General features: G+C 36.4%; 4 protein-coding genes and 3 long non-coding RNA genes across 8 annotated transcripts in view; 6 read left to right on the top strand and 1 right to left on the bottom strand.

Annotated features, from left to right (window-relative positions):
* LOC122280699 overlaps positions 1-621 on the top strand; it is a 2,724-nt gene extending 2,103 nt beyond the window's left edge. For both annotated transcript variants that reach the window (XR_006230008.1, XR_006230009.1), the window contains exon 3: positions 1-621. This exon is cut by the window's left edge and continues 372 nt beyond it. This is a non-coding gene — a long non-coding RNA (uncharacterized LOC122280699).
* Positions 622-3,161: 2,540 nt separating this feature from the next.
* On the top strand, positions 3,162-5,090 carry LOC122280466 (protein JOKA2-like). Its single transcript, XM_043091368.1, has 3 exons — positions 3,162-3,406; positions 3,751-3,864; positions 4,061-5,090. Exons 2-3 carry the CDS (start codon positions 3,826-3,828, stop codon positions 4,751-4,753), a joined length of 732 nt encoding a protein of 243 aa, XP_042947302.1. The 5' UTR covers positions 3,162-3,406; positions 3,751-3,825; the 3' UTR covers positions 4,754-5,090.
* Positions 5,091-17,672: 12,582 nt separating this feature from the next.
* Positions 17,673-18,721, top strand: LOC122281526. The gene is made up of 3 exons (XR_006230245.1): positions 17,673-17,855; positions 18,058-18,329; positions 18,476-18,721. It is a non-coding gene; the product is annotated as an uncharacterized LOC122281526 (long non-coding RNA).
* A 10,395-nt stretch (positions 18,722-29,116) lies between these two features.
* Positions 29,117-31,858, top strand: LOC122281525 (protein NBR1 homolog). Its single transcript, XM_043093069.1, has 3 exons — positions 29,117-29,265; positions 29,359-29,466; positions 30,899-31,858. The coding sequence occupies exons 2-3, from the start codon at positions 29,428-29,430 to the stop codon at positions 31,460-31,462; spliced, it is 603 nt and encodes a 200-aa protein (XP_042949003.1). The 5' UTR covers positions 29,117-29,265; positions 29,359-29,427; the 3' UTR covers positions 31,463-31,858.
* A 6,143-nt stretch (positions 31,859-38,001) lies between these two features.
* On the top strand, positions 38,002-41,327 carry LOC122281365 (protein FAR1-RELATED SEQUENCE 5-like). The gene is made up of 7 exons (XM_043092778.1): positions 38,002-38,064; positions 38,156-38,287; positions 38,381-40,678; positions 40,787-40,876; positions 40,971-41,051; positions 41,126-41,188; positions 41,259-41,327. The coding sequence occupies exons 1-7, from the start codon at positions 38,002-38,004 to the stop codon at positions 41,325-41,327; spliced, it is 2,796 nt and encodes a 931-aa protein (XP_042948712.1).
* A 1,003-nt stretch (positions 41,328-42,330) lies between these two features.
* Positions 42,331-43,963, bottom strand: LOC122281523. The gene is made up of 2 exons (XM_043093068.1): positions 42,891-43,963; positions 42,331-42,809 (listed from the first exon to the last, which is right to left on the bottom strand). Exons 1-2 carry the CDS (start codon positions 43,044-43,046, stop codon positions 42,492-42,494), a joined length of 474 nt encoding a protein of 157 aa, XP_042949002.1. The 5' UTR covers positions 43,047-43,963; the 3' UTR covers positions 42,331-42,491.
* A 428-nt stretch (positions 43,964-44,391) lies between these two features.
* LOC122281524 lies at positions 44,392-47,824 on the top strand. Its single transcript, XR_006230244.1, has 4 exons — positions 44,392-44,467; positions 44,571-44,663; positions 47,444-47,516; positions 47,619-47,824. It is a non-coding gene; the product is annotated as an uncharacterized LOC122281524 (long non-coding RNA).
* The last annotated feature ends 24,265 nt before the right edge of the window (positions 47,825-72,089 follow it).

Here is a 72,089-nt window from a genome sequence, read left to right as displayed (position 1 = left end):
AAACTGCATGAAGCACTTTTAAAGATTTCAGAGGATATAGTTTCTAAAGCTATCACTGTTCCTGTTCTTGATGAGCTTGCTGATTTTATTTCAAAGAAGACACAATCCTACCTCAATCTGGATTCGCAAAGTACTCAATCTCGTGCAGACTCGACTACACAGAATAAAATAAATAAATAAAAATAAATAAAAAAACTACACAAAATGTGGCTGATGGTTCAAAACTTCGAAAACCCTATGGAGACTCGTATGAAAATTAGGGAGGGGGTAAGTTTTAAGTTTTCTTTTGGGGAGAGCACGATAAATTTTTCAATATTAGCTTTTGTTTTTGTAGTTTTGTTAAATAACTTTGATTGTATGGTAGCCTGCATGGAATGCATGACAATGAAATGGAAGAGAGGCTGATGAACAAAACCGCAGTAGTATGCTGCAATGGATCTCTTAGTGGGAACGGGAAGAAGGCTCAAGTTGAAGGCTCTTTACCATATAATATGTAATTTATATATAAGAAGCATGCCATGATGAAATGTGTGATGTATAATATTGCTAGATAATCTCGTGATTTTATGCTATTGTGGTTAAGCTTTTACATTAACAATATTAATGATTTAGACTTTACTAGCTTTAGTGTTTTAATCATCTTTTTTAATTTTCTGATATGATATAGAATAATTGATATATTATTTATTATTTATTATTTTTATTAATATGTTTCAAATTTGATGTCATGTCAAGAGGAAAAAAAAGATTATTTTAATCATATTAATTCTTAAAAATTTATTTTCATAACATTTTTATCTTTACAGGTTGACCACAATTTTTGGTGGCCATCCGACTATAAAATACCACGGTAGCCCAACTACCTATAGAATGGCATCGTGGGAATAATGTTATATATAATCATAAAGTATGTAAGTACTATATAATTATTTTAAAAAAGAATATAGTCTTTAATTAAAAAAATTAATTTTTATTTTTATCTGAGTTTTATATTTACTCATTTTTTTGAAAGAGATTGTATGTCGCTTACATATTCTATGACTGTAAATATTATTTATATTAAATAAAAGGTTTTAACTTCAATATAATCATCTGTTAAATCTTACAAAAATTTTCTAAAATTACATATCATATAATCAGTTGTATAAATTTTTAAAGAAAATTAAAAACTTAAAACAATTTTCACAAAAAGTATAACTATCACAAAAATTTTATGGAAAATGATCCTTAGCTCAATGAATTTGCCCCCTCAAAATTACAGTTAAGATATTTTATTTTTTTATTATTGTTTTAATAGTTAATTAAGAAGTGATTATTAGTAAAATGATGTATTTTTATTTTATTTTATTTTATTCAAACAACTAACACATTTCAAAATTTCTGATTCAAGTGACTTTTCATTTTTTATATTCAGATTCATAAAAATCATTAAAAATATCTCCCAAAACTTTTGCATCCAAACAAACATATCCTAAAGACATGCTTATTTCCTTAGTATAAAATTCTTAAAAATCCATTTTTAAAGGAAAATGATAAAGCCACGAGGCTTTCTACCGACTTGTATTTTTTTGTTTTTTTGTTTTAACTTCATGGTTAAGAAAGTTCTTTTTAATGAGTGTGTATTTAAAAAAAAAAAAAAATGCTTAAAGAAACTTTAAAAAGCTTAAAAAAATAAATAAAAAAGCATTTTTTTAGTTAATGATTTAAGAAGTGTTTTTTAATGAGTTTGTGATTTTTTTTTAAAATAAAAAATTAAAAAAAAATCATTTAAAAAAAAAAGCAAATAAAAAAGCAAAGTGCAACTTTCGGTGGAAAGCCTCCGTAGCATCGTCTATTTTATTTTTAAGTTAGTGTATTTCCAGCATATGTTTAGGTGTCAAATATATTTTAATCTATCTCAAATCAATTATATTTAATATAATTCATAATGTTTTCAATTTTTTTTATGAAAAATTAAAATATATTTAATTTATTTTATGCATTCAAATATATATGTCAATTTATTTCATACATTTAAATATATTTTAATAGGATTTACAAAATAGTACAATTCATATATTAATTTACATACGAGATTAAAGTCCCGTTTGTTTATACATATGATATTAGATGAAATGAGATTAATGTTTTAAATAATAATAATAAAAATATTATTATAATATAATTTTTTAATATTAATTTTGTATTGAGATTTAAAAAATTTAAATTATTTATTATATTTTATATAAAAATTTAAAAAAATTATAATAATAAATTGAGATTAGATAAAATGTTTTAGATTTTGATAACTGATCGGGGCTTAAAACGCAGCGCCCTGGCCTATTTTGACTGTTAAAGTTGCAAAAAAATACCACAGAAAAACAATTTGTCGTTTTCGTATCTGCATCTTCTTTTGCAAAAGAAAGAACTATACCCTTTAACCCAACCTAAAGCTTTTGAAGGTTAAAAGGAAAGGAAAATAAAATAAAGAAGAGAGAGAAAAAAGAAAAGGATATTCGGACTTGCCCTCTTTCGAAGGTATAATAAAATCAACCGGGGTTAGTTTGGATATTAGTAGCGTTTTATTTTATCTTTTTTTATTTAATTTTTATAATTTTTTAAAATTTTTATATAAAATATAATAAATTATTTAATTTTTTTTTAATTTTAAAATATTAATAATTTTAAAAAATAATATTTTATTCAACTTTTATTTTATAACTTATCTAATCCAAACTCTTCAAACGGCAAGTAAATGTTGTTAATTTATCCCAACTCTACCGTCCAACCGCTAAGAGTCTGAAGATTATTTAACTTTTCTTTGATTTATATTAGGGATAGAGCGTTTTGTGGCTTAAATAAATATATCTTTTAAAATTGTGTCTAGCTTTTCTCACATTTCTGGGGCTGCATGAAATATAATCTTGACTAATCTTTTTAGACTATTAAGCCCAAAATATGGCTTTGGACTTTTCTTTCGGTCGTTGCAATTTACCTCATGCATGCGCGCATTTGCGTGGTTTATTGCTGTCTGTTTTGGGATTAGTAGGCCTAAAACTTCAACAATTTCATTATTTGATTGCCTTTCAAATGTAACTATTGCGAGTTAAAGGCTCAGAAACTTAAAAAGGCAGGGGAAAATTGGTAACCTGTTGTGTGGACTTGTGACTCTACAAGCTAGTTAAATTTGGAGATGCTGATCTAAGGCGAATAACGTGTTATGTTTATCATGGGACACTGGATCTTGTCATGGCTGGTTTGGTTTGAGGGGAAAGATAATCCTTGGTTAGATGTTATATAACTCATAAGCTCGATCTAGTGGAAATTCCACCCCACTTATTTCTCTTCAACTCCAGCATCCATGTTCGAATCATTGGACTGGAGCCTTTTTGGTGGAAAAGCAAAGATTGTGAAGGAGATCATGGAGGTTTTTTTTTTTTTTTTTTTTTTTTTTTTTTTTTGAAGTTAGTGTGTTTCAAGCAAGTTTTAGCCTACTATAGACTGTTTAGAGTGTCGAAAAACCACAGAATAATTTGTCATTTTCGTTTTTGGATCTTCTTTTGCAAAAAAGAAAAGAACTTAACACATCATAAAGCTTTTGAGGCTAAAGAAAAAGAAGAGAGAAAAATAGAAAAGTGTGTTCGGACTTGGCTTACTTTCGAAGCTATAATCAGATCAACCCTATATGTTATTCTTTTATATATCCTATGTCTGCCGTCTAATCGCTAATAATCCACACGATTATTAAACTTTTCTTCTATTTGTATTCAGGGCTAGAGCTTGTTGGGGTTTGCGAGGAATTAAATACTTCTACTTTGCAGCTCACTTGGACGCTGTTTCTGAGCAATGAACTCCTCGAACAATGGCACGCCGAAGATGATCAAGGTGAGATTTTTACAAGTTTTTGTTCTGTTTTAAGACTAGTTTTGCATTTGGTTACTGAGAGAAGGTGCGATTTTTACAAGTTTTTGGTTTTTTAACGATCGGTTTGGTCAGCGAGAAGGGGTTCGATTTTGAATATAGTTTTCAAATATAAGAAGTCTCGATCGGCATCTTAATGCTATTTCATGTGGTTCTACAGATTAAACTTGGAGATACTCTCAAGCGTATGAAACTATCTTTCTACGATGGACGCCTGGAACTTACCATGATTGATTTGAGGAAAAAGATCTGTGATTTATTTAAATTCCCTGCGGATGCTGACTTTATCTTGACATATGTTGACGAAGATGGTGATGTGGTAACACTTTTTGATGATGATGATCTGTCTGACGCGGTTGATCAGTGCTTGAAATTCGTGAAGATCGATGTGCAACTGAGCAACAACAATGCTCAATCTGGTGGAAGCAGCATTTCTACCCAACGTCTTACTTCTCTTCAAACCCAACATCCATATCCGAAGATCGGAACCTTTGTTGTTGCTAAGGTTTCTAAATCAAAGCTGCAATGGCTCCGGGATCTGCTACATAAAGCACTTAAGATTTATGAGTATATAATTTCAACTGTCTCTGCTCCAGGTCTTGTCGATTTAATATCAAAGGCCGCACAGACCTACCTCAAATATCTCGATTCACTCACTCATTCTGGGGGAAGCAGCATTTCAAAATCAATGCTGCAACGGGATCTGCTACATAAAGCACTTTCAACGATTTATGAGTATATTTCTAAAGCTGCCCCTGCTCCAGTACTACTTCTTGTTGATTTCATATCAAAGACCGTACAGACCTACCTCAACTGCATTCACAAACTCTTTCTGGTGGAAGCTGGGTGGTAATTAACCTTGCAAGTTTGGTTTTACGCTGACTAAAACAACAGATCAAGTTATGAATATCAAGTTGCGTACGTGCTGTAATAGATCTCACAGGGGAGGAAGGATTAAGTTGAAGGCCCCTGGGCCTTTACCATATGGTATATTACTATTACTATTATAAGTTAATGCAGTATGTGTGTATATATATATATAAACTTGGTGTTTGTAATGGAATGATTCGCTTTTTCTCAAGGGCGACTTGATAGAACAACATGCCATGATGACATATATGTGTGTGTGTGAGATGTATTGTATTGTTGATAATTTGGTGATTTTATGCTATTGTGCCTTGGTTTTCACATTAAGAATATCCATGACTTACATACTCTTGCATACAAGAAATGTTATTCGTAATTAAATTCATCTTTTTAATGTTATTAGACATATATCTATGGTGGACCACGCGTATATCTGTGACTTGCACGTTCACAGCTTATAATTTCTTTGGTACCATGCATCTCTTATATATAATCATCTTAATGCTTATATGAGAATAATTTTCCTATTATGATGTATCATGACCAGCATGTTTCAACTTAAATAACATATATAGCTAACATAAAATAATAAAACTATAATATGACATGGCATAATGAATGAAATATATACACTACATATGCTCTACATATTTAACATCACAATTTGGTACATAAAAAGGGTTTTCAAGAAAATGGCTTTACCTACTAATTTAAGAGATCACTAGTATACCAGATTTTGAAGTGTATGACCGTGCTACTTGCCTCTTAATGCTAATCCAAAATTGTAATCGTGTAGTTACTCATCTATATAAAATGATTACTTTACGACAAGATAAAATAAATTCATAATAATCATAAAATTACAATCTTGAATAATATCAAGATAATGATCAAATCAAATCTTATTTTTAACAAATTCGAGAGCGGTTGAATATAAAAGTTAGAATAATGCTAGATATCATCTTAAGATGTGCTAGTTCTACACATTCCATTTAAAAGATGGTGGAATCTATTATTAAAAAATGAGATTTTTTATATGAGTCTCGGATTGTCACTATTTTCACATGGAGTACATGGAACTTTTAAAATCTTAAAACTGTGCAAATCATTTCACTTAGGACACGTTTGGGAAACCATAGAATTATCAAAATGTCTCATAACTTCATTTCTAACTATTACTCAAATATAAAATACTTTTCAATATCAAATCTTCAAATTTTTCATCTAACAATTACTTAATTATTACACTCAAACACAAAACTCAATACAATTTTTATAAATTTTAAAATAAAACACAAATCAATATAATTTTTTACAAATTTCAAATGTAAAAGTACTTTAACTTTATCTAATCACTTCAAAAGTTTTAATATAATATTTATTTTACAATATATTTCTATTCAGTTTTTTTGTCTCTATTTTATAAAACTTAATAAAACATTTACGTACGTACTTTGAAATTATTTAATTCATTACTATTTACAAAATTTTGGAGTCTTATTCCATGAAATACTCCCACATCAGAATTTGACCTTAATTTATATTTTGATTGCTGTTGGTTATAAATCCCATTCTAATCATGTACTTGTTCGCTGAATTCACTTCAAATCCAAATGGAAAAAAATTATCTTGTGTTCATATAAATCCAGTCCCAAAAACTTCTGGATGGTACCCAAAGCGCCACTGTGGATTTAACAGAGACTTATAATCTGATTGTTGTGTTATAGGGTATCCATGCCAAAACGAACGTGCCATTGAAAATTTGGATTTTCTTCACCTCTTATCAAAGCTCGACTTGTCAATCCTTATGGTGTTTTGGACATGGCATTGGAGCATTCAAAGAAATAAAATTTATGCAACATTTGTTCTGTCTAAACTAAGTGTTGTTTACCCTTCAATGATCCGTTTCAATCCATTAAGTACTTATAATTTTATAATTCGATCAATTTGTCTCTTTTCAATCAGATCAAACTTTCTAGATAGATATTAGTTTAACACGATATCAGAATGTTTATTTAAATTTAATTTCTAGATAGATATTAGTTTAACACGATATCAGAATGTTTATTTAAATTTAATTAAAACATTCCACGTGTTGAGCCCATTAGCCCGCACAAGAAGAACTAGAGTTTTAAGTTAAAATTTATAGCTTAACCTTTTGTAACAATCTGATCTTTCAAGGTCCTTCCAAGCGACTTACCTATGGCATAATTTTTCATGCCAAAATGATCGCATGCAATTTTGTTATCTTCTGGTCAGCAGCCTTTCAACTCAAACAGGAGAGACTCGAAAATCGAAAATCAATACAAAATTAATATATAATACTTTGAGAGGCATCCAGTCTCAAGTAAAACCACTAGTCGGGGATGAGTTCATGTATGAATTTCATATTCAGGCAAGCATATCAAGGCAATAAAACTAGCTAGGCCGGAAGTGGGTTTTTTTTTTTTTTTTTTTTTTTTTTTTTTTTTTTTTTTTTTTTTTTTATTGAAGTAAGAGACAAGGTCGCCTGTCTATGAATGACCCATTCCTAATTTTATTAATAACTTTCACTTATGGAAGAAGAAAACCTTGGTTACAACTCGATACCTGAGGGTTACAAATAAGCATAAAGACCAAAATTCAAGAATCAAAAAACCAAACCCCAACATTATAAACCAACAGCAGACAAGACCAAAAGGAAAACAACCAAAAGAAGCCAACCTGCAAAACAACTCACACATAAGAATCAAAAGAAAAAGAACGTGCACGAAAACATACCTCATTTCGATAACCTCAAGTATGGGAAGCCAATTCTGTCCATACAAAGGAGGCCACGCAACTGGCTAGGCAAATCTTTCCTCTCATCAAACCATTCCCGAGTAAGGCCCCTAGCTCCCTACTTAGTAAGAAAATCGGCCACAACATTACCTTCATGAAAAACATGAGTCAGTCTATAATCCAAGCATGCAAGGCCCGCACAGAGTTGAGAATCGACCTCAATATAAACCTGAAAAAAAAAAAAAAAAAAAAAAAAAAACCATACTGACATCACCTCCTCACACCTTCTAATAAACCTTTCAATTTAACATAATTATTGGAACCCTGACCTAAGGCCATGGAGTATGCAATGCACAAATGACCTTTGGCATCCCGAATAACACCCCCAGCACCAAAATGAGCCGGGTTACCCAAGCTACTACCATCAGTATTAAGTTTCACCCAGCCCTGCTGAGGCCTAATCCACTTCACCATCGTCACCTTCTTAGTTGAGGAGGAGAGATCGGAATATCTAACCTCCTTAAGATATCACCATTTTGCTTAGACAATTTCAAATGTTTCATAGACACTTTTATAAGATGACAAATCCAAAATTTAATATTGTTCCATACCGACTCAAGTGTGTCTGCCTTCCCATCAAACCTAGCTTTGCAACGTCTATCCCATAACTTCCAAAAAACTATAAATGGAATAAGGCAAAACATGGTCTAAATATAAGAGTTACCAGCATGACGAAATCAAAAATTGACCTGCTCCTGCCAAGTATGAAAAGAACTCATGTGTACACCTAAATGAACCGCAGCCAAATGCCAAATTTGTCTCGAAAACTCGCCCGTACACAAAATATGATTAAGATCCTCAAGATGACCCATGGAACAACAATTATATTTAGAGACCGTGGGGATACCAGCCAACCTGATTTTATCATCCACACTCAAACAATTATTAGTAGCTTTCCACCTTAGAACAAAAATGTATTTTTGGGAGAGTAGCATGCGAAATCCATTGAGCCCAAGGTAAAATAGGCACCCTAACCCTTATACAGTCCCAAGCACACTTAGTGTTAAACTTGCCATTTGTATCATTTTTCAAAATAAGGACATACTGCCCCTCCTTACGAGAGGCGAAGAATTGCACCAACTCATTAGCTTTCTTATGACCCACAAGCTTTTCCAATAAAGGAATATCCCACCCATTATCAATACGACACTCTTTAATCTTCAGAAGAGGCTTATCAATAACTGGGTAATGATCATGAAGAGGGTCATCTTCATCCCAATTATCATACCAGAAGGAAATATTACCATCTCTCACCAGCCACTGAGAATTAGTTAAAATAGCTGGGATACTTTTAACAATCACATTCCAAAACCACGTACCTTTATTAGAATTCACGAGAGATAAATGCTTACCTCGAACATATTTACCTCTAAAAAAGTCCACCCATAAAGAATTCCCCGAGAGCAATTTCCAAGTGAATTTCATATGTAAAACTTTTTGTATATCACCAAAATCACGAATACCAATTGCATCTTCTTGAATGGTTTTACAAATATGTCTCCAGGCTACCAATTTTCTCTTACCTTTACCCGCAGTATCACCCTAAAAGAAAGAACTCAGGAGTATATTCAACGCCAACAAGACCACATTAGGAATATGTAAAACAACAAGCAGATGAGTGGCCATACTTGATAGAACATGCCTTAAAAGTATATTTCTACCACTAGCTGAAAGTAGTTTCATTTTCCACCCAACAATTTTCCTTTTAACTTTTCCAAGTAAATCATCTAAATCAGAAGCCTTCAACCTACCGGTCAAAATAAGGACACCCAAGTACTTAAAAGGAAAAAAATCCTCTGAAAAACCAGTCATCTGAAGAATCCATCTCTTACAAGGAGCCGTGATGTGTTTAGAAAAGTAGATAGCACTTTTTTCCTTACTGAGGGCTTGGCCCGACCAATCCTCATAAAGCTTCAGCACTTGAGACAAACCTCGCATAGACCTTTTACCACCAATCATAAAAATAACAATATTATCAGCATACATGAGATGAGAAGCAAGAGGAGTACCCCTAGCTTGAGAGAACTGCTCAATTTTACCATAATCAAAATAGCGTTGAAGAAGACGTGAAAGCACCTTCTGCATAATGATAAACAAATAAGGTGATAAAGGATCTCCCTGCCGAAGACCATGATAACCTTTGAAAAACCACAAGGGGGTGCCATTTATCATGACAGAGTACCAAGGCAGGGAAATGCAAGCCTTAATCAAATCACAAACTTGAGGAGAAAAGCCAAATGCATCCATAACATGTAATAAAAAATTACAACCCATTCTATCATACGCATTGCACATATCCAATTTGATAACCACATTACCCCCATTGGATTTTTTATTAATAGAGTTGACTATCTCTTGGGTTAAACTAATATTATCAAAATACTACGACTAGGAATAAATATCTCTTGCTCCTAAGAAATCATTTTAGAAAGCAGACTCGTCAAACAGGCCACAAGAATTTTGGAGTAGACCTTATAAATAACAGAACAGAGACTGATGGGCCGAAATTTATCAAAACCAGAAGACTTATCCACCTTAGGAATAAGAACAATATACGAAGCCATGTAAAACCTAGGAAAAAAATATAGTATGAAAGAAATCAGTAACGGCTTCCAATAAATCATCCTTAATAAATTCCCAACAAACACGATAAAATCCAAAGCCAAAACCATCAAGGCTAGGACTACTATTAATAGGAATACTGAAGAGAGCATTTTTTTATCTCCTTCATCGAGGGATCCTGACAAAGAGAAAAATTGTCGCCAGCAACAATCACAGGGGTGACAAGATCACTCAAATCTAGTAAATCAACTCTGCTACTATTTCCCAAAAAATTTTGGAAGTAATCTATAGCAGCCTTATGAATCTCAGTGGGAGATTGTAATCGAGTACCATCCCCAAGACACATGTCACTAATCCTTTTATGATGTTTAGACTTAATATAGAATGAAAAATTTTAGAATTTTGATCCTCATTTTTAAACCAGGTCTTTTTAGCCATATGAGCAAGCCTCGTCCCTTTTCGCTTCTTCCAAGTAGAAAGTTCCAAATTAGAGACCATAAGATCATAATCATCCTCAGTATTGAAACAATCCTGAAGGCGATTATCTAACCTCTCAATGCAAGATTCAAGATCTTTTATGACAATAGTAGTTCGCCCAAACCGATTCCACTCCCCTAAAGCCACTTTGACCATTTTCAATTTAGATGAAAACTTTTGTAGCCCAAAACCAAATCCTGCTTGATTCCAAACCCCCTTCACATAACTCATAAAATCCTTGTGATCAGTCCACATATATTGAAAAAGAAAAGGACTAGGGCCATACTTAAAAAGGTCTTCCCCCATATCGATCACCAGAGGGGAATGATCTGAAGTGGAACGACCCAAAATATGATAATAAACATTCGAAAATAAGTTCATAAAATTAGAATCAATGAAGCACCTATCTAATCTAGCCCAACTCTTAGCTAGACCACCTTGGCCATTACACCAAGTCATCAAAGGACCCTTAAAACACATATCATTCAGGTCACAATTATGAAGACAAAAGTTAAAGTCCTCCATAGTAGATAAATTCTGAGGATGCCCACGTCACCTCTCCAAGTCCTCTTTAATAATATTAAAGTCCCCATAGAGAACCCACAGAAGAGTACCACTACCAGTAGCCTCCAAATCCTCCCAAAGGATCTATCTCTCAACATGACTACATTTAGCATACACAATCATAAAAAGGAACTCATGATCATTATCTTTCACCTGCACAGTCACATATTGACTGGAGCCAGCCAACAAATTAATGGAAACAACAGAATTCCACAACACCCAAATTTTTCTAGCATGCATAGCATTCGTAAGACAAGAATCACATCTAAACCTATTTAAAAAACTAGGAATTCTACTATCCAGCAAAAAAGGTTCAACAAGAGCAATGATATTAGGCTTATAACTATGAATGATATTTTTTTTAACACATTTGGGATGTACCAATTCCCCTTATGTTCCAAAAAGAATAGGACTGATATGTAAATTAAATTTAGAGGGTTGTATTATCTGCCTGGCAGAACTTCTTGTCTTTACCTTACCAACATTACCTCAAGAGATATCTGAATCTGTGCAATACTCTTTTTGTATATCCTCCCCCAGTGTATCCCGATCATCTTCATTTTCCAATTGAATTTCGTCTAGACTGAACTCCTTCTCAGGAGCCTTACCACCGGTGACCAAAGAGGTGTTGGATATATGTGTAACCTATCGTAATTCCATCGGCTCCTCCAAAGCAATAGTTTCCTCCACCGAATGCCCCTCACCACATGCAATATTCAAATCATCCACACCATTAGTAACTATCAACATGGGACTCACCTCCACGCCGTTTATACTAGTAATACATGTCGTAGGTTGCTCAATATTAGCCCCATTAATAACCACATCTGTCTCAATTGGGTTCAAGCAGGAATTCGTCTCATGCACGTTGCATGGTTCCTCGAATCCCAACTGCACAACAGCCATAGATTCCACGTGAAGATCATCGTTCTCGACCACCACATTCTCCATAGATTCCGCAACACGTTCTGGAGATTTCGAGACAACCTCAACAACATCGTTTGATATATTAGTTCCCCCATCCCATCCATCACCTTCTTGCAAATTTTTCGAATCCTCCAATCCTTTCACCTTCGAGACCACGTGCTCCCCTATTTGAATATCCCCTATGACTTGCACTTCCAGATTTGGTTTCTCAGATTTCGGGACCCAGCCCTTCCCTCCATTGTAATGTTTAGGCTTATTATCAATACCCAAACGACAATTTTTATGAATATGGCCATGTCTTCTACAACTTCTGTAATATGCCGGCAACGTTTCGCATATAATACTCTATTTTCGGCTACTTGGCATACCAGGTTTTCCAATCCAGAAGTATGGGATAGGATCCTTAGATGCATCTATCTCAACGCATACCCTAGCCCCATCCGTTCTTGTAGCACATCGAGTGGGATTGTCTCGACAAATCAATCTTCCAATTGGCGTCATAAGTGACTTCAACACCGAAGTACGATAAAGATTATGAGGAAGCCCAGGTAAAAATATCCATACCGGTCACATGATTCTCTGGAAAGCGCCTTAAAGAATCTGCTTCATTGGAGAAACGAACGAAAACGTTCCTAGGCCGCTGCATGGACGAGACCACAGGAACATGAGTCAAACCCCCTCTGCTTCGGATATAACCACAGATAGTATCAAGACAGGGATGTTTCTTCAAAAATTTCATCACCAACGAGAAGCGAAAAAGCTGTGTCGTGCGATCTATTTCTTTGACTGAGAAAATAAAACAGAGTTCACCATCTATAAGCTTAGGAGGACGCACTAATATCCATATGAGGGAGAGGTTGCAGCACTGCTGAAACTATCTTAGAGAACGACCTTTGATGGCCTGCCGGTGGAGGCAAGTCATCTACGGCCGCCATGCAAAGCGTGAAGAGGCCCTAGCAACGTATCGACAAAAACCCTAGCAGAGCAAGTTTTGTTATTGAGCATGTCTCTCACAACATTCCCTTCTGTGAGAAGTAGAGGCGAGAGCAGCTTGAGGCAGAGAGAAGCCAAGTTCTTTAATGAGAGTTTGTAACCAAATGAGTTCAGCAGCAGTATTAGACAAGGCTTTGTATTCTGCCTCAGTGCTTGACCGAGCCACTGTCTTTTGTTTTTTTGAGCTCCATGAGATGAGATGAGTTCCCAAAAATATGCAGAAGCCCCCTGTGGATCTTCTGTCATCTGGGCAGCCTGCCCAGTCTGCATCAGAGTATGCATGAAGGTTGAAGGTTGATTTGTAAGGGAAGAACAGACCATGATGGAGGGATTGTTTGAGGTATCTAAGTATACGTTTAACTGCTGTCCAGTGGCTGAGTTTCGGGTCATGCATGAATTGACATACTTTGTTTACAGAATAAGATAGGTCTGGTCGGGTTAAAGAAAGGTATTGCAAGCTTCCTACTACACTTCTAAATAAAGTAACATCATCAAAGGATGGAGCATCGAATTTGGACAGTTTGGTAGAGGCTGAAATGGGTGAAGAAATAGGATTTGCCTCAAGCATTCGGGTCTTTGCTAAAATATCAGTAATGTATTTCTTTTGAGTAAGGCAAATTCCAGTTGGCAAGTAGTTAAGTTCAAGACCCAAAAAGTATGATAATCGGCCCAAATCAGAAACGGGAAAGACATGCTGAAGTGCAGAAAGAAGACTTTCAATAGCAACTGGAGAGGAGGAGGTAATTACCATGTCGTCGACATAGACGAGGACGAAAATGTGAAGACCAGTTTGGTTGAGAATAAACAGAGAGGGATCACCTTGTGATGCTGAAAATCCATACTGAAGAAGCCATGAGCTCAGTCGAGCAAACCAAGCTCGGGGTGACTGTTTGAGCCCATAGATGGCTTTGTCGAGCTTGCAGATGTGATTGGGCTTTTGAGGATCGACGAATCCGGGAGGTTGCTGCATGAAGACTGTCTCAGTCAGATCGCCGTGGAGAAAGGCGTTTTGAATGTCAATCTGCCGAAGGGGCCACGCCTGTGAGATGGCTATGGAGAGCACAAGTCGGATGGTTGAAGGCTTTACAACCGGACTGAAAGTTTCCGTATAGTCGATTCCGGGCTGTTGGTGGAAACCTTTGGCGACGAGACGGGCTTTTCTCCGTTCGATTGAGCCATCTGAACGTAGCTTGGTTCGGTAAATCCACCTGCATCCAACGACGTTAGTGGCACTAGAGGATGGAACCAGATTCCATGTATGAGTACGAACAAGGGCGTCGATTTCTCGAGACATGGCTTCACGCCATTCGGTGAATTTTGAGGTGGAAGAGAAGGTGGATGGTTCATCGGGAACAGTGGTGGTGGAGAGGAAGCATTTTCGAGGAGGGTAGGGAATGGTTCCGTCAGTGAATTGCCGTGGTTTGGAGGAGTTGGTGTGGGATCTTGTTATGATCGGAGGTCGAGAAGAATTTGGGGGAGGATTCTGCAGTTGAGTGACAGTGGGGTTCGAAGAGGACGATGCTTCCGGTTCATGGGTTGGGTTAGAGAGTTGGGCTTGGCTATGAGTTTGAGGTGAGTTAAAGGGCTGGTTTGAAGTGGGCTGTGTGATATGAGAAGGGTTTTGTGGGAATTGATCCTGAGTTGGGGAATGATTTGGGTAATATTGGGGAATGGGAGGGCCCGGGCCGAGGATTGATTTTGGGAAGAGTGGGAGATTTGTAGTGGAAGGGGTGATGGGTGTTACGGAGGATGTATTAGAATATGGAAAATTATTTTCAGAGAAAGTTACGTCACGTGAGATGTAAAGCCGGTGATTTTTTGTGTCAAGACATTTGTATCCTTTGTGAGACGAACTGTATCCAAGGAATAGACAAGGAGTGGAACGGAAACTTAGTTTATGATGGTTGTAGGGTCGAAGGTTTGGCCAGCACAAACATCCAAAAATTTTGAGAAATTTATAGTCGGGTTGTTTGTGATAGACCATAGAATATGGTGATTTGTTGTTCAGGACAGGCGTAGGGAGAAGATTAATTAGATATGTTGCTGTTTCAAAGGCGTCACTCCAAAAGGATAATGGTAGTGATGCTTGGGAGAGAAGTGTAAGACCGGTTTCAACAATGTGTCTGTGTTTGCGTTCTACGAGTCCATTTTGTTGATGGGTATGGGGACACGAGAATCGATGAGAAATGCCAAGTGTTTTGCACAATGTGGTTAGGGGACGGAATTCACCTCCAGCATCAGTTTGAATGGTAATGATTTTAGAATTAAAAAATCGTTCGGCGAATTTGATGAAATTAGAGAAAGTGTGCAACACATCTGATTTGAGTTTAATGGGAAAACACCAAGTAAATCTGGTAAAGTGGTCTACAATAGATAAGTAATAAGAAAAGCCATTTCTAGAAAGTAAAGGGGCTGGACCCCATACATCAGCCCAAAGTAATTGTAAAGGCCCATTGGTCCGAGTGGTGCTTGCAGGGAAAGGAAGCTGTCGAGCTTTGGCTAAGGGACAATCGGGACAAGAGAAGCTGGAGTCACTTGGGAAAAAGGGCAAACAGTTGTTATGCACGATGCGTGAGACGAGATCAAGAGAAGGGTGCCCCATGCGTTTGTGCCATTGACTGAGAGATACTTTTTCGCCGATGTGGGTGGAGGGAGCAGAGGAGAAAGAAGCTGGAGGAAAGTGATAGAGGCCATCACGAAGAGGACCGTTGATGAGGAGCGAGTTGGTCACCTTGTCCTTCACCAGAAAAAAATCAGAGTGAAATTCAAAGAAGCAAGAGTTATCTTTGCAGAATTGAGAAACGGAAATTAAATTCTTTGTAATGGAAGGAACATGCAACAAGTTATGGAGTTGAAAGGAAGAAACAGAGGTTTGAAGGGAAGAATCACCAATGTTGCTGATGGGTAAACCATTGCCATTTCCTACTCGAACTTGTTCATTACCACCATACGGTTCTGATGAAATATTGAGGTTGGATAAATCGTGTGTAATATGGTGGGTGGCTGCGGAGTCGGGGTACCATGAGGAATCGGTGAAAGCTGAGGGTGTGGTGTAATTTGCAGAGAAGGAACGTGGGGGCTCGTATTGGTAGGCATGGTCAAAACGGTAATGGCACTGGAGAGCAATGTGACCAGGTTTGTTGCAAACCTGGCATGTGGGTCGATTTGAGTTGTAATTGGATGGGTTTGGATGGGTGGAGGAACGGCCTCTGTTTGGTGAAAAACGACCTCTTCCTCTGCTGGAACGACCTCCTCGAAAAGAGTTTGAAGATCTACCTTTCTGATCACGAGAAGTTAAATGGGCAGATGGTTCGAATGGATTAGTGGAATGGTTGGAGTAATGTTGGGAGAGGTGGGACGTGCGATTCTCGTGAATGAGAAGAAGGTGGTATAGCTCATGTGAGGTGATAGGGTCAGATCTAGTTGTTATAGAGGTGACAAAGGTTTCATAGGAGGGACCGAGTCCATTGAGTAGATAGGTAACAAATTCTTTATCAGAGGTGGGATTTCCAGTGGCAGATAGAGTATCTGAAAGCATGCGAGCTTTGCTATAGTACTCTGATATGGATTGATCACCACGAAACAAATTGGTGAGTTGAAAGCGTATTTGGAATTCTTTGGCCTGAGAAAGAGAGCTGAACATGGACTCAAGAGTGAGCCATAGTTCACGGGAAGTTCGAGAGGCAATGACATAGTTGACGATTGGGTCGGTAAGAGATGAAAACAGGACGCTTAGGATTAACTGGTCAGTTTTAATCCAAGAGAGGTAATCCGGGTTGGGTGACTGGGTAGAGACTTCAGTAGCAGGAAGTGTAGCAGAAGGTGGAGGGTGTGTGCCATCTACATAAGAGAAGAGGTCTTGGCCTCGAAGATAGGCAGAGATTTGGACTCGCCATGACAGATAATTATTGGGGTTGAGCTTTATGGTGACTACATGAGAGAAGGAGGAGATGGAGGTAGGAGGTGCAGAGGACTTTTCAGGTCCTGAAGCCATTGTAGAAGATGGATCAAGAGACTGCTAGTCAGCAGCTCTGATACCATGTGAGAAGTAGAGGCGAGAGCATTTGAACTCTATTCGAATATTTTCATTGATATGAATTACAGTGTATAGTCTTGCTTTTATAGACACAAGCTAAGGTGTATATACACTAGAGAAGAGAATAAAAGAAGCAGAGAATAAAAACTTATTGCATAACAGAATGTACTATCACTAGCTGTCACTAGCAGGAAATGATTCTCTTGAATCTTCCGTTGTTGTGGTGGAACTTTCCAGGGTATGAGATGAGCCATTATGCTTGTGAGGTGATTTTGTGCAGGTCAGGTTAATACCTTCCAAAAGCTCAACCCTAGGCCGAAAGAGGTGGTTTGGAGTTTGGGCAGTACCAGGAAAGCAAAGAATAGAGTACCTTTCCTATTTTCCACCCGTTGGAAACTGCGTAGGTGACAACCCAAAACTTACCAACAGGTAAAGCTTGGAATAAGGAAGCATAATACCACAAGGAAAGCGTTTGTATTTCAGGTTTCAATCCTTGGCGAAAAAGAAAACTTGATTAGCTCATCATTTTCAAATTATAAATTGACTGCATCTAATTACATTACAAAGCATCACCTCATCAACATTTTTTGTTCAGGGCTAATGTTTCATGGATTGCGAGGTAATAGTTCCGCTTTCCGTCTGATCACCTGGATGCTGTTTCTTAGCAATGGCTTATTATGACTCTGAGGATGACAGGGTGGAAATCAAGGTGCATTTTTACTAGTTTTTGTTCTGTTTTTAGTTTTTAGTTTCGTGCTTGGGTTCTGGGAGAAGGTTGGAAAAATGAGCAGGCCGGTTTGTTGTGTTTATCATGGATTACTTTTCATGAATTTCTCTCTTCCTTTGGGCTTCTTGTTGTATTCAATGAGATTAGTTCTGTTTTTACCTGTTGTGAACTTGTGGCTCTACAGGTTAAACTTGGAGATACATGAAGCACTTTTAAAGATTTCAGAGGATATAGTTTCTAAAGTTATCACTGGTTCTGTTCTTGACGAGCTTGCTGACTTTATTTCAAAGATGACAAAATCCTACCTCAATCTGGATTCGCAAACTACTCAATCTCGTGCAGACTCAACTGCATAGAATAAAAATAAATAAAAATAAAAATAAAAAAGCTACACAAAATGTGGCTGATGGTTAAAAACTTCAAAAATCTTATAGAGGCTCATATGACTATTAGGGGGTAAGTTTTAAGTTTTTATTTATTTTTTATTTTTTTTATTTTTTATTTTATTTTTGGGAGAGCATGATAAAATTTTCAATATTAGCTTTTTCTTTTGTAGTTTTGTTTCCTAACTTTGATTGTATGGTGCCTGCAATGCATGACAGTGAAATGGAAGAGCGGGCTGATGAACAAAACCGAAGGAACTATTTGAGTATGCTGCAATGGATCTCATAGTGGGAACGGGAAGAAGGCTTGAGACGTTGAAGGCTCTTTAGCATATAATATGTAATTTATATATAAGAAGCATGCCATGATAAAATGTGTGATGTATAATATTGCTAGATAATCTCGTGATTTTATGCTATTGTGTTTAAGTTTTTACATTAACAATATTAATGATTTAGACTTTACTCGCTTTAGTGTTTTAATCATCTTTTTTTAATTTTCTGATATGATATAGAATAATTGATATATTATTTATTATTTTTATTAACATGTTTCAAATTTGGAGTCACGTCAAGAGAAAAAAAAATGGATTATTTTGATCATATTAATTCCTAAAAATTTATTTTCTTAGCCATTTTAGAATTACACGTTGACCACAATTTTTGGTGGCCATCCGACCATAAAATCCCACGGTGGCCCAACTATCCATAGGATGGCATCGTGGGAATAATGTTGCATAATATATAAAACGTCGTGTAATTGTTTTAAAAAAAAATAAAAAGATAGTTCATAATTAAAAAAATAATTTTTTTATATAAGATTTATATTTACTTATTTTAATTTTTTTTAAAAGATTACACAGTATTTACATACTCTATAATTATAAATATTATTTATATTCAAGAAAAATATTTTTTTATTAGTAAAATGATGTATTTTTTTTTATTTTATTCAAACAACTAACACATTTTAAAATTTCTGATTCAAGTGGCTTTTCTTTTTTCATATTCATATCCATAAAAATCATTAAAAATATCTCTCAAAACTTTTTCAAACATTTAAGAATTTCCATCCAAACATATCCTAATTAAAGAAATGCTTATTTCCTTAGTGCATATTTGAGATTGTGATAAGAAATATAGTTTATAACTTTAGAACTTGTAACTTAAATAATAAGATCAATATTTCAAAAGCTATTTACTGTTTGATAAACACGTATCAAAAATACTTTTAAAGTTAATTACATTAATTTTTTAAAAATATATAATTGTCATCATAAATTTTTTGATAAACACTTCAATTTGATGCTTTTTAAAAAAGTAGGCTTTTAGCTTTTTTTAGGTGATTAAAGCACTTATTATAAATTTATTAAACATATCATTTTTTCTTTAAAAAAGCTTTTAAACAGTTAGAAGTATTTTTAAAATTTTTAAACTCAACCCCGGGCAGGTTCTTAGTATAAAATTCTTAAAAATCCATTTTTTTAAGGAAAATGATAATGCCACGAGGCTTTCTGCCGACTTGTATTTTTTTGTTTTATTTTTAAACTTCATGGTTAAAAAAGTTCTTTTTAACTAATGTGTAATTTTTTTTAAAAAAAAAAATGCTTAAAGAAACTTAAAAAATGCTTGAGAAAAAAAGTAAATTAAAAACTAGCATTTTTTAGTTAATGATTAAAAAAGTGTTTCTTATTGAGTTTGTGATTTTTTTATTAAAAAAGATAGGTAAAAAAAAAATTTTAAAAAATCCTTTAAAAAAAAAAAAAAAGCAGATAAAAAAGCAAAGTGCAAACTTTCGGTGGAAAGTGGAAAGTAGCCTCCGTGGAGGTAGCATCATCTTTTTTATTTTTAAGTTAGTGTATTTCAAGCATATGTTTGGGTGTCAAATATATGTAAATCTATTTCATACATTCATATATATTTTAGGGAAGAACTATTAAGCCGCCTTCACCGTACCGCTAGGTGTACCGCTCAATAGTTTTCTTTTTTAATATTTTTTTATATTTTTTTAATTAATTTTTTAATTACTAACTAAAAAAAAATAACGATATACTACATGGGACGGTATAACCTTATTTCTCTATATTTTAATAAGATCTATAAAATATCACAATTCGCATAATATGAGATTAAAATGCAGCACCCCGGCCCACTTTTGACTGTAAAAGTGGCAAAAAATCAAAGTAAAACAATTTGTCGTTTTGGTATTTGGATCTTCTTTTGCCAAAGAAAGAACTTTAACCCAACCTAAAGCTAGCTTTTGAGGTTAAAGAAAAAGAAAGCAGAGAAAAAAAGAAAAGGACAGAGACCTCTAGAAAGAAAAAGAAAAGTAGCTTTTAGCCTACTTTCGTCGTTTTTTTTTTTTTTTTTTTTTTTTTGACTCATTGTCGTTTTCTTGTTTAGATCTTCTTTTGCCAAAAAAATAAAAAATAAAATAAAAAATCTCTTAACACATCATAAAGCTTTTGAGGCTAAAGAAAAAGAAGAGAGAAAAATAGAAAAGTATATTCGAACTTATCTCTCTTTCGAAGGTATAATCAAATCAAAGCTATATGTTGTTATTTTCTATATTCTATGTCTGCCGTCTAAACTCTTAAGAATCCAGACGGTTATTTAACTTTTCTTTTATTTGTATTCATGGCTTGACCGTGTTGGGGGCTGCGAGGAATTAAATATGAATTTTGTTATGTATAAATAAAGTTACGTATTAATCTGCATATTAATATTGATTTTTTTATATTTAAAATTTAAATTAATATTATTTTCAATAAAATCTACTTTTTTACCAATCACATTAAATTGGTGTACATATTAATGTATAATTATGCTTGTAACTAGATTTTTCCATTAAATATTTCTGCTTTGCAGCTCACTTTAACGTCGTTTCTAAGCAATGTACTCCTCGAATATCACCGTTTAGACACTGAGATGAAATAAGATAATTTTAAATAAAAGTAAAAAGTTAAATAAAATATTTTTTTTAATTTGAAAAAGTTAAATTATTCATTATATTTTGTGTAAAAATTTAAAAAAACTTATAATAATAAGAGATGGGTTGAGATAAAATATTTTCACTATCCAAACAGGACATTAAAGCCATATAAGGATGTTAAGATCACTTTAATTTATTTTAAATCAATTATTGATAGAATTTGTTACTTTTTTATACTTCTTTTTTAGAAAGTTAAATCCATTCTAACATACATTATGTATTCATATACCCATCTTAGTCTATTTGCATGGCTATGTTTGGAAGATGAATTTAACTCAATTCATTTAAAACTAATCATTGATAAGACTCATTACTTTTTTAATTTCTTTTAAAAAAAGTTAGAGCTAGTTTGGATAGTGGAATATGAATACTCTATTATTATTATTTATTATTTAATCATTATTTTTTACTTACTTTTTACTATTTTGTATTACTATTTACTACTATTTAATATTTTATAATTATTTTTTCACTACTTTTTCTTTACTATTCATAGAGTATCTAAGACATATCGCTACCCAAACACAATCTTAAACTCATCTCAATATACATCATATATTTCAACCAAAAAATTTAAACTCATCTCAATATAAAAAAGTTAAGACTTACAAAATACTACTATTCACAACTCAACTCAACATCAAAACTTAGCCTCAAGCACATCTCAATTAGACTTACAAAATACTACTATTCATAAATAAACTTGGATCATCTGAAATCATCTTAGTATCACCTTTAAAGTCCTATTGGATATAAGATTAAGGGGTTATTTGGAAAACTAATCTCATCATCTCGTTCCAACCTTTTTATAATTTTCTTACCAAACATCACTACAAATTTTCTAAACTTAGAAACAAAATATAAAAAATACTACTACTTTTCAAATTTTAAAACAAAAATTATATTAAAGAATTATATTCTAACAAAATTTTAATTTTAAAATATTTTTCTTCAAGTTTTTTTTCTCTTATTTATCAAAATCCAATAAAACATCTTAATTTAAATCATTTCATTATTATTCATAGATTTGTCATCTTATCAAATTTCTCAAGTGTCTCCTAAAAATGAGTAAAGTTAAGAGCTAAATAAACACATGAAGTAGGTGAGTCCTCATTTGGACGTTGAGTTGAGATGATACGATATGAGAAATTTGTGAATAATAGTGAATTGATTTGTAAATAGTAATGAAATTATTTGAGTTAAAATGGTTTATGGAGATTTGCAAAATAAGAGAGAAAAAGTTGAATAAAAATATTATAAAGTTAAAATATTGTTATAATATAATTTGTTAATATAATTTTTGTTTTGATATTATTAAAAGCTAAATTATTTTCTATATTTTATTTAGAAATTTGAGAAAGTTGTAAGTATTATACAACAATACTGCTACGGACAGGCGAGTTTGCGCACGAAGTTGGGCACACATGCCAGTAAGTTCTGATTAAAAAAAAATATTAGAAGAAGCAAAACACTTTCACTCTGTTTGTCTGTTCTGAATCTTCTAATTCAATTTGTCTACCTTTTGCAACCAGTGATTCCAACCCCACTTTCACTCTGCGACCCATGTTGTTCCTTGATTGTGCTGCACTCCTCTACCAACCACCCCATCGTCATCTCCCTCTCTACCAGTTATCTAAGCGTCATCTCTACCAGTCAACGTAATGGAAAAACTCTTGTTACACAACTTAACACACACCCCTGCGCACGAAGACCCAACAAATCCCATGTAGAAAATGATATGGTGCATTTCAAGTGGGTTTTCTAAACAGTGCATTTCATGTTTTGCTCTCCATTCCCCCGATTCCCTCCTCAATTCTCACTCTCCTCCATCTCCTCTATCTTGTGACCCGATATAGTCACCACTAAATTCATACTACTTTCATCTGAAACTACTACTGAAGTGTAGACATCTTTTAGGAAAAAAATTATGACAACATCACCGCCATCTCTACCAGTCGTCTAGGCGTCAACCCTACCAGGAAAGCCATCTGATCCCTGAAAACTTGCCTCATGGGTCTAATGAGCAAGACTACAATGCTATGCTTATCTATGAGGATTCCCAAAATCTCGAGTCCTTAGCTGAAAGTAGTAAGGCCACTCATCATGGTCAAGAGGAGGCAACTAAAAAGGTTAGTAATCTTGACCCTCTTTTACCTTTCAACTCACTAATAGGAAAGTTGGCAGCCAACTGCAGAATCAATATGAAGGACGCAATTCCTCCTTCAGTAAAACCCTCTATTCTTGGACATTCTACTTCTGACCTCCCCACCAACCCCCCACTGGCTCCCAAAGCCTCAACATGGAAAAGGAAAGCCAGAGGTCAGACCCATGTTTTGTCGGATGTAACAAATACCTCTCCACAACTCAGAAATCTCAGAAGAACTACAAGTGCTTTGAACCCCCTCGCCTTCATTTCTGCACCAAAGAAAATAAACAACAAGCTCAGATTTGACATGATCCATTCTCAGGACCTAAGGGTGGAGCACCCCTCTCCCTTCCAAGGAATTGTTCAAGCTGGAATTACCGGGGGTTCCACCGAGGCCCTGGGAACCCTCGAAAAATTCATAAGTTTCACCTCACAGTGCAAGCAAAGACCCCATCACGGATTTTCCTGATAGAGACCAAGTGTGAAAAATAAAAAATGGACAGAACTCGAGCAAAATTGGGTTTTGAACATTGTTTCAGTGTAAATTGTAGGAAAAAATTGGGGGTTTGGCCCTACTTTGGAACTCCTTAGTGGACTTAAAAATCATCTCCTATATTGATTGGCATGTCTCCATGCTCATTAGCCTGCCTAATTACAGCAATCCTTGGGTAACTGGCTTCTATAGCCAGCCAATTACTACTAAAAGAAGTGAGTCCTGGCAGCTTCTTAAAGCACTAGGTCCTACACAAAATGTCCTTTGTTATGTCCCAGGGACTTTAATGAAATCACCAGTGGCCTTCATGATCTTGGTTACAATGGAGATCAATTTACTTGGGTCAAGAATGGAGAGGGGGTTCACTTCACCAAAGAGAGACTAGATCGAGCATTTGGTAATACAACCTGGTTTGCACAATTCAAGCATTATTCAGTATTACATTTGTCAGCATCTTCATCAAACCATAGGCCTATCTTGCTTCAAATCCAAGACAGTTTGGAAACCACTAAAAAAGAAAGAATCTTCATATATGAAGAATCTTCATATATGAGGCCAGCTAGAGTAAGAGGGAGGGGTGTGGGAAATTGATACAATAAACTTAGGGCCATCCACCAAGCATTCTGATGCTCTCGAGAACACTTTAATGGGATTAAGAAACTACAAGCAGGGGCTTAAAATGTGGAGCGGGCACTTACATAAAAGTCACGGGGAACTTTTGAAATCCAAATCTGAACAGCTTAACTTCTTAAAAGAACAAAATGAGTGGCACCTCTACACTGAAGTTAGAGTTTTGTAGAATGAAGAGGAGTCAATCCTTGAGGCTGAGAATACCAAGTGGCAATAAAGAGCAAAGCAAGTCTAGTTTGCTAAAGGAGATAGGAACACATCCTATTTTCACAAGTGTTCTAGCCAAAGAAGGAAGCACAACTCAGTTACAAAAATTCAAGATGAGACTGGAGCTAAATTGAACAACCATAAGGATATTAGTCAGGTGTTTCAGTTTCCAGACTTTGTTCAGTACCTCGAACCCCACTGATATTGATGCTTGCTTATCCTCAATGCCTACAAAGATCACTGCTGACATGAATCTTATACTTAGTAAACCTTTCACAACAATAGAAGTTAGAGAAGCACTTTTCAGCATGAACCCTTTGGGGTCTCCTAGCCCCGATGGGTTCCCTGCTGTTTTCTTTCTGGACCATTGGGAAATAGTGGGTGCTCGAGTGACAAAAGCTGTGATTGGAGTCTTGAATGAAGGGAAATGGTCTAACTCCATGAATGAGACACTCATTTGATCCCCAAGAAACATTCCCCCACCCTAGTGACTAATTTCGGACCTATAATCTTTGTAATGTTTTCTACAAAATCATTACAAAAACTTTGACTAACAGATTGAAACTCATATTGCCAGATATCGTAGTCTCAACCCAAATAGATTTTGTACCTAGAAGGCTCATCACAGACAACATCATTGATGCATTTGAGTCCTTGCACAACATGAAAGTAATAGTTAAAGGGAGAGATGGTTATATGGCCTTAAAGCTCGACATGAGCAAGGCATATGATTGAATTGAATGGCCCTTTCTGAGTTCAGTGATGAAGAAGCTCAGGTTTGAACAAAAATGGCATGACCTGATCATGGAATGTGTGGGGTCAATTTCTTACTCCATCATACCAAATGGGGCACCTCAAGAGAGCTTCAAACCAACCAGGGGGATTAAGCAGGGGGATCCAATATCCCCCTACCTTTTCATTCTCTACACAGAGGCACTTAGCAACATGTTTAACAAAGCTAAGAGAGATGTGATCATAACTAGCTTTCCAATTAGAAGAAATTCACTCTCTATTATCCACTTATTTTTTGTAGATGACAGTATCCTTTTCTATAAAGCTAAATAGAATGGAGCAAACTTTTCTACCTATTGGAATCCTATGAACATGCCTCAAGTCAAATTCTCAACAAAGAGAAAAACCTCCATCTATTTCAATAAGAATACTAGAGAAGAGACAAAGGAAATCATCATCAACATAGCAGGCATCGGGGACACTAACTCCTATGAAAAATATCTAGTCCTACTAGCCTTTATAGGCAGGTCTCAAGCTCAGTCCTTTAAAAGCTTACTGGACAAGGTGTTAGCCAGGATAACAAATTGGAAAACTAAGTTTCTATCACAAGCAAGCAAGAAGGTCATGATTAAAGCTGTCCTACAAGCCAGACCCATGTATAGCACGGGTATCTTCAAGCTACCTAGACAAGTGGTCCATGAGTTGAACAAGATGATCATAAATTTTTGGTGGGGGTAATAGTCTTAGGAACACAGGTTCCACTGGGTTAACTGGGATAAAATGAAACGTGCCAAATGCCATGGAGGACTTGGTCTGAGAGACTTTGGCAACTTTAATTTAGCTATACTAGCTAAGCAAGGCTGGAAAATCCTATCCAAACTAGACTTACTTGCTACATAGGTACTGAAGGCCAAATATTTCTCACACAGTTCATTTATCTCAACAAAGATGGGCCAGAATGCCTCTTATCTATGGCAAAGTTTTTTTGCTACCAGATCCTTGCTACAGGAGGGTTTGATGTGGAGAATAAGTGATGGGACCTCAACAAAAATCTGGATAGACAAATGGTTGCCAATACCATCATCCTTTAAACCCTAGAGTTCAATTAGATTTCTCCTTGCATACTCCACAATCTCAATGCTAATTGATCACTCTATTCACCAATGGAAAACTGACCTTGTTAAGGCCATGTTTGCAAAGGAAGAGGCTGACATCATTTAAGCTATCCCCGTCAGTCTATAGCCTAAACCTGACAGATGGATTTGGTTGCCCGCAAGCTCGGAAGAATTCAATGTCAAAAGTATTTACAACTTGCTAATTGAGCTTGACAGTCAACAGAGGGGGCAACCCTCCAATCTCACAGGCTCAAATGACCCTTGACCAAGTTGTGGGACCTGAAAATCCCAAATGCAGCTAAAACCTTCTTATGGAGAGCATGCACGAATGCTCTGTCCACTCAAGCTAATCTTGTGAGGAGGAAAGTGCTTAAAGACCCAGAATGTCCCCTCTGCTTCTAACATCCAGAAACAATGGAAAACATACTGTGGGAATGCCCCTCAGCAAAAGATGTATAGGCCCAGAGCTTTGGAAAGCCACAAAAGGCAAGTCTCCATCATCACAAATTGAAATACCTTGTAAAAGATCTTCTGGAGACCCTCGAGCTTGATGACCAGCTGCTTTTTGCTATCACCTTTGGCACATATGGAAGAGGAGAAATGCTCTGGTCTTTGAGCAGCAATTCCTTCACCCCTCCAAGGTTGCCATACAATCATCACAATTGGTGGGGGACCTACAATAAGTTACGAACTAGCAAACATCTCAAGCTACCTCCCAGCAGCAGAATACCAAATGGTTAACCCCTCCTCAAGGTAGACTCAAACTGAACTGGGATGCAGCACTCAACAGCAACCTGCACAGTGGGAGTTGGCGCAATCATTAGAGACAGTGAGGGCAAGGTCCTAGCCACTCTCAGAATGCAGCAACATTTGTTCCTTAACTCCTTGTTGGCTGAAGCTTATGCTGCTTTCTAGGCATCAATTTTCTGCAAGTATTGTGATTACAACAATCCTCGAGGGAGAGTCTCAGCAAGTAGCCACAAGACTCAACTCTTCAGTGATCACCCATACATATCTAGGCCAGTTTATCTCAGATACCAAAACGACCCTTGATTCCTTTGCAAAATGGTCAACTCTACATACTGTTGGAGCAAACAATTCTGTCGCTCATGCCTGCATCAGTATTTTGCTTCTTCCAATATCTTTTTTAATTAGTACTGATGTGGCAGGTGTGTGCAACTTTGTGCGAGAACTTGCCTGTTCATAGCAATATTGTATGTAATAATTAAATAAAAAAATTCATTGAAGTTAAAAAATATTTATTGTGTTTGAATGTTAAAATGAGATGATATAATATGAGATGAGATGAGATGAGACTATCTTACAAACCAACCGATTTTTCTCTCCATTTGTTTATTATTTCTCATAAGAAAAATGCTTCTCTAACTGATAGTTGGGTACCGAATTTTATTTTTTATTTTTTAACTTGAGGATTAAAGAAGTATGTTTTAATAATATTATGAATTTTAAAAGAAAAATGTTTAAGAATATAAAATAAATAAATAAATAAAATTTGCTCTTAACGGGACCCATCTCGTACTAGCGCACTGCTCTTGTAACGTAAAGAAAATGGGTTACTTTAGTAAAAATAATTATACTTAGAAAAAAGCTACTCAGCCTCCGGTTTGCCTAACGCACACCACACTCCTTCTACGTCACGGTTTATTATCAAAATAAACCGGGTTGCACTTTACTCTGCTTTCTACGCACTCTCTCTTCTCCATCACCCCTCAATCCGACGCCCTCACCTCAGACTCTTCTCCCTGATCTTCTTCATCTCCCCTAAATGCAGCTACCCTCTACCATTACTGTGAGACTCTTCTCTCTCACCCATCGCCCTTCACGTCTCTCTCCCTTGAACGAAGACCCATTTCTCTCACCCCCTTCAATTCCGAACCCTAGAAGAAATCATCCTCGACGGATTCCAAGACCCACCCATCTGACTCACTTCCTTCAGCCTCTTCTCGCCATCCCCGAAGGCACTTTATTTTTCTTTTTCTTTTTAATCTCTACCTTCCAAAATGTCTCTTTCCTTCCTTAGTTTTGTGTTTGTTAGATCTATATTTTGTCTTTTAATGGTTGCTAAGTTTGGGTATATTCTCATCCAAGAATGGCATAAATTTAGTAGTGATGCCGGGGTGGGGACTGAAATCGTGTCGAAACCATGAGGCTGGAGGACTGAAACCGTCCCAAAACCGTGAGGCTGGAGAACCCATACAGAAATGGTGCACCCAGAAGGGAACTTTTGTTCCACCGTGACGGAGTGATGAACCCACCCAGTTCCCTGGTGATGCCGGGGCGTGGAGAGGGTCAGGCCGGCAAAGGACACGAGCTGGGGGCGTGGAGGAGAGAACGCGGGGAAGAGTTTTGAAGAAAGTGAAGACGAACCGGGGGAGGGGGGGAGAAATTGAAATGTTCTGATCAAAACTCGCGTTTTAATTTTAAAAAAAAAAAAAAAAGCCACGTAGGCTGGAGTGCGGAGGTTGAGTGAACAGTGAGTGGTTGTGTAGTGTAACTCTTATACTTATAATCTTAAACATTTTTTTTTAATTTTTTTTAATTTTTATTTTTATGTCGAACCTTCCATCGGCATCCTACTATCCTTCATCATTTTCTTCCCTTTAAGAAAGATGCTTGGAGCGATTTCAGAAAGAGAGAGAGAGAGACGTTGGCTCATTTGTGCCTTCATACTCAGTAAACCCTCTACATTTGTCTTTGTCTGATCTCGTCGTTTAACCGCTTAGAATTCAGATGATCATTGAACTTTTCTTCTTATTTTGTATTCAGGGCTAACGTTTCGTGGATTGCGAGGTCATAGTTCCGCTTTTCGTCTCACCTGGACGCTGTTTCTTAGCAATGGATGATTGTTATGTACCTGACCCTGAAGGGATCAAGGTGCATTTTTACTAGTTTTTGTTCTGTTTTTAGTTTAGTTTTGTGTTTGGTTACTAGAGAAGGTTGGAAAAATGAGAAGGTTTGTTGTGTTTATCATGGATTAGTTTTCATTAATTTCTCTCTTCCTTTGGGCCTCTTGATATGTTCAATGAGATTAGTTTCTATGATTCTCTTTTTAGCTTCGGATTTAGCTCCTGGTTTTTAAACATAGTGGCCTTTTGTATACTTGCTGTTACTTAATTTGGCTAAATTTATTTTATTGTTCTAATATATTTTAATATACTTGAAAAAAGAATTATCATCCCAGTCCATTGCACAGATCTCAACTCTTATCTTCTTAAAGTTCGAGCTAGCTTCCCCTGCGGTATGATTCTTTAATAGCAATTTAGTGAAGGGATCCTTTTGTACTTATAATCTGACTGGAGCTTTACCTGGCCGGGTTCCGATCGAAAGAGTGTCGATTTGTCGAAAGGATTGGTGTGTTTGTTTCAACTAGGCAGAGCAGTGGCGAGGCGCTAGGTAACTGGGATAAGAAAATAGAACCAAGGAAAGGAAAATAAGACTTATTGAGTGGTGTTGTGGTTGAAACGGCGGAAAAAAACAAGAGAAAGGGAACTGAATGTGAAGTGAGTTGTATGCTTTCTCATGCGGTAGGAGAGAACAAGAGATGTAAGTTTTTGTTGAGTTGAGCGCTAATGATTGAGGAAATTTAACACAAGGAAATCACAGCAAGTAAATAATGAAAATAAATAAGAGAGAAATGGGAAAGGGGAAGAGAATAATGAAAGGGAGTGGAATTTTGCCCAAAAAAAAAAAAATGTGAAGCAACCAAAGGAAAGAGTTGAATTGGGATGTTACAGAGGGAATGGTGAAGGAGAAGTCTGGGTAGCTGTGTAGATGAGGAAGAAAGAAGGGAAAATTGGGGATCTCTCTCTCTTAAGCAAAACACACCAGTTTTCATCTTTCTCGTTTTAACCAAAGGGCTGAGTTTTGTTTTGAGGGTTGGATTTATTGTAACACCTTGACTCTATAAGGTTAGGAATTAATGTTATTGACGTTTTTTTAAATTTTTAATTATGAGTTAGGCATAAAAGATTTCATATTTAAAATTAACGTATTTTGTTATAAATTTTGTTATAAATTGAAATAGAGAGTTAACGAAAACACTTCTTAAATATTGTTCAAATTGTTGTACAGATAAAATAATTTATTAATAAACAAAGACAAGAATTAAGATGATCTCCTTCAGTCATTAGATATATACTTTTTTCTCATTCGTTACAATTTACTTCATGCATTTGTTCATCTTTTGTGCTATTAATACGCCTAAGAATTTCAACTAATTAATTCAGGTTCCCTTTCAAATGCAAATATTGGAATCTTAAAATAGCTAGGAAAAATGGTAACCTGTTGTGAACTTGTGGCTTTACAGGTTAAATTTGGAGATACCATGAAGTGCGTGAAATTTTATGGTCGACCCGGGATGGCTAGTTTGAGGGGGAAAATCCTTGATTCATTTTATAATATCCCTCCCAATGCTGACTTTACCCTGACATATACTGATTATGATGGTGATGTGATAACAATCAGTGATGATATTGATGCGAATAGGGCGGTCGGACGGGGCAGGATTGATGTGCAACTGAGCAACAACAAAGGTGTTAACACCTACGCTCAATCTGTTGAAAGTATTTCTACCCAACTTACTTCTCTTCAAACCCGGCATCCATATCCGAAGATCGAAACCGGTGTAGTTGCTAAGGTTTCAAAATCAGTGCTGCAACAGCTCCGGGAAGCACTTCTGCTACATGAAGCTCTTTCAAAGATTTCGGAGGATATAATTTCTAAAGCTGTCTCTGATCCAGTTCTTGTTGATTTAATATCAAAGACCGCACAGACCTACCTCAAATATCTGGATTCACAAACTCATTCTGGAATGGATTCAACTACGCCGAATGTTGATATTGACGAGGGGGACGAAGCTGGGTGCCAATGAACCGTGCAAGAGTTTGGTTTTACGCTGACAGAAAACAACAGATCAAGTAATGAATATCAAGCTGCGTACGTGCTGTAATAGATCTCACAGTGGGAAGAAGTATTAAGTTGAAGACCCTTGGGCCTTTAGCATATGGTATATTACTATTACTATTATAAGTTAATGCACTAAATATATATATATAGTAGAAACTTGGTGTTTGTAATGGAATGATTCGCTTTTTCTCAAGGGCAATTGATAGAACAACATGCCATGAGGACATATATATAGTAGAAACTTGGTGTTTGTAATGAAATTATATCTGTGACTTGCACATTCACAGCTTATAATTTCTTTGGTACCATGCATATCTTCTATATAATCATCTTAATGTTTATTATATGATAATTTTCCTAATATGACGTATGACCAGCATGTTTCAACGTAAATAACATAGCTAACATAAAATAATAAAACTATAATATGACATGGCATAATGAATGAAATACACTACATAACTAATTTATCATGCTTTACATATTTAACATCACAATTTGGTACATAAAAAGGGTTTTCAAGAAAATGGCTTTATCTGCTTGCCTTGTAATGCTAATCCAAAATTATAATCGTAGTGTAGTTCGTCATCTATATAAAATGATTAATTTTTGACTAATATAACGATAATTATAAAATCTAATCTTATTTTTAACAAATTTGAGAGCAGTTGAATATAATAGTTAAAATTCTGCTAGATATTGTCTTAAGATGTGTTAGCTCTATACACTCAATTTAAAAAATATTGAAATCTATTATTAAAATGTGAGATTTTTTATGAGTCTCATATTTGTTTACTCTTTTCAAATAGAGTACACAGAAATTAAAAATCTTAAAACTGTACAAATCATTTTACTTAGGACATGTTTGGGTAACTATAGAATTCTCAAAATATTTTGTAATTTTATTTTCAACTATAACTCCAATATAAAATATTTAAAATTTCAAATATTTAAAATTTTCATCAAACAGTTATTTAATTATTACTCAAACACAAAACTGGATATAATTTTTACAAATTTTAAAATAAAACATAAGAATCAATATAACTTTTATATATTTTAAAATTAAAAATACTTTAACTTTATCTAATCACTTTAAAATATTTTAATATAATATTTATTTTAACATATATTTCTATTCAGCTTTTAGTCTCTAATTTTTAAAATTGAATAAACACCAACAATCAAATTATTTCTTTAAGATTCGGTTTAGCATTTGAAAATATTTATCTTAAATTTAAAATTCTCATTTTATCATTATAATTTTCTCAAATTTTTATATAAAATATAATAAATAATTTAATTTTTTCAAATTTTAAAACAATTTTTTTTAAAATTTAAAATTCTTATTTTAAAATTCTCTATTGTCGAACCGACCGAACCAAATCAAAAATTTACAAAATCTTGTTTGAGACGCCTTGGGGGTTTTACTTTGTCACTGAAAATTCTTAGATGAAAATTTTGAGTTTTAAGATTAAATATTAAAATATTATATTTTAATATTATTATTATTTTGAGATTTAAAAAAAATTAAGAAAAAGTTAATTTATTTATTATATTTTATATAAAAATTTAAAAAAATTATAGTAATAAGATAAAAATTTTATATTTAAAATAAAAATTTTCAATAACTAAACAGTAACTTAACATGTTAAAAATTATAGGCTTATGGTCGAATTCTAGCTGCCGTGGAAAGAATCATTGGAGCCCGTGTCTTGCTTTTTCCTATTTATTTTAGAGAATTTGTTGGTGTGACTTGTGAGTGCTTTTATTTTTTATTTTTTAAAAAAACTCCTAGCGATTAAATAATGAAATATTATTGAGTTTATTTTTTTAAAAGAAAATTAAAAGTATTAAAAGAATGAATCAAAGAAAAATTAAAAAAAAAATGAAATCAAGGAACCGGTTGGATCGGAATCGGTCCCTCTAGCATGATCCGGGGAAGGGAAAGAATCATGAAGATTTCTTTCGGTGGAAAAGCCAAGATTGTGATTTGTGAAGATGCTCGTAAAGATTGAAGGTACATAAGGATGTCAGGTTCACTTTAATTTATTTTAAATTAATTAATGATGAAATTTGTTACATTTTTAAATCTTGTTTTGAAAAGTTAAATCTATTTTCATATATTTTATATATTCAAATATATATCTTAATCTATTTATATGATTATATTTAGAATATAAATCCAATTCAATTCATCTCTAGCTAATCATTGATAACCTATTACTTTTTTAACGTCCCGTACAAAAGTTTAACTCATCTCAACCTATTTCATATATTTCAATTAAAAAATTTAAACTTATCTCAATCTAAAAAAATTAAAATCTACAAAATATTATTATTTATAGACCAATTCAAATTATCTAAAATTACTTTAGCATCTCCTTTGAAGACTTGCTGGATACAAGATTAAGGAGTTATTTAGAAAACTAATCTCATCATCTCGTTTTAAAATTTCTCATAATGTTCTTACCAAACATAATCACAAATTTTAATCATTACAAAATTTTTAAATTTACAGATAAAACACAAAAACTAATACTATTTTTTTAAATTTTTAAATAAAAATTATATTAAATAATTTTATTTTAACAAAATTTTAATTTTAAAATATTTTTATTCAAGATTTCTTTATTCTCGTGTTCATCAAAATCTAATAAAACATATTAACTCAAATCATTTTATTATCATTCACATATTTTAAATCTTATCTTATTTTTCAAGCATCTCCTAAAAATTAGTGAATATAAGAGCTAAATAAACACATGAAGTAGGTGAGTCCTCTTCTGGACGTTGAGTTAATATTATACAAGATGAAAATTTTGTAAAATAATAGTGAATTGATTTGTAAATGATAAATATTTTGGGTTCCAAATTCGGGACTCAAATTGTGTCCGGAAAGATTTTTTGTTTTTTGTTTTTTTTTTTGGTTTTTACTTAGTAATTAAGTAAATGTTTTTTAGTGATATTGTGAATTTTTTAAAAAATATATATATTTAAAAATATAAAAAAATGAATGAAAAAAATAAAAAATAAAATAAATTTTTTTTTTTTTTTGCCTTCTTTAGTTGGTACTTGGGCTACATCCCTCGGGGATGTAGCAGTACCCTTTGTAAATAGTAATAAAATTATTTGAAGTAAGATATTTTATGGAGATTTGGAAAATGAGAGAGAAAAGTGGATGTAGCAATATCCTTTGTGAATAGTAATAAAATTATTTGAAGTAATATATTTTATAGAGATTTGAGAAATGAGAGAGAAAAAGTTGAATAAAAATATTGTAAAGTTAAAATATTGTTGGAATATAATTTTTTAATATAATTTTTGTTTTAAAATTAGAAAAAGTTAAATTATATTTTGTGCTTTGTTTAAAAGTTTGATAAAGTTATAAATATTATGTAATAATACCGCTAGAGACAATCAAGTTCATGCATGAAATTGCACACACATTCCACATTAGTTCTAATAAAAAAAAATATCGGAAGAAGCAAAACACTTTCATTCCGTTCGTCTGTTTGGAATCTTTTGATTCTTTTTGTCTCCCTTTCGCAACCAATGATACCGACCCGCTTTCACTCCAAGAGCCATATCGTTCCTTGGTTATGTTGCACTCCTCCGCCACCCACCCTATTGTCATCTCCATCTCTCCCAACGTAATGGAAAAACTCTTGTTATAGGCAACTTGGCGCACAAAGATGCACACAAAGACCCAACGAATCCCATGTGGAAAATGATATGGTTCATTTCATGTGGATTTCCTAAACGGTGCATTTCGTGTTTTGCTCTCGATTCCCCCAATTCCCTCCTTCATTCTTACTCTATATTCCATCTCCCTCCTTCATCTCTTCTGTCCTGTGACCCGATGTAGCCACCACTAAATATGTACCTACTTTCATTTGAAACTACTACTGAAGTGAAGACATCTTTTAGAAAAAAAAAATATGACAACATCACCAAGTGAAAGATGGAGATAAAAAAAACCAGATCCTTGTAACATGAATCAACATCATCAATAAACTCAAGCATGCTATATATCATTTTTTGAAAGGCATCCATTTGACATGAATCCAAAGGATAATTGTTCATATCAGAACATTAATCTATGAAGTTTTAAGACAACTATAAAGTACTTTCTGGACTTCAATGAAAATGGGAGGAATGGACCTACTTACCATAGATGATGCTGACAACTCGAGGAGGTGAAGTGTTTACATTTGGCAGAGATGGTGCCGACATCAACTAGCAGAGATGACGCCTAGATGACTGGCTGAGATGGAGGTTCTCTCCAAAAAATTTGATGGCGACAGGGTGGGTGGCGAGGGAGAGCAGTACAACTGAGGAACGACATGGGTCTCGGTGTGAAAGTGGGTCAAAATCACTAGTTGCGAAAGGGAGACAAATGGAATTAGAAGATTCAGAACAGACGAATGGAGTGAAAATGTTTTGCTTCTTCCGATATTTTTTTTAATTAGAACTGACGTGGCAGGTGTGCATAACTTCTTGCGTGAACTCTCTTGTCCATAGCGGTATTGTATGTAATAATTAGATAAAAACGTTATTGAAATTAGAAAATATTTTTGATATTTAAATATTGAAATGAGATTAGATAAGATGAATTAAACCATCTTGCAAACCAAACAATTTTTTTGGCCATTTATTTATCATTTCTTGTAAGAAAAATGCTACTCTCATCGACAGTTGGATCCTGATAATTATTTATTTATTTATTTAGAAATTAAAGAAGTATTTTTTAATAATATTGTAAATTTTTTTAAAAAATTATTTAAAGGTATAAAAAAATGAATTAAAAAAAATTACCAATCTTGTGCGTGCTAGCACTGCTCTTGTACCAACAATTGCAATTACACAATCGGTTAACTTTACCGATAATGTTTCTCTATCTAAGTAACCTAAAGAAAGGCTGATGCTACACGTACAGTGGATTCTCACCTAGAATCCTTACCGAATGGCAATTTTTTTTTCTTTTTATTTTTTCAAACATTTTTTAAACACATTAAACATTTTTAAAAAGTACAAAAAAATTACCGATTCATTAAAAAATAATTCTTTAACCATTAAATAAAAAAATAATAAAGTTGGTATGTTACCCATAGTTGACTATTATAGTGTACTGCTGGTCAAAATTTTTTATTTTTTATTTATTTAATAATTAAGAAAGTGATTTTAAATATATTAGTATATTTTTTTAAAATATTTAAATATATTTAAAAAATTTAGAAGGGGAGGCGTGCTCGGAGATAAACACTGGTCTACATAATAGCGTTGACTTAAAAAGAAAAAGAAAAAAATAAAAAAGTAACACAATCATTGAGTTTTGTCGGTGAGTTTTACAGGTGAGAATAATCATGAAGAAAATGGGTTATTGAGAAGATTAATCTTGATTATAACCGTAAACTTTATATTTTATTTTTTTCTGTCGGACCCATTATCGGTAGGAGTACTGCTACAGGTACCCGGCGTTGGGTACCTGTTGCGGAATCGCTGACGTGGCATTATGCCACGTCAGCTGATATATTAAAAAAAAAAAAAAAAAAAAAAAAAAAAAAACAGAAGTCGATTAACCAGAAGCGGAAACCCATTTCAAACAGCGTTTGAACGAAACCCATTTCAGCATTTCAGCGGCAAGAGGTGAAACCCATTTCTACACCCAACTCGGTAGAAAACGATTCCGAACAAACCACGTTCTCCTGCCCAGCAACCACACTCCGGTCGGCGTCGAATCCAGTTCTCCTGCCCAGCAACCACACTCCGGTCGGCGTCGAATCCGAAGCCACTACATTGTGCAGGTAGTGTTTATTAGGTAGTGTTTATTCTTCCTCTTCTTATTTCTTTCTTCAAATCCCAGATGAAATGTGTGTATAAACGCTTTTGAATGTTGGGTCTTCCATCAGATTTGTTCCTCCTCCTCTCAAGATCGGCATTTCCTTTCCCCATCCGTATAAACGCTTTTGAATGTATAAACGTACTCAAGCTTTTGTCTTTGTGTGTATAAGCTGCTGCGTGAAAACATGAAGGTCTATTATCTTCTTATTTTAGATTCCCTTTTTTTTTCCTGTTGGTCTTTTGGTTTATTGATGATAGTGTTTGTTGAAGAAAATCCCTGATTGTGCTTGTTGAGGCATCCCTGGAGTAGGAATCATGGTTCCAGTTCCAGAAGAAACAACTGATGGCCCAAGGCCGCTCATCATGTTTTGGTTCATGCTAATTCCACTTTGTGCCATTTGTACTCCTGAAAGATTCCCTTGGTTTCTCTATTTCTCTCCAAGATTTACGTGGCCAACGTGACACCATTTATTAGCAAAATTTTATTACTTTTGTGGGAGTAGATCAATTAATTGGTATTATTTGTGTGCTTTTAAGTATGACTAATTTGCCCTTCTATAGTTCAGTTGTGTTTATTTTAGAGTTTTCCTTCAAGAGGTAGTACTTGTAAGGCAAGGTTTATATACTTTTGTTGAATTATACAGTTCATATCTTCTCATAATGGAAAAAGGGGAAGAACATTCATCTCGGCTAATACCATCTAGCCCAAATCGCCCAACCACGGTGTGTTATATTTTATAAAAGTTTGTTGGACTATGTTGGCTTGATATCCATGGATTTCCACATGAATAACACATTGTAATAACATGTGCAGGGCATACCATCAACCTCTCTAAGCTTCAGAAATTACATGCACATGCACGGTTTCTATGGAGAATTTCCTACGTGGTCACCAGCCCTAATGCAACACCCAGATGGCTACCAATATCCATGTGGAATTCAAGAGGTGATACAATTGTATTATTGAATTTTTGTAAATTCAAGGTTATCCTTTTAAGATTATTTTCATGTGTTTTAAATATTTTTGTGGTTCTGCTAGGGCAATGATGGTTACCCAACGCCTGTTATGACTACTGGATCTGCCGCGAGCGAAAGGGGTGATGTAGCAGAAACACCCAATTGTAGGGAAACTGAGTTCCCATCTACCTCCGCTAGAGTTGAAGAACCCAATTGTGATAGACCAGATTCTATGGAAACTGAGGATGAAATTGGCGAGACATCTCAGTTAGATAATGAAATTGGTGGTGACACGATTTTAGAGCCCAAGTCGAAGATGGAGTTTAATTCTTTTGAAGAAGTAATGACTTATTATAAGCAGTATGCTAAGAGTATTGGGTTTGGGGTGATGACAAGAAGGACTGAGAAGGGTGATGATGGGACTGTCAAATATGCCACCCTCGGTTGTGCCCGGGGTGGAAAGGCCCGTAATAGGACGTTGAATGTCGCCAGGCCACGTCCGACAGGAAAGACGGAGTGTAAGACGAAGATTAATGTCTTAAAAGTAGACGGAAAGTTTCAGTTGACAACGGTTAATAACATTCATAACCACGGCCTCAGTCCAAAAAAAGCCCGATTCTTTCGATGTAATCGAGAAGTTAGTGATTCCGTAAAAAGAGTCTTAGATACAAATGATCTGGCTGGTATCCGAATGAATAAGAGTTTCGGATCTCTTGTCGTTGGCACGGGAGGTTTCGAAAACCTCCCGTTTTTGGAAAAGGATTGTCGGAATTACATCGATAAGGCAAGACATCTAAGGCTTGGCGCTGGTGGTGCTGGAGCGCTTCAGGAATATTTTTTACGGATGCAATACAAGAATCCTGGGTTCTTCGCGTCGATGGATCTAGATGACGAAGGGAGGTTGAAGAATGTCTTCTGGGCAGACCCTCGTAGTAGGGCAGCCTATGAAGATTTCGGTGACGTGGTTACATTCGACACCACATATCTGACGAACAGATATGGGATGCCTTTTGCACCATTTGTTGGTGTAAACCACCATGGCCAGTCAATTCTTTTGGGAGCAGGATTGATATCCAGTGAGGATACGGCAACGTTTGTGTGGTTATTCAAGACTTGGTTACAGTGTATGGATGGTATAGCTCCTAGAGCTATTATCACAGATCAGGACAGAGCAATGAAGAATGCTATTGCTATTGTTTTCCCAAAAAGTCGACATCGATTTTGTTTGTGGCATATACTGAAAAAAGTTCCTGAGAAGCTTTCCTCCTATTCTGCCTATAAAAGTGGGATGAAGAGTGCCTTGATGAAATCTGTGTATGATTCCCAAAATGTTGAGGAATTTGAAAGCTCTTGGGCGGAGTTAATCACCACTTACAACTTGGAGGAGAATGCTTGGCTGCAAACTTTATACACTGAGCGTGCGCATTGGGTACCGGCATTCTTGAAAGATACATTTTGGGCGGGGATGAGTACAACGCAGCGGAGCGAGAGCATGAATGCTTTTTTTGATTGTTATGTTCACGCTAAGACAAAATTGAAAGAGTTTGTCGATCAGTTTGACAACGCATTGAAGAAAAAGATTGAGAATGAAAATACCTCTGACTTTCACTCCTTCAGCGTCACCATTCCCTGTATATCTAGATCTCCGATTGAAAAGAAGTTTCAAGAATGTTACACGAATGCAAAATTCAGGGAAGTTCAGCGAGAACTTCAATGTCTTATAGATTTGTCTCCAGAGTTGCTTAAGAGAGATGGTGGTGTAAAGACGTACCTTGTAGAGGATGAGGTTCATGTGGAAGAATTCACAAAGACTGTCAGATATTCAGTGGACTTTAGTGATGTGGATACCACCATGAAGTGTTCATGTGGGCTATTTCAGATGAGGGGTATATTGTGCAGGCATATATTGGCTGTATTTAAATGCAATGGTTTGAAAGTTTTGCCGAATCAGTATATTTTGGATAGATGGAGGAAGGACATTAGGAGGAGGTACACGTTAATCGACTGCAGCTATGATGCAGGGGGTCAGCGAGCAGATGCTAACAGATATTCTACTCTATTGAATATCTGTTATAAGATGATTACTCACGCAGCTGGTTCAAAAAAACATACTGAGGATGCATTACAGAAGTTGCATGCAATGATTACGTTATATAGTGAGAACCAAGAAGCTCCATCTAGAACATGCACGGGTTCCAATGTTATTCCTTCGATACCGGAGACAGAAACATGTGTGGGTTCACAGAAAGTACTCAGTCCGCTAGTAGTAAGAGGGAAAGGCAGACCACCATCTCTGAGGAGAGCATCAGTTATGGAAAAAGAGATGCGGAAAGTTAAATCGAAAGCGAACAATGCAACAGTCAAGAAAAAACGTAAACAGGTAATTCTATAAGCTAGTTAACTTAATATGTGTGGTTATTAATGGCGGTAATAAGCTAGTTATTAATGCATACTTGATTCAACGTGTTGTGTAACATTTGTATGTTAGAGAGCTGGGGGAGATACACCTATGCTTGACACGTGCAGGAATTTATTTGGCCCTTCAGAGGCAGATATATCCAATGTTGGATTGATGGAGGTAACAAAATTTCGTAAGCCTACCTATTGTTATGTGTGGTTATTGTTGAAAGAGTATGTAATCGAAGAGTCTTATTATGTTTGTCATGTTTCAGAGCCACCCTCTTGAAGACAGTCCAGTTGTTGACATTAGTGGAACCCAGCGCCAAGAATCAATAATCGCCAGTCAAGAAAGCGTACGAAATAACAAAAATTTTGCCCGGAGTTTAATATTGACATTACACTAAGATCTATAAGCTACTCCTTGCAGATGCACTTTGGGATGGATGGATCACAACCGGTTGCGGTAGATGAGTCACAACCACGGATTGGGGTGAGAAAGTAATTATATTTCATCCAATTTATTTCTCTTAAGACTCATTTTCACGGAAATTTTTTTGTAGGTACGGTTCCAATGTTCTATTTCATCTATTGATGTTGGTCAGCTTGCCGAAACAGGGTCGAAGCAATGATTTAGTTTGTGGCATGAGTGTATTTAATGACAGTGCAATACAGCTTGGGAATTTATTTGTTTAAAGTTATTGATACTAACTAAATGATGTTGATGTTGAATATATGGTGCAGCAATATATTTGTGTGTTTTGTTAGGGAGCAAATTAATTGGAAGGTTTCAATTAGTCTTATACTAACAGTTTTGTTATGGAGTTATATAGTGATGAGTGTATGCAGGAATGTTTTTGATATTACGTAAATGGAGGTAATTTTTGGTAATTTTCTGCTTAGTGATTATAAGCAGGATCGGCCACCAAAATGGACCTTGGTGGCAATCAGTTGGACAAATTGAGAATTACAAGCACGTTCCAAGAAATCAGGAATCCTTTGCCTCTGTTTGTGATGTTTTCGCTGGTGGGAGATGAAAGATGTTTTAATCTTTTGACGTGTCTTTATGTAGGCATGTGCACTGTTTTATTATTGAGTTTGTTCAGTTTTTTTTACGTCTTTTGACCGCTTAGTAATTTGGGTGCCAAATGCATCGAGTTCACAGATTTTTGGTCAAGGAAATGCAATGGATAATAAAGCTAGGCACATGAATTGGCACATGAATACATGAAAGCTCTGGGCATGATTGGCACATGAATTAATTAACAATAAATAAATATGAAGCAGTTAATAAAGCTAGGCCAATGATTTCCTACGTGTACGTACTGGGCATTGACACAAAGTTAAAGAGGTTCGTGTACATTAATTTTTGAAGCTGTCCTAAGCTGTACATAATATTTTGACGAAGCACGAATGCAATATTGAAGCTGTCGATCAGTTTTGGTGCACATGTTATGGAGGCATGTGCATGCTGCGAAGCTAGTTGCATCTGCTATGTAAATAAAATCCATGGGATAAAACCATGGATGTATTATGTTCACGTTTTCACCTACTCATCAAGGAAAAAACACAAGCAATGATAGAGCAAACCTTTGCTTAAACAAGAAATGACCGGATTGAGGAAGTCAAAAGCAATTCAGAAACGGGAAATACAATACAAAATGAGAAAATTACAATGGTTCCAGTCCTGTTAGGTAGCTGCTAGTTACATGGTTGAAAATTAAAACTAAGTAGTAAATAACATTACATAACCACAGCAGCCAAAAGAGGTTTCTAACACTAATATGATATGAAATTCACCTATGTACTATCAAGTAATATGCTACAACAAAAGCAAAAGTCCAAAACACACGGAGTAATGTGCGTGAACGTCTTATTTCAGCTTCACGTACAACAGCAACCAACTCCCTCAGTAACTCCTCATTTCTATTGGACAGTACTAAATTTATCTCATCTGCTCTTCTACGCAACTCAATAATGAGGTTTTCAAAGTCGTTGATTAGTTTCTTCAGCTCTTTCTCCTTACTTAATACTTCATTGTGAGTTTCTTCACGATCCAATGCCATGTATTCATCATCCTCTACCCACTTGAAATACTTACAATATGGAATTCCCTGTGAATGAATACAGATTTTTTGCAAAAAAGTTATATGCATGTAATATTATTGAATTTAACTAAAAATGAATATAGTTACCTCTTTGTTGTACTTTGCACAACTTAGGAAGGCTCGGCCTGGATTTTTTTTTGTATTTGAGTATCTCATTTGGGCTTCAATCTCACAAAAGCATAATGGATGGCCCGGAGTTCGTTTGCCAAAAGAGGTAGAGGACGTCGTTGTGGATGATGACATATTCTTATATTAATTCTAAGCTTCAGAAAAATTTGGGCAGCAAAAATACAACACTGATTAATTGAGAAAGGAATGAAACACTGATTAATTGAGAAAGGATTGAGAAAGGAATGACTCCCCCTCAAAAGAGTAATCATACCTATGTATGTCAAAAATAGATGAATATGTGCTCATTTTGGTCATTCGGTTTCAAGTTTACAAGTTTGAAAGGGCATTCATTTGAATGTCCTATTTATTTCACAATGTCAATCAGGTCCGTATATAAAATTCTTATATATTAGCTGAAATTCACTATCCTAGTATTCTTAACCGTCTTAACAGTTAAAATGAACTAAATAGGACATTCAAATGAATCAGTGGTATTTCTCTGGAACATCACAACGAACGAGTGAAAAGAGAACTATTGTAATTTGGGCATTTCCATTTTCGGGTTAGGGTTTCAGATTTCCAATTTGGGCATTTCCATTTTCGGCTTAGGGTTTCAGATTTCCAATTTGGGCATTTCCATTTTCGGCTTAGGGTTTCCAATTTGGAATTTGGGCATTTCCATTTTCGGCTTAGGGTTTCAGATTTCCAATTTGGGCATTTCCATTTTCGGGTTAGGGTTTCAGATTTCCAATTTGGGCATTTCCATTTTCGGCTTAGGGTTTCAGATTTCCAATTTGGGCATTTCCATTTTCGGCTTAGGGTTTCCAATTTGGAATTTGGGCATTTCCATTTTCGGCTTAGGGTTTCCAATTTCCAAAATCGGTTACAATTTCTATGCATGTATATTTTGGGCATTCGGCATTTCCAAATCTATTGTAACTGATTCACTACAAAAATAAGAGAACTATTTCAAAAGAGTTCGAATATGTGAAAAACTCAAGGGAAGAGTAACCTCTCTTCGTGGTTGCCGAAAGTGAGTGTCAAATCTGTTCCGTGGCTGCCGAAGGTGAGTGTCGAATCTGTTCCGTGGCTGCCAAAGGTGAGTTCTGCAGCTTTGACCTAGAAATTTTAAAACCAAGAGAACGGCCGAACGTGGCTGCCGAAGGTGAGTGCTGCAGGTTTGACCCAGAAATTTCAAAACGAAGAGAAATGCCGGTTTTAGAAGAGATAAGAAGGAGATGAGAAGGAGATGATTTGGTTCTTACCTGCAGGAGAAGAGCTGGTTGCTATCTTCTTACTCTGAAGCCCTAATCTCATCTGAAGGGAGAAATGCTGCCGATTTTACGAAGAGAAAATGAACGTGTATTGAAGACCTGCTGCGCACCGTTTTATTAATGTGTCCACGTGGGACCCGTGTACGCGCCGTGTCCCCAACGGCGTGTGCAACCAGCATTTCTCTATCGGTATCCTAATCATTTTCCCTTTAAGAAAGATGCCTGGAGCCATTTCAGAGACACAGAGATACAGAGAGAGTCGTTGACTCATTTGTGCCTGTATCCTCAGCAAACCCTCTACATTTGTCTTTGTCCGATCTCTGTCGTTTAACCGCTTAGAATTCAGATGATCATTGAACTTTTCTTCTTATTTTGTATTCAGGGCTCACGTTTCGTGGATTGCGAGGTCATAGTTCCTCTTTTCGTCTCACCTGGACGCTGTTTCTTAGCAATGGATTATGATGAAGAGATCAAGGTGCATTTTTACTAGTTTTTGTTCTGTTTTTAGTTTAGTTTTGTGTTTGGTTGCTGAGAGAAGGTTGGAAAAATGAGAAGGTTTGTTGTGTTTATCATGGATTAGTTTTCATGAATTTCTCTCTTCCTTTGGGCTTCTTGTTGTATTCAATGAGATTAGTTTCTATGATTCTCTTTTTAGCTCCTGATTTATAACCAGTGTTACCTTTTGTATACATGTTGTTACTTAATTGGGCTAAGTTTATTTTATTTTTCTAATATATTTTAATATACTTGAAAAAAGAATTATCATCGCAGTCCATTGCACAGATCTCAACTCTTATCTTCTTAAAGTTCCCACTAGCTTCCCCTGCGGTATGATTCTTTAATAGCAACTTTACTAAAGGGATCATTTTGTTCTTATAATCTGACTGGAGTTTTACCTGGCCGGGTTCCGATGGAAAGAGTGTAGATTTGTCGAAAGGATTGGTGTTTTTGTTTCAAGTAGGCAAAGCAGTGGCAAGGTGCTAGGTAACTGGGATAATAAAATAGAATCAAGGAAAGGAAAATACAAAAATTATATGTAAAGTCATTTTGAGTATTCTTTTACACACTTTAGTGATGTGATTGTTTGAATATTAAAATAATTAATATAGTCAATCATATTAATTAAGTATACAGAGAGTACGTAAATATGACTCTATGGAACATTACTCAAAAAAATAAGACTTATTGAGTGTTGTGGTTGAAACGGCGGAAAAAAACGAGAGAGAGGGAATTGAATGTGTGGTTAGTTGTATGCTTTCTCATGCACTCCGTTTATAGCCGGTAGGAGAGCACAAGATCAGATGGTAGTTTTTGTTGAGTTGAGCGCTAATGATCGAGGAAATTTAACACAGAAATCACAGCAAGGAAATAATGAAAATAAATAAGAGAGAAATGGGAAAGGGGAAGAGAATAATGAAAGGGAGTGGAATTTTGCCCAAAATATATATATATATATATATATATGTGAAGCAACCAAAGGAAAGAGTTTAATTGGGATGTTACAGAGAGAATGGTGAAGGAGAAGTCTGGGTAGCTGTGTAGATGAGGAAGAAAGAAGGGAAAATTGGGGGTCTCTCTCTCTTAAGCAAAACACACCAGTTTTCATCTTTCACGTTTTAACCAAAGGGCTGAGCTTTGTTTTAAGGGTTGGATTTATTGTAACACCTCGACTCTATAAGGTTAGGAATTAATGTTATTAACGTGTTTTTAAATTTTTAATTATGAGTTAGGCATAAAAGATTTCATATTTAAAATTAACGTATTTTGGTAAAAATTGAAATAGAGAGTTAACGAAAACACTTCTTAAATATTGTTCAAATTGTTGTGCAGATAAAATAATTTATTAATAAACGAAAACAAGAATTAAGATGATCTCCTTCAGTCATTAGATATATACCTTTTTCTCGCTCGTTACAATTTACTTCATGCATTTGTGCGTCTTTTTTGCTATTAATACGCCTAAGAATTTCAACTATTTAATTCAGGTTCCCTTTCAAATGCAAATATTGGAATCTTAAAATAGCTAGGAAAAATGGTAACCTGTTGTGAACTTGTGGCTCTACAGGTTAAATTTGGAGATACCATGAAGAGTGTGAAATTTTATGGTCGACCCGGGATGGCTAGTTTGAGGGGGAAAATCCTTGATTCATTTAAGAAAAACTCTAAATGCAGTCGCCTAACGCAAACGGCGCACAAACGGCTTTACTAATGTGTCAAAAATTGCAACGCACTGTTTTAACTTTAACCCTTTTGTTATTTCGTTTTTAGACTACGAAGCTTATATTTTCATTATGTTCGTAAGTCCTCACCATGAAGATGACCCCAGCAAAGATGACCCACACCCCCACAAAGATGAACCAGTAGAAAATACTGATTTTTCTTCAGAGTTTTTCTTTAACAATCCTTCTACATACAATCGAAAATACTCCCCCACGAAGATGAACCAGTAGAAAATACTGGTTTTTTTTTTTCAGATTTTTTCTTCAGCAATCCTTCTATGTACAATCCTTCTTCAGCAATCCTTCATAGTTTTTCTTATGCGAAGATGACCCACACCCCCACAATGATGAACCAGTAGAAAATATCCACAAAAATACTCACATGAAGAAGAAAACCAGCTCAGCGGCTGCTTATGGCTTTATGCAAAATGAACCACATGGAGTTCAGGTCACGAAAATACCTGCAGAGATCGGACGAGCTCTGTAAATAGCTGGATCAGTGGGTTTTCTTGTGATGGAAGGAATGATGGACGACAGATAAAATTTGTAAAAGAAACTATCCGAAGAGATGAATCAGACGATGGACGAACCTGTAAAAGAAATGAAATTTCTCTCCAATAAGCATGATCTGTTTTGGTTTCCTTTTCCGTATTTCAGCATTTTGCCTTTCTTTTTTTTTTTCTTTGCTTTCTGAGTTGTACCAAGTGCCCACACCCTCTGGCATTCTGCACCGTCGATCATATATGGCATCATCCATCCATCCATCCATCCCTGCACCCTCTTACCTTTATTTACCTACCCTAGCTGTAGCTTGCCCATCTACTTTCCATTCTTTATTACTTTTGCTTTTAGATCTCTTTTTTTATTATTAATTTTCTTTTTTCTGAGATGATGTCAGACGACTCCCTGCCGCTTGCAACACCTGACTGTATGTAGAAGGCCTCTTTAATATCCCTTCCAATGCTGACTTTACCCTGATGTATGCTGATTATGATGGTAATGTGATAACAATCAGTGATGATATTGATGTGAATAGGGCAGTTGGACGGGCCAGGATTGATGTGCAACTGAGCAACAACAAAGGTGTTAACTCCTACGCTTAATCTGTTGTAAGTATTTCTACCCAACTTACTTCTCTTCAAGTCCAGCATCCATGTCCGAATATCAAAACTGGAGTCATTGCTGAGGGTTTACAATCTGTTCCACAACAGATCTGTGAAGCACTTAAACTACATGAAGCAGTGTTAAAGATTTCAGAGGATATAGTTTCTAAAGCTATCACTGGTCCTTCTTGATGAGCTTGCTGATTTTATTTCAAAGAAGACACAATCCTACCTCAATCTGGATTCGCAAACTACTCAATTTCGTGCAGACTCAACTACACAAAATAAAAAAAATAAAAATAAAAATAAAAAAACTACACAGAATGTGGCTGATGGTTCAAAACTTCGAAAACCTTATGGAGACTCGGACGACAATTAGGGGGTAAGTTTTTTTTTTTTCCCCAATTTTGGAGAGCATGATAATTTTTCAATATTAACTTTTGTTTCCTAACTTCGATTGTATGGTAGCTTGCATGGAATGTATGATAATGAAATGGACGAGACGCTGCTGATGAAAAACGAAGGAAGCATTCATTGAGATGCTGTAGTGGATCTCATAGTGGCAACTGGAAGAAGGCTTAAGTTGAAGGATCTTTACCATTTAGTATATTATTAATGGAATTATTTGCTTTTTCTCGATGGCAACTTGATCGCTGTGTCGCGAAAGTGTATATATACATATATACACAGACACACATGTGTGTGTGTGTGTTAAAACATGGCATGATGAAATGTGTGATGTATTATATTCTTGTAGATAACTATTGTCTTTAAGTTTTGGAAAAGTCTAGGCAACTGGCTTCTATCCCCGTTGTGGCCTCGGGGCTTGATCCCTCTCATCCCTTGCATTCTGTTTTCATCTTCCCACACATCCCTCTGTTCTTTAATCTCTGTCTTCTTTTAGCTGCGAACCCATACGAACCCTAAACCTCTTCCCTCGCATCCCATTGTTTTCTCTCATCTCAGCCGCGAACCCACACGAACCACGAACCCTAACCCTCTTCCCCCACATCTCTCTATTTTCTCTTATCTCTGTCTTCTCTCATCCCTCTCATCCCATGCTAAGCCACACCTTGCAAACCCACATGGACTGTAACCCTAATAGTCGTTCTCTCTTCTCCATGGCCTCACGAACCCTGTTCTTTGGATCCACGAACCCACAAACCGTTCTCTCTTCTCCACGACCCCGCAAAACTCCATCCCCGTCGTCCTCCATCTCCCCTGAACCTCTATCCCCGTCGTCTTCACCCCTGAGGCCGCGACGGGACGTGAACCCACGAACTCTAACCCTAATCTACCCAAAGAGTGTCTTCTGCTCCACAACTCGATGGTCACTTCTCTCTGCTCGAAAACCCCCCAGGTATTTTTTTTTTTTTTTGGATTGTTGCTTTTAGTTTTATGAATCAAATTTTTTCTTGTGATTTTTGAAGTGTTGATTGCTTGATTTGGAGATTTTGTTTGATTTTGATTTAGTTTATTAATATAGTTTGCAATTTGAATTTTTTGCTTTTTTATTCATCTTTGTACCTTACATTTGTATGTATGAATATATGTAGATATGTATATAACGTGCATATAACTTGTAATGCATCTACCAAATATTTAAAGACTAGTACAAATATTTAAAGACTACTACAAATTTTTTGGATTGTTGCTTTTAAATAACTTGTTATATAACGTGCATATAACTTGTAATGCATCTGCCAACTGAGCTTAAGCTAAATTATTTACAATGGTAGAGGTGGTGGTGATCATGACAAAATATTGAATGCAAAAGTTCAACCATTATTGGATGTTTTGGTCTTTGTAAGAAACATGGAGAGCCCACTGATACTCCAATGAACAATAGGCTACAAGATAAAAGTGTCTTCTGGTAATGCATATACATTTTGGGATAATCCATTGTAAAATAGTCTCATCGTTGTTTTATAACTCTTTATCTAAAGCCATAAGTGATTTCTTTGTCTATTTACTTTATCTAATCTTCTGATGATGTACTTAGTTACACATGAATTCTATTCCTTATTTAAATACTGTTGAGAGCTGATTGTGTTTGGTAGACTCAATTAAAAAATATAATTTGTGCCTTTTGAGTCTGAAATTGTAGATTGGACTAAAATTGGGTATGTAATTTTTTTCAAATTTTCTTTTATTTTTTTAAACAAAAGATAGAGAAAGGTTATACAGATATAATAATTAAAACTTGCTGCTATTCAATTTTATTCCATCATTATTCAATTGTTTTATAGGGGTTCTCTTAGAATGTCATCATCATCTTCATCAATATCTTCTTTATCTTTTCCCTAACATTCTTTGGGAAAACCATTGTACTCCTATGAGCTCGAAGCCACATTGAAGTGGTCAACTACTGCAAAAACTCTTAGACGACCCTTCTTAGGGTGTTCAAAGTACAATATCCAGTAAACTACGTACATTATTTGTTGCCTAAAACATTTTTTATATATAATCATTTAATATGATGTATAGTTCATATATTTCTAATATATGCATGAAATGAGCAAGGCTTACCATACTATAAGTTTTTCAAGTGGTTGGATAGTAATGAAATGACTGAAGTACAAGTTCAAGAATGAATGAATGAACTGTTAAAGAAAGAAAGAGAAATCGAGAAGATACTTGAGCTTCTCAAAAAGAAGGAGATTGAGCTGCATAAGATAGTGGATCGCCTCGAGAGGGTGCAAATGGTACTAGCCAATAAAAGCGATGAGGTTATGCAAAACGAGTTGGTACTTAATGCACAAGAAGCTAAAATAAGGCATTTAGGCACGCTACTTCAGATTTATTGCTGTTTTGTATTTGTAAATGCATTTACCTAGTGTTATATAAGTAATTTGAGATTGTTGTTAGTAGTTCTATGTTTTAAGTATTGGAGTTGTACATTTGTATTAGCTATCGAGAAGTTTGGATTTATTTTGTGGTTATCACTAAGTTATTTTGTGGAATTAGACTGATAAAACACAAATTTTTGTTTTATGGACATTGGACATTGGACACTGGACACTAAGCACTTCTCTTTGATCAGATCTCACCTAGCATTTACAATTGTTTTTCGTTTTATGGACATTGGACACTAAAACACTAAGACTGTGATGACCCGCTTTTGAGTGTATTTTCGCTGAAATAGTTGTTTTTATTTTAATTAATATTTTAGTTATTTATTTTAGTTTATTTGCGTTTTAAAATTGTTTTTAATTTAGTTGATGTTGTGTTTTATTTCTTTTAGTTGTTTTGTGGGTTTTAATATCTTTTTGGCGGTTTAGTTTTGTTTCCCGGAATGAGGATTGGACCTCATCTTTTCCCTACATCTCTTTTCCTTTTTCTCTTCTTTTTCCTTTTTCTTTTTTTTTTTTCTTTTTCCTTCTTTCTTTTTCCTTTCTTTTTCTTTTTTCTTTCTTTTCTTTTTTTCTTTTCTTTCTTCCCGCTCGAGCACCCCCCCGGTTTCTCTCTCTTCTCTCTCCCTCACGTCGGAATTTCTTACCCCCGGTGTACCGCCGTCCGGCCACCGTGTGGCTCCCCGCCGGCACCATTCTCTTCGTCTCTCTCCGGCGCACCTCCCCACCGAAACTCACCCCCAACCGGCCGGCCGTTTGGCCGGAAATCCTCCTTAAAGCCCGCACGGCTTTGGCTCCGATCCGCCGCCGTCGCTCCACCTCCGGCCACCATTTCTTCACCACTTCATCACCGGTCCCTTGCCGTCCTAACCCACCTATTTCCGGCCACCAACGACCACTGGAACAGCTCCTACGAGCTAACTTTCCTTTTTGGGAAATCCGACCTCTTTCCGGCAATTCCGCCGCCACCCACGGCCAACCACCACTTCCAATAGCTTCACAACCATCCCTAGACCATTCCCTATCAATCCCAAGCCCTAGTTTGTCCCCGTTCAAAAGTGAGTTTTTCACAACCCACGGCCACAGTGAATTTTCACTATGACGTTGCTTTTTCGGCGCCGTTTGCAACGCCGCGTGTTTTCTAAAATTGCCATATAGCGCTGTAAGTATTTTCCAAACCCTATTTTCAGATTTAAATATATATTGCTCTTTCAATTAATTAATCTGCTGGTTGGTTGATTCCGGACTGAGTCCGAGGAGTTCGGGGGTCGGGTGGATGGAGGACGGAGTTGCTTGATTTATGGTTTTATGGTTGGTTGTTTGTTTTGTGCATTGATAATTGCATTTGCATGGTGCATGCACGTGTATTTTATTTTATTTGAGAAACCCTGTTTTGCTGGCGTGATTGGATTTTCGGGTGCGTGTGTCTCACGAGCCCAAGCCGGGATGGGTTATTATCTCGGTGGAGCTCCTCTGGTCACTCGGGAGTGGATAATACTGAGTGACGTCCCCTGAGTTGTCGCTGGGCGACGACGGGAGCGGGGCTAGAGGATGGCCCGGCCAGGTACGCGCGGGGCGCGAGTCTGGGCATCGCTCTACTCACCGACTCCGTGGCCCTTCGCTGGCGAGGGCTAGAGGATGGCCTGGCCAGGTACGCGCAAGGCGCGAGTCTGGGCATCGCTCGTTTAGGTGTCACATGCGTAGTCGTTACCTGCGGTGTGGCACGGAGCCAGGGTGTGCGGATGATCCCTAGGGGAGATCATGGTGCATGCATAACCGGTTTGTTTTTATGGTTTTCGGATGCGGGCCATTTTCTGGGAAAATGACGAGTTTTGGTTTTGAGGCTTTTAATCCATTTTCTGGGAAAATGGTGGTTTGGGCCATTATCTGGGATAATGGCGAGGCGTGGTTTTTAAGAATATGTTTTTATTGGGCCAAATGGGTTTTTGGCTTGCGTGGGAAAAAAATGTGGTTTTGCTGGGCATGTGCATTGGTTTTTCTTGCATCCATGTTGTTTGAGTTATATGTGTTTTTATCTGGTGGTGTTTGGGTTTTACTTACCTGCGGTACCATTTTTGGTTCCGTAGCTTTTGGTGCAAAGTTCGAGGAGGAGGAGGAGGAGGCTGAGCCCGAGGATGCGGCTCCGCCGGGTTGCTGATGCTTTGCTTTAAATTTGGTTTAAAACTGTATTTGTGTTTTTGTAATATTTTATCTATGTACGTTTTAAACAGCTTGTATTGCTTTAAGAACAATTCTGGTACGTAGTTATGACTTTCGTTATCCGCTGCGTGTTTCTTCGTGCACATATGTTACTTTTGCACACACTTGGCACCCGTCGATAGGATGGTGACCCGGGTTGTCACCATCCGGACGTCTCGATTTTCCCGTGTCCGTGCGTGGGGATTTGGGGGCGTCACAGGTGGTATGAGAGCGGTTTGGCTCTGGGTAAAACCACATGTCCCGTAGGCAGTACCAGAATGCTTTTTAAAGTTGTGTTTTAAAAAAATTATGTTAAGTACAGTTGTTTTATTTGTTTTATTTGTTTTAGCTTGTTTGTTTGTTTGTATTTATTTGGTTATGTTTTTGCAAGCTGGTTTCTTTTGTTTCTTGCTGTGTGGTGTGGTTTTGTTTTTGTTGGTTTTATGATGGTTTTATTTGTTTTCTTAATGGAGGGTCAAGAGTGGTGTTGTGGCAGGAATATGGGGAGACCAAGGAAATCTACCCAGGAACCACGGGACCAAAGCTCCAGGGATGACTCCCTAGCCGAAGCAATACGGCAGATGACGGAATTTATGCAGCAGAGTGCGAGGTCTCAACAGACAGGGCCTTGGCCACAACAAGGACCTTGGCCACAACAAGGGGGTCCTTGGCCACCATCAGGAGGACCTTATCCACCGTCAGGAGAGCCTTGTCCGCAACAAGGAGGGTTTTGGCCACAACCAGGAGGTCCTTGGCCATATCAGGGAGGGCCTTGGATGTATCCAGGAGGGTCCAGTAGCATGGTGCAAGCCGGATGCACCTATGAGCGCTTCCTGGCGCATAGGACTCCACACTTCACTGGAAATGAGGATCCACTTCAGGCTGGAAAATGGATCAAAGATCTGGAGAAAACCTTTGAGGTGTGTGGATGCACTGAGGCGCAACAAGTACTCTACGCCAGCTATCTCTTGCAAGGTACCGCTTCTGATTGGTGGGATACCAAGAGGGTGTTGTTGGAATCTGAACTGGGATCTTTCGCTGCGGTGACCTGGCAGCGTTTCAAGAAGGAGTTCAATGACCGTTTCTTTCCCGCATCGGTAAGGAAGCAAAAGGCAAGAGAGTTCTCCAATCTGGTCCAAGGGGGCGCAACAGTGGAACAATACGCTCGGAGGTTCATCGAACTTGAGCGATTTGCTCCTCACCTTATCGCCACAGAGGAGATGCGAGCTGATCGTTTTCAGGAGGGATTGCGCCCTGATATACGCCGTATGGTGGTCAGCCATCGGATATCCACTTTTCAGGAATTAGTGGATGTGGCCACCCTGGTGGAACGAGAAAACAATCTGAGTATGGGCTCCCCTCCAGGGCATAAGAGGCGGAGTTTTTCTGGTGAAGGAAGCAGCTCGGGTTCGCCTCAGAAATTTGTTCAGCGGACCGGGACTCGACCGCAAGCATCCTCAAGTGTTCGCATGGGAGGACGTGTGCCTGTATGCGGAGTTTGTAATAGAGCCCATGTGGGTGAGTGCCCTTCTGGTGGGGCTCGATGTTATAATTGTGGCCAGCAGGGTCACTTTGCCCGAGAATGTCCAAGAGCAGCTCAAGGAAGCCGTGGAGGTAGACGCGGTGGAAGAACAAACCCGAGACAAACAGTGCAAGCCCGAGTTTATGCTGTCACACCCGGAGAGGTGGATGATGAGGCACCAGCGACCCATGATGCTGGAGTAATCACAGGTATGGATTAATATAATTTTAAGTTGGATTTATTTCTTTTGGTGTTTTTGGTTTATTCTTTGCTTTTTGGATTTCATGGGTTGTGTGTTTGGTTCAGGAAGAGTCCGTTTGTATGAGTTTTATGCTTGTACCTTGTTTGATTCCGGTGCTTCATAATCGTTTATGTCTTCCACGTTTGCACGGGTGTGTAATTTGGTCACGGAACCGTTGTCGAAGACTATGGTAGTGGCTCTACCCGATGGTGAGATGGTGTGGTGTTCCAAGGTTGCCTTAGGATGACCGTTAAATTTTGAGGGAAGATTCCTAGATGCTGATTTGGTGGTGTTCAAGCTGTTGGGTTTTGATATCATCCTCGGGATGGATTGGTTATACCGATATTCTGCGAGTATTAATTGCAGAAGTCGGATAATTAGCTTTCAGCTTCCAGATGGTGATTATCTGGAATTTGCGGGGAGTAGATTAAAAGAAAAGCCGATGATTATATCGGCGATTCAGGCAAGGAGAGAGATTGCATGGGGAGCGGATGCATTCTTGGTTCAGATGGTGTCCACGCCGTCTGAGAAGAAGTCCTTGGCAGACATTCCAGTTGTGGAAGAATTCCCCGATGTGTTTGTGGATGACTTGCCCAGACTACCCCCTATGCGAGAGATGGAGTTTGTTATAGACTTGGAACCTGGAGCGGCTCCTGTGCATAAAGCTCCTTATCGCATGGCACCAGCTGAATTAAAAGAGTTGAAGACTCAGTTGCAAGAGTTGGTAGAGAAGGGATTTATTCAGCCTAGTACGTCGCCGTGGGGTGCACCAGTTTTATTTGTTAAAAAGAAAGATGGAACCCTCCGTATGTGCATTGACTATCGGGAATTGAACAAGGTGACCATCAAAAATAAATATCCTCTCCCGTGGATTGATGATTTATTTGACCAGTTTCAAGGAGCAGCCGTGTTCTCTAAAATTGATCTGAGGTCGGGATACTACCAGCTGAGAATCAGAGACCAGGATGTGCCTAAAACTGCTTTCAGGTCGAGGTATGGGCATTATGAATTTAAGGTGATGCCGTTTGGGTTAGCTAATGCCCCTGCAGCTTTCATGGATTTGATGAATCAAGTGTTTCGACCTTATCTGGATTCCTTTGTGGTAGTATTTATTGATGATATATTGATTTATTCCCGAGATGTTGAAGAGCATGTGTATCATCTTAGTCTGGTACTTGAGAGATTGAGAGAACACCAGCTATACGCCAAGCTCAGCAAGTGTGAATTCTGGTTGGAAGAAGTTAAATTCCTTGGGCACGTAATTTCCCGGGGCGGAGTGGCAGTTGATCCTAGTAAGGTAGAAGCCATTTTGTCATGGCAGCGCCCAACAACAATGCACGAGGTCAGGAGTTTCTTGGGGCTCGCCAGTTACTATCGAAGATTTGTAGAGGGTTTTGCTCGCCTATCCGGACCTCTCACAGCTTTGACTCGGAAGAATACAGAATTTGTTTGGTCAGAGAAATGTGAGAGAAGCTTCCAGGAATTAAAGAACAGGTTGACGACGGCACCAGTGTTAGCGCTCCCAGAACTGCATAAACCATTCGTAGTCTTTAGTGATGCGTCTAAGTTCGGTTTGGGTTGTGTCCTTATGCAGGAAGGACGGGTTGTAGCCTATGCATCTCGTCAGCTAAAGGACCATGAGAAGAATTATCCGCCGCATGATCTAGAATTGGCTGCGATTGTTTTTGCCCTTAAGATCTGGCGGCACTTCTTGTATGGGGAAGCTTGCGAGGTATTTACTGATCACAAGAGCTTGAAGCATTTGTTTTCCCAGAAAAATCTGAATATGAGGCAGAGGCGATGGCTGGAGCTAATCAGTGACTATCAGTGTGAGATCAAGTACCATCCGGGGAAGGCTAATATAGTTACTGATGCTTTGAGCCGGAAGTCGCATTTGGAAGATGAAGCCGAGCCGTCAGAATTGGAGTCGTTGCTTTGTGGGATGAGAAGGCTCCTTATAGAGAGTTCACAGCAAGTAGAGATTTTGTTTTCAGTTCTTGATATTCGAGTAACTGATTTTGAAGAATTGAAAACTCTCCAAAGAAAGGATCCGAAGCTGCTGAACATCAGGAAAAGAGTCAGAAAATCTCGAGGGCCGTTGCATTATAGCATGGATAATGATGGGATACTTCGGTTCCGAGATCGCAGAGTGGTCCCAAAGGACTCAGATTTCAAAGAACGGATCATGGCGGAAGCTCATACGGCCCCGTATTCAGTTCATCCCGGCAGTACAAAGATGTATCGAGACTTGAAGAAAAATTACTGGTGGGATGGAATGAAGAAGGACGTTGCCTTATATGTGGAGAAATGCCACACATGCCGTCAGGTGAAGGCCGAGCATCAAAGACCTGCAGGCATGCTCCAACCCCTCCCTATTCCTGAGTGGAATTGGGATGACATCACGATGGACTTCGTAGTGGGTTTGCCGAGAATGCCTAGTGGGAAGAATTCTGTTTGGGTGATTGTGGACCGGTTAACGAAGAGTGCTCATTTTCTGCCTGTTAATAACACCGACTCTTTGGGTAAGTTGATCCGTTTGTATGTCAAAGAGATAGTGCGGCTACACGGCGTACCAAAGAGTATAGTGTCGGATCGAGATCTGAGGTTTACGTCGCAGTTCTAGAAGAGTTTGCAGGCAGCTTTGGGTACTAAGTTGAAGTTCAGTACTGCTTATCACCCGCAGACAGACGGCCAGTCAGAGCGCACCATTCAGACCCTGGAAGACATGTTGCGAGCATGTGTCATGGAATTCCAAGGAAGTTGGGAAAACCATTTGCCGCTCATCGAGTTTGCATACAACAACAGCTTCCATGCGACCATTCAGATGGCTCCCTATGAAGCTCTTTATGGGAGAAAGTGCAGGTCGCCCTTGTGTTGGGATGAAGTTGGGGAGAGTAGGGTAATTGGATCCGAAATAATTCAAGAGATGCAAAGCCAAGTCCGGATCATCAGAGATAAAATGGCGGCAGCTCAGAGTCGCCAGAAGAGTTACGCTGATACTAGGAGGAGAGAGTTGTCGTTTGAAGTTGGTGATTGGGTTTACCTTAAAGTCTCTCCCATGAGAGGTGTTAAGCGTTTTGGTAAGAAGAGGAAGCTAGATCCGAGGTACGTCGGCCCTTTTCAGATTCTGGAGAGAGTAGGGTCCGTCGCCTATAGAGTTGCTTTGCCAGATTATTTTGGGGATGTTCATGATGTCTTCCACGTATCATCCCTGAAGAAGAGCTTTGGACAGCAAGAACCATGCTTCGTCGACCCAGCGGGTATTCAGTTGCAACCGGATCTCACTTATGAAGTTGTTCCGTCGTAGATTTTGGATTGGAAGGAGCAACAGTTGAGGTCCAAGACAATACCTTTGGTTAAAGTGGCTTGGGGAGATCCGTTAGCTCAAGACTTCTCTTGGGAGCGAGCAGCGGACATGAGGGAGCAGTACCCGTATTTGTTCGAATAGAGAAGGTATGTATCTTAATCTTGATCAGATCTCACCTAGCATTTACAATTGTTTTTCGTTTTATGGACATTGGACACTAAAACACTAAGACTGTGATGACCCGCTTTTGAGTGTATTTTCGCTGAAATAGTTGTTTTTATTTTAATTAATATTTTAGTTATTTATTTTAGTTTATTTGCGTTTTAAAATTGTTTTTAATTTAGTTGATGTTATGTTTTATTTCTTTTAGTTGTTTTGTGGGTTTTAATCTCTTTTTGGCGGTTTAGTTTTGTTTCCCGGAATGAGGATTGGACCTCATCTTTTCTCTACATCTCTTTTCCTTTTTCTCTTCTTTTTCCTTTTTCTTTTTTTTTTCTTTTTCCTTCTTTCTTTTTCCTTTCTTTTTCTTTTTTCTTTCTTTTCTTTTTTTCTTTTCTTTCTTCCCGCTCGAGCACCCCCCCGGTTTCTCTCTCTTCTCTCTCCCTCACGTCGGAACTTCTTACCCCCGGTGTACCGCCGGCACCATTCTCTTCGTCTCCCTCCGGCGCACCTCCCCACCAAAACTCACCCCCAACCGGCCGGCCGTTTAGCCGGAAATCCTCCTTAAAGCCCGCACGACTTTGGCTCCGATCCGCCGCCGTCGCTCCACCTTCGGCCACTATTTCTTCACCACTTCATCACCGGTCCCTTGCCGTCCTAACCCACCTATTTCCGGCCACCAACGACCACCGGAACAGCTCCTACGAGCTAGCTTTCCTTTTTGGGAAATCCGGCCTCTTTCCGGCGATTCTGCCGCCACCCACGGCCAACCACCACTTCCAATAGCTTCACAACCATCCCTAGACCATTCCCTATCAATCCCAAGCCCTAGTTTGTCCCCGTTCAAAAGTGGGGTTTTCACAACCCACGACCACAGTGAATTTTCACTATGACGTTGCTTTTTCGGCGCCGTTTGCAACGCCGCGTGTTTTCTAAAATTGCCATATAGTGCTGTAAGTATTTTCCAAACCCTATTTTCAGATTTAAATATATATTGCTCTTTCAATTAATTAATCTGCTGGTTGGTTGATTCCGGACTGAGTCCGGGGAGTTCGGGGGTCGGGTGGATGGAGGACGGAGTTGCTTGATTTATGGTTTTATGGTTGGTTGTTTGTTTTGTGCATTGATAATTGCATTTGCATGGTGCATGCACGTGTATTTTATTTTATTTGAGAAACCCTGTTTTGCTGGCGTGATTGGATTTTCGGGTGCGTGTGTCTCACGAGCCCAAGCCGGGATGGGTTATTATCTCGGTGGAGCTCCTCTGGTCACTCGGGAGTGGATAATACTGAGTGACGTCCCCTGAGTTGTCGCTGGGCGACGACGGGAGTGGGGCTAGAGGATGGCCCGGCCAGGTACGCGCGGGGCGCGAGTCTGGGCATCGCTCTACTCACCGACTCTGTGGCCCTTCGCTGGCGAGGGCTAGAGGATGGCCTGGCCAGGTACGCGCAGGGCGCGAGTCTGGGCATCGCTCGTTTAGGTGTCACATGCGTAGTCGTTACCTGCGGTGTGGCACGGAGCCAGGGTGTGCGGATGATCCCTAGGGGAGATCATGGTGCATGCATAACCGGTTTGTTTTTATGGTTTTCGGATGTGGGCCATTTTCTGGGAAAATGGCGAGTTTTGGTTTTGAGGCTTTTGATCCATTTTCTGGGAAAATGGTGGTTTGGGCCATTGTCTGGGATAATGGCGAGGCGTGGTTTTTAAGAATATGTTTTTATTGGGGTAAATGGGTTTTTGGCGTGCGTGGGAAAAAAATGTGGTTTTGCGGGGCATGTGCATTGGTTTTTCTTGCATCCATGTTGTTTGAGTTTTATGTGTTTTTATCTGGTGGTGTTTGGGTTTTACTTACCTGCGGTACCATTTTTGGTTCCGTAGCTTTTGGTGCAGAGTTCGAGGAGGAGGAGGAGGAGGCTGAGCCCGAGGATGCAGCTCCGCCGGGTTGCTGATGCTTTGCTTTAAATTTGGTTTAAAACTGTATTTGTGTTTTTGTAATATTTTATCTATGTACGTTTTAAACAGCTTGTATTGCGTTAAGAACAATTCTGGTACGTAGTTATGACTTTCGTTATCCGCTGCGTGTTTCTTCGTGCACATATGTTACTTTTGCACACACTTGGCACCCGTCGATAGGATGGTGACCCGGGTTGTCACCATCCGGACGTCTCGATTTTCCCGTGTCCGTGCGTGGGGATTTGGGGGCGTCACAAAGACTACTTTCCTTTTCCTTTCCACGGTTCACAACATTATTGTAAAAAAAACTTATATGTGCCCACAAATTTCTTGGGAGTGACCCACGGTTCAAAGGTTGGCATTGACTTTGTAACCCCTATTTATATGGGGATGTTTACTATAACCTTGCAATTCGGTACGGTTTTAAGGAGGTGCATTGAGCATTTCAAGGAGTATATATAGTAGGGCTGTACAAGAAACTGACAAACTGGCCGTGACCGACACAGACCGGCTGCCAGAGTCAGGAATCGGCCGGAACCGCCAGGGAACCATCGGCGGGCAGCAGAAAATTAACAAAACCGACTTCCGTCGGTTTGGTCGTGGTTTGAGGCTAGCTCAAATCGATGAACCGGCTGACCACATATACATATATATTTTTAATTTATACCTATATAAAACGACAAGTGGAACGACGTCGTTTGATACTATCAGTTGTAAAACACATGTAAACGACGCTGTCTGTATTAAAGATAACGGCGTTGTTTTATCTATCAGAAACGAAAAAAAAATAAGTAGAACGACGCCGTTGGATTTAAAACCAAACGGCGTCGTTTTGATCTTCTTCTTCTTCCTTCTTCTTCTTCTTCTTCCTTCTTCTTCTTCTTCTTTCCCGATTCACCTAGGTTTCACATCCTCTCTCTCTCTCTCTCTCTCTCTCTCTCTCTCTCTCTCTCTCTCTCTCTCTCTCTCTCTCTCTCTCTCTCTCTCTCTCTCTCTCTCTCTCTCTCTCTCTCTCTCTCTCTCTCTCTCTCTCCTCTGTAACTCTCTCTCTCTCTCTCTTTACTCTCTCTGAGAACTAGCGCCGCTAGAGGAACCGAGAACCGACCGTGAACCGCCAGAGAACCGCCGGAGTAGATATGGATGGTTTTCCTCCTCCCCATCGACCGGTTACGGTCGGTTGCTCCAGCTAATCTCACCTCGTCGGTCGGCGTCGGTTTTACCCAAAAACCGTGCTGATGAAGTCGGTTTTCACCCCTAATATATAGGTAAGACCTGTTTTTTTTTTTTTTTTTTTAAATGATCAAGGTAAGACCTGATGAATGAATATCAATGTAACTTTCAGTAATACAACCCATAAACATACACAACCAATCCAATACACAAAATATACAATCCTGTCATTGTAACCAACCAAACCATAACCAATCCAATCCTGTCACAAATATTTATCTAATCAAATTCATAACCATTCAATCCCTCAAATACACAAAATATATACAATCCACAACAATTTTATCCAACTCAATCATTACAACAAAGTCCCTCAAATACACAAAAAAAGTCCCTCCCTCAAAGAACCTATGCAATACATTTAATACACAAAAAAGTTTAACTGGGAACCCATCATTGAACGGTTGTGATCCATCTAACCCAAATTGCATCTGTAAATAATAAACAACAAATATATTATTAAGATAATAGATATTAGTATTAAACTCAAAAAAAAAAGTTATGAACCACTTACACTTTCTTGACTCTGCATCACTGTTTCTCGGGGCTCGGTTCCAGTAATGTCTATAGCTACGCTTTCTCTTTCTAGAACAGCCTGCTGGAAATCAAACATAAATATACAGGCAAATATTGAAAATTAGTAATAAATATAAACTTATTAATATACCTGCAAAAGTCCAACATTGAAGATATCCATCTCAAAAGGGCCAAATAAATTCTTGTATACTTCCACGACAGCTTTATCTCCTTTATCCACGACTTTCATATCTCCTCCATCCCACTAATAATTATTTAAAAAATAAAAATACATTAAATCATTTCTTCGTCAATAAAATATAAATAAAAAGTAGATATTAAAATATCTGCACCTCTTTAAGGTTCCCCTTTGCTGGTGCTTTCTTCATCCTTGTTTTAGCTTTCTGCATGTCTATCTCCATCTTGGATGCTCTCCTCAGGGATGAAAGTCTGCCTTTGTTTCGCACAACACATGGACTATGTACTTCTCCAGAACCACTGACCATAGTGTCCTTTGCCATACTATTAACATTGAAACCAATTGAGTCATCGATTGGGGGGGGGGGGAGGGAGGGTTCTTGATTGGCACGATACAACTCAATCATTGTATATAACTTAGTTCTTGTATCTTTAGTAAGCTCTCTCGAACCCGCTGCATAAATAATCATTTGATAACAGATATTTAAAAGACTTGAATATATATTAGAATATGCACATTGTTCTCCTGCATCATTGTTACTGTGGATTAATGTGTATCGCCTTTTAATATCCTTTCTCTATCGATCTAAAATGTACATTTCTTGTAAAAATTTAATATCGTTATACTTGAATACGGCCAAAATGTGCCAACATAATATCTCACTCATCTTAAATAATCCACAATAGCACTTTGCAACTATATCTTCCTCACTAAAGTCCACAAAATGTATAACTAGCTTAGTGAACTCTTACAAACAAACTTTATCCTCTACCATATATATCTTTACTGCACCATCACTTTTATGTAACTTTGGATTCAAGTCAATGATTCTATTAACTTGCTGCCGAACTTCCTTGAATTTAGTATTCATGTACAACTCTTAGAACCTCTTTTGAATCGGAGATCTAGATATGCAGGGGATTGTGACATTAAATGACTAGAAGTCTGCGAGATTTTTATTCTCAATTTTTTTTCAACGCGTTATCAAATTGGTCTACAAATTCCTTCAAGTTTGTCCTAGAATGAACATAACCGTCAAAAAATGCATTCATGCTCTCAATTCGCTGCATTGTACTCATTCCAACCCAAAAACACTCCTTCAAAAATGCCGGTACCTAATGTTCACACTCAACGTATAGGCTTTGCAACCACGCATTCTCATGCAAGTTGTAAGTCGTAAGTAATGATCTCAGCATTTCTCAGACTCATCAACACGTTGGGTGTTATATACACATTTTATCAATACGTTTTTCATCCCAGTTTTGTAGGAACCATATGAGCCAAGCGTCTCGGGGACTTTCTTTAGTATATGCCAAAGAAAAAATCTATGCCGAGTATTTGGGAAAAGAATTGAGATTATATTTTTCATCACTCTATCCTAATCAATGATTATAGCTTTCAGAATAATATCATCCATGCATTGCAACTATGTCTCGAATAACCACACAAAGGTATCGGTATCCTCATTGGAAATCAAGCTTGCTCCCAACAGAATTGACTGCCCATGGTGGTTTACACCAACAAATGGTGCAAAGAGCATCCCATATCGATTCGTTAGGTATTTGGTGTCAAATGTGACCACATTACCAAAATATTGGTAAGCTGCTCTACTACGGGGATCTACCCAGAATACGTTCTTTAACCTCTCATCATCATCTATATCCATCATATAAAATAACCCAATTTTTTGTACTGCATTTGTAAAAAATATCGTCGGAGCGCTCCAGCACCACCTGCGCCAAGTCGTAGATATCTTATATTGTCAATATAATTACGATAATCATTTTTCAAAAATCGGAGGTCCTTGAATCCACCCGCGCCAACAACTGAAGCACTCCATCATTTGTATCTAGGACCCTTTTTATGGTATCACTAACTCATTGAAAAAAGTGAGATTTCTTTGGACTGAGGCCATGGTTATGGATATTACGTACTGTCATCAACCGAAGCACTCCATCTTGCCTTAAGGCATTAATTTTTGCCTTATATTTTGTCTTTCCTGTTGGACGTGGGTTAACAACATTTAACGTCATATTCCGGGCCCTCCCACCATGGGCACAAGCAAGGATGACATATCTAACAGACTCATCTTTTCCCATCTCAGTCTGTTTTGTCATCACCCCAAACCCATGTTTGTTACCATATTCCTTATAATAACTTAATAAATCTTCAAGGGAATTAAACTCCTTTTCCGACTTTGAATCCTCAATCGTATCATCATCATTCACTTGATCATTCTGAGATTTCTCGGCATTGTCATCATCAGGTTCCGTAGGATTTAGTCTATCCTTAGTACATTCTTCAACTATAGGAGATCCACATGACACTTCAGTTACCCCACCATCAGGTCTATTATCCTCTGAACCAACTGTTTTGCTTATGGCGGAGCGTGTATTGTTGATAGGAGCTGGAGGTTCCATGATATATTGAAATGGGTAACCAGCATTCTACAAAAAACACAAAAAGTCTGCAATTAAACTCCTACAAAGAAGCCACCTTATTTTTTTTTTTTTAATAGGTGCAAAGAAGACAACTTATTAAGAATAAATCCTTATCAGTTATTACCATCTGTATGTTGATTGGATATTGGTTGCCAACCGGATATGGTAGAAAAGTTGGTGACCACGTAGGCACTGGTCCAAAGTAACCAGACATGTAATTTGAGATGTTTGGACTAGTTGATGGTATGACTTAACATGTTATTAGATAAAATTATTGATGTATTTTGGAAATAAATATTGACTCAATAATACCAATGTTATTAATATATTAAATCATATAACATACATACCTCGGATGGGGGATTTGAGCTAGATATTGTCTGTACAGTTGGTTGTTCTTTCCCGTTTCACATACTGAAAATGAGTACAAACTATGAAGACACCCAATTGACATTCAACAGGTGGGTTTTTATGGCTGATGAAAAAAAAAAAAAAGAAAAAAAAGAAAAAAAGAGGACTATAATGCAAAAGCACCCGTTTCCCATGCTGAAAATTAGTACAAACTATGAAGACACCCAATTGACATTCAGCAGGTGGGTTTTTATAGCTGAAAAAAAAAAGACTATAATGCAACAGCACCTGTTTCCCATGCTGGAAATTAGTACAAACTATGAAGACACCCAATTGACATTCAGCAGGTGGGTTTTTATAGCTGAAAAAAAGGGAAAAAAAGAAAAAGAAACAAACTATAATGCAAAAGCAACAATGCTCATAGAAAGAAGCATTGCAAGTTTTTAATTATTTGAACTCAAATTACAACACAGGTGCTCCTCACTAGTTGGGGGCCTGGTTATTAGTACACAGGTGCTTTTCTAATTAAAATGCCATTCAAGCAATTAAAATGCCGAGTGAAAGGACATGGGGGTTTTTAAAACAGGAGGACAGAGAGCTGGTGTTCGATTTGAAAGCCAAACTGGCTTAGGAATAGAAAAGAACTCAAAACCATAACTTCATCGAAATCAACATTTACAATTATATATATCCAACTTCGTAGCCTTTCATTTTTGTAATAGAAAGTTCAACAAAATATAATAGAACTGGCATGAAGGATTTTCATTTTTGCAATAGAAAGTTCATCAAGTTAAGCATAAAACCATGAAAATTGCACCTCACATACTGATACGAGGCAAAACATACCAGATTTCCAATACATTACATAATTATAAGGACTCTCCCAGTAGGTACAACTTTAATTAAAATGCTTAGGAAAAAAGAAAAGGGTACAGGTTTAAAGTAAATTGGTTCAACATCCAGCTTTTCACCTACCTATTGATTGGTGGGGTATAAGATCATTATAAGGACATCCTAGCTGGGAGTAACGAGTCATCTCACATTTCTTCATCTTTGATTCTTATCCTCAAAGAAATGTCCTCAACATCTTTATTATTCTCATGAACCTCTTCAACTATGTCGCTGACTAAAGCATTCAAGTCATCGTTATCATCATCTTGAAACGGTACCACACGTGAACCAGATCTTAGACTACCAAATTTATAGCAGCAAATGAACAAACAGATGGGATCCACTTTCTTTTTCTTTTTATTCTTCATCCACCGATAGACGTGATACGTTCACAATTAAAATCAAGCTTAAAAAACACACCCCAAGCAAAGATATCAAATTTCTTGTAAATGGTCCCTGCATAAAGCTAATAAACAAAGCCATTTTTCACATACAAAGAAAAAAGAAAAGACAAACCAGAGCAACAACCTAGATCAAATTTCGATCAAAGAAAAATCCAACTAAAACCCAGCAACAACCGCTCTCTTAAGCAGAAATGCAGATGAAAGAACCAGCTAAAACCCAGAAGAGAAGATGGCGACGACGGATTTCTTTGTCGGCGAGGTTTCTGAAATCCGTCGTCCCCATCTTCTCTGGTTCTGGTTTGGGCTCCTGCTCGGTGGTTTCTTCAAATCGAAAATAATTCTCTCCCTCCCATGTTATGTTTCTGGGTTTTTTTTTTTTTTTTAAATTTAGTAATTATCGGCTGACGTCCACGAGGCCGCAGTGAGGTTAAGAGCCGGTGGCATATAGCAGTATTGTTAAGTTTTTACATTAACAATATTCATGACTAATATTCTTACTCGCTTTATTGTCTGAATCATCGTTTGTAATCTTCTGATATGATATTGTTAATGTCTTTAAGCTGGCTGGAAGGACCACCTACTTTCTACAGGCGGCAAACTGTCCTTAATCAAATTTGTGCTCTCATCTATTCTTATTCATGTTTTTTCGGTCCTCAATCCTCCCCAAAAAGTCATTGATTCCATTCACAAAGCCTTTGCTAATTTCTCTTAGGGGTGACATTGTTGGTAATTATAATAAGAAACATTGGATTTTTTGGGATGACATATGCTGACCTTCATCAGAAGGTGGTCTTGGTATTGGAAATTTACATGACATTACTAATGCTTTTTACTGTAAATTAGCTTGGAGATTCGTTAATTCGAACTCTCTTTGTGCTACTTTTCTTTACCGAAAATACATGAATTATGGTCCTTCCTTAGACCTTATTTCAGCCAAAGCCTACCACTCTCACTCCTGGAGAGCCATTTGCAAATTTCTTCCCATAATTCATGACGAGAGTCAATGGAATATTTGTAATAACTCTATTAATTTCTAGCATGACAACTGGGCAGGTAATTGTTTCCTTATTCAAAAGTGTTTCATTATTTCTAACCCATCTTTACAAATCAAATATGTTTGTTCTCAAAAAGGTTGGAATTTTGATTTGATCCACAACCTCGGTGGTCGGCCTGATATTCATATTTGGAAGCACAACAAAGATGACATCTTCTGCTCCAAATCTGCCTGGAATTTCTTAGAAATCACTATCCTACATTTTCTTTAGTCCCTTTCATTTGGAATAAAATCCTCCCTGTTAAGATTTATGTTTTTCTTTGGAAGCTATGGTTCAATGTCATCCATTTTGATGATAGGATCCAACACTATGAGGTCCATATACCTTCTAAATGCAATAACTACATGAATGGATATGGTGATACCTCTTATCATATATTCTCTTAATATTGTAAGCTTTCCAAAGAGGTTTGACAACACTTCTATACCATCTTTGGCTACACCAACACAATCTACCAAAGTTGGAAACTTAATGCCACCCATTGTTGGTCCTCCTTTAGAGGTTTTGATTAGCTACATTTACTCGCTCACCTTCTTTCTCTCCTTATCTTTTGGGAATTTTGGCTTGCTAGAAATAAATATTGTTTTGAGGACTATTTTATCTCTGTTGCCACTATCATTCATAAAATCAATAAGTGCTTAAGAGACCTTAATTCTCTGATTAAACATCGTTCTCTTGTTCCCTCTACTAATATTTTTGTCCTTCATCACTTACACATTCCCCTAACCACCATTCGGGTAAAAAAAAAAAAAAAAAAACCCATCCTTATTCGTTGGTGAGCCCCTCCTTGAGGATCTCTCAAACTTAACATTGATAGTGCCTCTAAAGGTAATCTAGGGTCAACTGGTTGGGGGGAAGGGGGGTTCATCGGTCATATCCCATGATTGCTCTTTTGTCATTGGTTTTCCTTTCTATCTTGGTATGGGCACTAACACTTTCGCAGAGTTTTCTGCTTTAAAAATTGGGCATACTTTGTGCTATCAATTGAGTGTTCATGACCTTCTAGTGGAAATTGATTCTCTACTTGTGGTGAATTGGTTTAATAAGAATTCTCATCTCCCTTGAAAATATGCTAATCTTTCGAATGATATCATATATTTCAATCATTCTTTTTCTTTTAGCATTGCTCATGTTTATAGAGAAGATAATACTTTAGCAGGTAGTCTCGTTAATCATGGAGGTTTGGGCTACACTGTAAGCTTTCCTTCTATTTTTGAACTTTCCAAACATATGATTAGACTTTTTGCTTTGGACCATGTAGGTATTGTCAACTTTCGGCATTAATTCTAACATTCTTAGCTCCTTGTATCTTCATTTTTGTTTCATTTCTAGTAATGCTTTTCTTTTCTCTTAAGAGCCTGGTTTTGGATTTTCCGATGTTGTAACCGACTCACTCTTTTTGTATAAAGTATTCTTCCATCATAAATGAGGGTTTATCAATAAAATTAAGGTACCGTTCTCTTCTTTAAAAAAGAAAGCTTCTGATATGATATTAAATAATTGAAGACATTTTTCAAGAGTTTTTTATTGCCGCTATGCCACAAAATCCTTCATCAACATTCCAGGCATACTTGTGTGGAGCACCTTAATCACATTTTCTCTTCTACTTTGTATGATTCAACTAAATTTCCTACTTAACTATAGCAAGAGCATTGCTACATCCATAAAGGAATTACAAAAATACAATATTACGAATTGACTTAACTTTATTTGATTCGTTAGATCTACGTTACAAAAAGTAACTTTATAATTTGACAACCAACATCAAACCACGTCAGTTTATTAAATTATTTTTATGTAATCTCTTTGTGGTTAAAGTATTTCCCATCATTTTTTTGTTTTCTTGCCGTCTAACCTTTGAATTGTCCTGTAGTTTTCAAACTGGAATTGAAGTCTAGTTGAAAACACCATGACCACAGCACGCACGTACCAAATAATAATTGTTAGAGTAATGCTAATACACTCTTAAAATGTGCAAATTCTATACAATTCTTTTGAGAAAAGTGAGGTTTACTATGAAAATTATTTTCATAATAGACCTAAAATGGATCTTAGATCTTTTCACGTAGCTCTCATAATCTTTTTACTTTTTTTTAAATAGAGTCTATGTTATTTTGCATACTGTAACTATATAAATCATTTCTCTAATTGTTAATAGGATAAAAATAATCCACTGTTTTTCCTCTTGACGCGACATAAAATTTGTATTAAATAAATGAAAATAATAAATAATTTCTCCAACAATTATAATAAAAATCACATTTCCCACTCCTGAATTACCACTCTCTTTTTACAGGTAACTGAAAAAGTTATGGGAATTCTGATCAAAATATAATTCCCCTAATTATTTATAAATACCATTAAATTGTTACATATTTCTCATTTGAACTTTCAATACTTTGCATTAGAGATCATAGTTATTGAGGATTCTAGGCTGGAGAAAGTAACAATTATATAATGATTCTGTATTACTGTCTGTAATGTTTTTAGTCCATTATTGCAAAGAATATATACAATTTTTTTTTTAATTATTGTTAAATTAATTTGCTTAATTTGGTCTAGACTCTGTATTGTGATGATTTTTTAAACTGTATGTTGAGAATATTGAAGTCACAGGTGTTTCATGGAAATCATGCCTAAACGTAATGCTGTGTCGTGGATTTCTCTTTCAATATCAAATAAATACATGCATTCGTTTTTTAATTGGTTGATTAAATTGATTACAAATATATCATATGTGATTTATAAAGAATTTTATTACTCATCATTCCGTACACTACACATTATATTTATTTTTAGTTTTTATTTTTTTATTTAATCCTCTTAAACTAATTGAGTTTTCTTCTCATCATGCATTTGATAAGAAAAAAATTAAAAATTAAAAAATTATGTGTAATGTATGATGTCAGGATGATGGGTAAATTTTTTTTTCTTTTTATTAGTTTATCTTTTGAGGATGAGGAATAGATATTCCAATTTCTTTGGGAATGACTATTTTTTAATATGACAAAAAAAACTATTTATCTCAAAAATCTCAAAAATGGGAAGAATAACTATTTTAAAGACATATCTGTAAAATTCTTAAAAATTTATTTTCATAACCTTTTTAAAATTATATTGACAGGTTGACCACAATTTTTGGTGGCCATCTGACCATAATATCCTTGAAATTCCTAATCATATCTTTTAATTAATAAAAAAATTTAAATTTTATAAATAAATAAAAAAAAAAACTCAAACCATTTAACTATTCAACTAAATAATTTTGACTCAAAGTTCTTATGGTATAACCTTTTTTATATAAAAATAACTTATAGTTATAAATTAAAAGAATAATACACAAGCTAAATGAAATAAACTAAACTATTTAATACATATAGATAATATAATAAATCGATAGTTGTAGTTGTATGATATATTATTATACAAATTATCCTATACACATTTTGGAAACATAACATATCTATATTAAATAAGGTAAACTATAAATAAAATAATAATATATAATTAAGTAAATAAAATATAACTAACATTTAATATATATAACACATACATATATAAAACATATTAAGAGCTCAAACGAGTCAAGCCGAGCTTATACGAGTTTTGTCCCGAGTCTAAACCAAGTCGAGTCGAGTTTATATGAGTTTTGTCTGTTTAATATTCGAACATATATTAGTGTTTATGAATATTTCATTTATTAAATTAACCGAGTTCAAATCGAGTATACACGAGTCGAGCAGGAGCTGTTCACGAGCTACTTTGTTTATTTGTAGTCCTATTAATTAATTAATTTTTTTCAAAGAGATTATGTGGTGCTTGCAGATTTCATGACTGTAAATATCATTTTTATTAAAGAAAATATTTTTAACTTCAATATTATCATCTGTTAAATCTTACAAAATTTTTCTAAAATTACATATCATATAATCAGTTGTATAAATTTTTAAAGAAAATTTAAAACTTGAAACAATTTTCACAAAAAGTATAAAACCGTCAAATTTTGTTTTTGGAAAATGATACATGCCGCATGAGTTTGTCCGCTCAAAATTATGGTTTGGGTATTTTATTTTATTTTTTTATTTTTTAAATAGTTAATTAAGAAATGACTATTAATAAAATGATGTATTTTTTTATTTTATTCAAACAACTAACGCATTTCAAAATTTCTGATTCAAGTGACTTTTCATTTTTCATATTCAGATTCATAAAAATCATTAAAAATATCTCCCAAAACTTTTTCAAACATTTAAGAATATCCATCCAAACATATCCTAAAGACTTGCTTATTTCCTTAGTATAAAATTCTTAAAAATCCATTTTTTAAGGAAAATGATAAAGCACGAGGCTTTCTACCGACTTGTATTTTTTTGTTTTATTTTTAAACTTAATGGTTAAGAAAGTTCTTTTTAATAAGTGTGTATTTTAACTTTAAAAAATGCTTGAAAAAAGTAAATAAAAAAGCATTTTTTTTTGTTAATGGTTAAGAAATTGTTTTTTAATGAGTTTGTGGGGTTTTTTTTTAAAAAAAAAAACAATGCATAAAAAGACATAAAAACTCGTTTTTAAAAAAAGTAAATAAAAAAGCAAAGTGCAACTGTCGGTAGAAAGCCTCCATGGACGTAGCATCATCCTTTTTTTTTTCTTTTTAGTTAGTGTATTTCAAGCATATGTTTGGATATCAAATACTTTTCAATCTACCTCAAATCAATTATATTTGATGAGTTAAAACATTTTTTTAACATAATATATATATTTAAATACATATCTCAACCAGCTTCAAACATTTAAATATATTTCAACAGAATCTAAAAAATATTACTATTCACAAATTTATTCACATAATCTGAGAACACAACGCCCTAATCTACTTTTGATTGTAAGAGTTGCAAAAAAACCATAGAAAAACAATTTTTCATTTTCGTATTTGGATCTTCGTTTGCAAAAGAAAGATAACCCAAGCTAAAGCTTGTGAGGTTAAAGAAAAAAAACAGAGAAAAAAGAACAAGATATTTGGACTTGCCCTCTTTCGAAAGTACAATAAAATCAATCGGGTTCGCTTCAATACAAGAAACCTTTTATCTTATCAAAAATGTTATGCTCACCATTAAATGGGTCCCAATTGGGTCTCGATTCTTTTTTTTTTTTTTTTACTTAGTGATTGAGAAAATATTTTTTAGTGATTTTGTAAATTTTTTTTTAAATATTTAAGAATATAAACAAAATGAATGAAAAATAATTTTTTTCTCATGCTATATC

Source organism: Carya illinoinensis, chromosome 11, assembly GCF_018687715.1.
Source record: "Carya illinoinensis cultivar Pawnee chromosome 11, C.illinoinensisPawnee_v1, whole genome shotgun sequence".
Lineage (NCBI taxonomy): Eukaryota > Viridiplantae > Streptophyta > Magnoliopsida > Fagales > Juglandaceae > Carya > Carya illinoinensis.
The sequence above is the reverse complement of the archived record's forward strand: the minus strand, read 5'-3'. Positions and strand labels throughout refer to the sequence as shown.

Coding starts and splice junctions, on each gene's coding strand:
- LOC122280466 (XM_043091368.1), top strand. CDS start 3,826: ATGAACTCCTCGAACAATGGCACGCCGAAGATGATCAAG. Junction 3,865..4,060: donor GCACGCCGAAGATGATCAAG/GTGAGATTTTTA, acceptor GTGGTTCTACAG/ATTAAACTTGGAGATACTCT.
- LOC122281525 (XM_043093069.1), top strand. CDS start 29,428: ATGGATGATTGTTATGTACCTGACCCTGAAGGGATCAAG. Junction 29,467..30,898: donor CTGACCCTGAAGGGATCAAG/GTGCATTTTTAC, acceptor GTGGCTTTACAG/GTTAAATTTGGAGATACCAT.
- LOC122281365 (XM_043092778.1), top strand. CDS start 38,002: ATGGAAAAAGGGGAAGAACATTCATCTCGGCTAATACCATCTAGCCCA. Junction 38,065..38,155: donor GCCCAAATCGCCCAACCACG/GTGTGTTATATT, acceptor TAACATGTGCAG/GGCATACCATCAACCTCTCT. Junction 38,288..38,380: donor ATCCATGTGGAATTCAAGAG/GTGATACAATTG, acceptor TGGTTCTGCTAG/GGCAATGATGGTTACCCAAC.
- LOC122281523 (XM_043093068.1), bottom strand. CDS start 43,046: ATGTCATCATCCACAACGACGTCCTCTACCTCTTTTGGCAAACGAACT. Junction 42,810..42,890: donor GTGCAAAGTACAACAAAGAG/GTAACTATATTC, acceptor ATTCATTCACAG/GGAATTCCATATTGTAAGTA.